Consider the following 72089-nt stretch of genomic DNA (forward strand, 5'->3'; position numbering starts at 1 on the left):
CTCGAAAATGCGAGCTCGCAAATGCGAAAGGGACCTGGTCTGTCTTTGGGTCGCAAATTCGAAGCAGTCATCACAAAAGTGATGTCGCAAATGAGAAAGGGCCATCGCATTTGTGAAGTGGCCTGAATTTCCCCAGTGTCGCAAATGCGATAGTTTTATCGCAAAAGCGACCTCGGAAATGCGAAAGACCCTTCGTAAATGCGTAGCAAACTTCTGGGTTCGCAATTAATTACGATACCTGCAACTTGTAAATTTATAACTTAGACGCATTTCAACCATTTTTCACACTCTTTCAAAACCAAAACACTCTTAGGCGATTTTTCAAAGACAACTTCTCTTCCAAATCGATTGTAAGTCATTTCTAACTAGTTTTCTTCAATCTTTAACATCTTTTCACATGATTTCAACTCAAAATCAATGATTTTCATGGGGAAAATTGGGTGTTTTGGGTAGAACCTAGATTTTTTCAAATTTTGGGGATTCGGACCTCGATTTGCTATCCGATTTCAAAAAAAATTATACATTTGAGTTCGTGGGGGAATGGGTGTCATGACCCCGGTTTGCCCTCCATGAACCATCGTGACGGCACCTAGTCTCTACGACTAGGTAAGCCTAAACTTGCGGAAGATAACCAAAACTTGTTGAAGTAAAACAATTTAAAACAGAAATAAGGCAATAACAGTGTTAAATATGCCGCTCTGCATACACCATATTTATATAGATCTCAAAACCAATATCTAAATCCAAGACCCGGAAACCCACGAATCACAAGCTAAGAAAAGGAAATATTACATAGCTCTAACTCCGGAATTTGTCTAATAGGAACAGAAGGTACATAAGGGCTAAATACAAAAAAAAAGGCAGGAATAGAAAGGGACTCCTTGGTCTGCGGATGCAGCAGATGTACCTCGAAGTCTATAAGTAGTCGCCTCCCTCAAGGATGATAGGCCTGAGTAGAAGTACCTGGATCTGCACATGAAAGCATGCGCAGAAATGGCATGAGTACACCACAGCGGTACTCAGTAAGTGCCAAGCCTAACCTCAGTTGGGTAGTGACGAGGAAGGTCAGGGCCCTACTGAGATTAAATAAATATAAAGATGACAGGATAAGATAAGCAGTACAATTGAAAATCTACAGTAAGAATATACACAAGATAATAAGAGTGCAATAACGGAAACAGAGATGAAGGCAAACCACAAGGAAATACCACTCAAAATAAGGATGATAACAGGGGATCTCTTGGTATCCCGAGTATCTCTTGGTATCCTCAATATATGCTAGGGATCTCTTGGTATCTCGAGGATCTCTTGGTATCCTCAATATAGGCTAGGGATCTCTTGGTATCCCGAGGATCTCTTGGTATCCTCAATTATATGCTAGGGATCTCTTGGTATCTTCAATTATATGCTAGGGATCTCTTGGTATCCTAAGGATCTCTTGGTATCCTCAATATACATGCCAGGAATCTCTTGGTATCCCGCACCTCACTTCAGATCATAAATACGTACAGGGAATCTCCTGGGATGTCGTCCCGTAGTCTCAAAGTAAAAACACATAGTAGCAACACAAGAATACCCAATTAAGCTAAATTCCGTACCAAGTAAACATTTAATTCTAGCCTAACATGCTTCACGTAATGCAATTAAGGAAGTTTAAGCAAATAGACAATTAAATCAACTAAACATGCTTTTCTAAACTAGCAACAGGCTAAATTCGTAAGTAGAATAAAACAAGAAAAAGAACTCAATTGAAATACTTAAAGAAAAACCAGATTTTCAACAATTAGCTCAAGTACGCGCTCATCACCTCACGTACAAGGCATTTCAATTATCAAATATATCATATCCTAAGGGGAAGGTCCCCCATACAAGGTTAGACAAGCCACTTACCTCGAACCGGCTCAAAAATCAACCCGAGACCACGTTCTTGCCACGATCAAATGGCCCGAATTTATTCAATTCAATTTCATAATGTAAATAACACTCAAGCAACTGATTTTACAAAGAAATTCTAAGCTAATACGCGAAATTAGGTAAAATAACCAAAATGCCCCTCGGGCCCATGTCTCGGAACTGGGTGAAATTTACATTTTGATAAACCTCGTACTCTCACGAGTCTATACATAACAAGAACACTAAAATCGGAGTGCAAATGGCCCCTCAAATCCTCATTTAAAGGCCTCTTAAACTCAAGCCCTAATTACTCAATTTTCCCAAATTTCTCACCACTAATTAGGTATTTAATCACAAAAAAATGAGTTATGAAGTCAAAAATATTACCTCCAAGTGATTCCCCTTGAATCCCTCTTCAACCCTCTTCAAAAAGCTTCAAAATCGCCTAACAATGGAGGAAACTAGGCTAAAATTCGCGAAATAACCCTTTTTAAACATTCTACCCAAGTATTTTAATTCTTTCTTCGCGAACGGTCCATGCCTCGCGTTTGCGAAGCACATAAAGTCATTGAACAAAAGTCCTCTTACGTGAACGTGACACTGCTCTCGCGAACGCGATTCTTCCGCTGACCAACCCTTCGCGAACGCGTTACACCTCTCGCGAACGCGAAGAGCAATTCCACCTGAACCTAGCTGACCACTTCCTTCTACGCGAACGTGATACCCTTCCCGCGAACGCGATTCTCAAACATCACCACCCTTCGTGAACGCGAGGGTCCACTCGTGAACGCGAAGGGTAAAATCCCTCTGCAACAGCTGAACAAAAACCTGCAACTTTTTAACAACTTGAAAGGATCCGTTGAGCATCCGAAACACACCCGAGGCCCCCGGGACCTCAACCAAACCTGCCAACCAATCCTAAAACATCATTCAAACTTGTTCCAACCTTCGAAATGTTCAAAACAACATCAAAACACCTATTTTTCATAGGATTCAAGCTTAAAATTCCAAAAACTCTAAAAACACACTTTCGATCAAAAAGTCTACCAAACCTCGTCCGAATGACCTGAAATTTTGCACACACAACACAAATAACATGAAGGAACTACTGCAACTCTTGGAATTCCATTCCAACCCTTGGATCAAAATATCACTATCGAACCGGAAACTTCAAAAATTCAACTTCCGGCATTTCAAGTCTAAATTAGCTACGGACCTCCAAAACACACTCTGAACATGCTCCGAACCCCAAAATCACCCAACGGAGCTAACGGAACCATCGGATTTCCATTCCGAGGCCGTCTTCACACTATTCTGACTATGGTCAACTTTTCAACACCTAAGCTCTCATTTAGGGACTAAGTGTCCCAAAACTCTCCGAAACTTAAAATCGAACATCCCGGCAAATCAAATTAGCATAAATAAACTTGGGGAAAGCGGTTAATAGGGGATCAGAGCATTAATTCTTAAGACGACCGGCCGGGTCGTCACATCCTCCTACACTTAAACATTCATTCGTCCTCGAACAAGCATAGAGACATACCTGAAGTAGTAAAAAGATGAGGGTGACGGTTGTGCATATCCTGCTCAGTCTCCCAGGTCGCATCCTCGACCGGCTGACCCCGCCACTGAACCTTCACGGATGCAATGTTCTTTGACCTCAGTTTTCTAACCTGTCTGTCCAATATTGCCACTGGCTCCTCAACATAGGATAGATCCTTATCCAATTTGACTGAACTGAAATCCAACACATGCGATGGATCACTGTGATACCTCCGGAGCATCGAAACATGGAATACTGGATGAACTCCTGCCAAGCTGGGAGGTAAGGCAGGCTCATAAGCAACTTCCCCAACACGCCTCAATATCTCAAAAGGGCCAATAAACCTCGGACTCAACTTCCCTTTCTTCCCAAATCTCACAACACCCTTCATAGGCGAAACCCGAAGCAGAACCCACTCTCCAACCATATAGGAAACATCACGAACTTTCCGGTCTACGTAACTCTTTTGTCTGGACGGGGCTGTACAGAGTCTATCCTAAATCACCTTAACCTTCTCTAAAGCATCCTGTACCAAGTCTGTGCCCAATAGTCTAACCTCAGCCAGCTCAAACCAATCCACCAGGGATCTATACCGCCTTCCATATAAAGCTTCATACGGTGCCATCTGAATGTTGGATTGACAGTTGTTGTTATAAGCAAACTCCGCCAATGGAAAGAACTGATCCCAAGACCCTCCAAACTCAATCACACACGCACGGAGCATATCCTCAAGAATCTGAATAGTGCGCTCGGACTGTCCGTCCGTCTGAGGGTGAAATGTTGTACTCAACTCCACCTGAGTACCCAACTCATGTTGAATGGCCCTCCAGAACCGTGATGTAAACTGAGTACCCCTATCTGAGATGATGGACACTGGAATACCATGCAAATGAACAATCTCCCGGATATAAATCTCTACCAACCGCTCTGAAGAATAAGTAGTACACACAGGAATGAAATGAGCAGACTTGGTCAGCCGATCCACAATCACCCAAATAGCATCGAACTTTATCAAAGTCCATGGGAGCCCAACTATAAAGTTCATGGTGATCCGCTCCCACTTCCACTCCGGGATGTCTATATGCTGAAGCAACCCACCCAGTCTTTGGTGCTCATACTTCACCTGCTGACAGTTAAGGCACCGAGCTATGAATCCAACTATATCTTTCTTCATTCCCCTCTACCAATAGTGCTATCTCAAATCCTGATACATCTTCGCGGCACCCGGATGAATGGAATATCACGAGCTATGGGCCTCCTCCAAAATCAACTTCCGAAGCCCATCAACATTGGGTACACAAATCCCGACCATGCATCCTCAATACCCCATCATCACCAATAGTCACGTCTCTGGCATCACTGTGCTGAACCTTGCCCTTGAGGACAAGCAAATGAGGATCATCATATTATCGCTCCCTGATACGGTCAAATAAGGAAGACCAAGAAACCATGCAAGCTAGAACCCGATTGGGCTCCGAAAGATCCAATCTCACAAACTGACTGGCTAAGGCCGGAACATCCATCGCCATAGGCCTCTCTGATGCTGGTAGACCAGCCAAACTCCCCAAACTCTCTGCTCGGCGACTCAAAGTATTGGCCACCATATTGGCCTTGCCTGGGTGATACAAAATAGTGATATTATAGTCTTCTAGCAACTCTAACCACCTCCTCTGGCGCAAATTTAGATCCTTTTGCTTGAACAAGTGTTGTAAGCTCTGATGGTCAGTATAAATCTCACAAGGAACACCGTATAAGTAATGGCGCCAAATCTTCAGGGCGTGAACAATGGCAGCTAACTCAAGGTCGTGAATAGTGTAGTTCTTCTCATGTATCTTCAACTATCTGGATGCGTGGGCAATCACCCTACCGTCCTGCATCAACAGCGCTCCGAGGCCAACCCTCGAGGCATTACAATAGACCGTATAAGACCCCAAACCTATAGGCAGTATCAAAATTGGGGTTGTGGCCAAAGTTGTCTTGAGCTTCTAAAAGCTCGCCTCATACTCCTCCGTCCACTGAAACGGAGCACCCTTCTGGGTCAACCTGGTCATAGGGGCTGCAATTGATGAAAACCCCTCCACCAAACGACGTTATTAGCTAGCCAAACCAAGGAAACTGTGGTTCTTGGTAGCTGAGGATGGTCTGGGCCAGCTCTGCATGGCCTCTATCTTCTTCGGATCCACCTGAATATCCTCACTCGATACCACGTGGCCTAACAATGCCACTGAATCCAACCAAAACTCACATTTCGAGAATTTAGCATATAACTTCTTCTCTCTCAAAGTCTGAAGCCCAGTCCTTAGGTGTTGCTCATGATCTTCCCGACTCGGGGAATACACCAGAATATTATCAATAAAGACAATGACGAATGAGTCAAGATACGGCCGGAAAACATTGTGCATCAAATGCATAAAGGCTGTTGGGGCATTGGTTATCCCAAATGACATAACAAGGAACTTGTAATGACCATACCGAGTCCTGAAAGTAGTCTTCGGGATATCTGGCTCCCGATTCTTCAACTGATGGTAACCTGAGCGCAAATCAATCTTAGAAAACACTCGTGCGTCCTGAAGTTGGTCAAACAGATCATCAATACGAGGCAAAGGATAATGGTTCTTAATTGTCACTTCGTTAAACTAGCAATAATCAATACACATACGCATAGAACCATCTTTTTTCTTCACAAACAAGAAAGGAGCACCCCCAAGGTGATAAACTAGGCTGAATAAAACCTTTGTCAAGCAATTCCTGTAACTGATCCTTCAACTCCTTCAACTTAGGAGGAGCCATACGATACGGAGGAATAGAAATGGGCTGAGTGACCGGCAATTGATCAATGCCAAAATCAATATCTCTATCAGGCGGCATGCCTAGAAGATCAGCTGGAAACACATTGGGAAAATCCCATACTACTAGGACTGAATCAACTGAAGGGGTATCAATACTAACATCTCTCACATAAGCTAAATACGCGTCACACCCCTTCTCAACTATACGCTGAGCTTTAAGAAAATAAATAACTCTACTGGAGTGTGATCTAAAGTACCCTCCACTCAACACGCGGTACACCTGGCATAGTTAGTGTTACGGTTTTGGCGTGACAATCAAGAATAGCATAATGGGGCGACAACCAATCCATGCCCAAGATAATGTCAAAATCTACCATGTTGAGCAATAATAATCGGCTTTGGTCTCAAAACCACTAAGAACAACCAAACACGACCGATAAATACGGTCTACGACAAGAGAATCTCCCATAGGAGTAGAAACATAAACAGCGGAACACAAAGAATCCCGAGGTACACCCAAATGCGGAGCAAAATAAGAAGACACATAAGAGTAAGTAGAGCCTGGATCGAATAGAACTGATGCATCTCTGTGGCAAACCAATATAATACCTGTGATGACAGAATCAGAAGCTACAGCCTTGGTATGGGCAGGAAGAGCATAGTATCTGGCCTAGCCTCCCCCTCTAGGGTAACCTCTACCTCCCTAACCTCCACCTCTAGCTGGTTAAGCAGGTGGGGTAGCAACTGGAGCTGTAATCATAGCCTGTGAACTCTGCGGGGCACGTTGTGGCTGAGAAGTTTGTGGAGGTGCACTCCTCCCAAGTCTAGGGCAATCCCTCACCACGAGGCGTGTGTAACCACACTCAAAACAAGCTCTGGAGGATGTGACGATTGTGACTGGCTCAGACCAGGTCTGCTAGACTGACCTCTGAAAGCACCCCGCGCAGGAGGCGCGCTAGAAACCGGAGGTGCATAATAAGGCTCCTAAGGCCTAGGAGGAGCTAGAGCACTACTGGCTGCTGGAAGATCTGAATGAATAGGACGAATCATATAACCCCTACCATGACGACCTGCAGCTGGGGTACGGGTACCAGAATAATGGCCCGACTCTCGAGACCTCTTGGCCTCCCTCTCCTCTCTCTCCCTAGCATGCATACCCTCAATCTTCCTAGCAATGCTCACCATCTGCTAATAAGAAATATCCATCTCCAACTCACGAGCCATGCTAGATCTGATGCTAGGAATAAGGCCCTCAATAAACCATCGAACGCTCTCGCAGACAGTAGAAACCAAGGCTGGTACGTGCCTAGCCAAACTGGTGTAACGGACAGCATACTCTGAAACAGTCATAGAACCCTGGCGCAAATGCTCAAACTCTGTGCGCCATGCGTCCCTGAGGCTCTGAGGGACATACTCGCTCAGGAACAGATCTAAAAACTGAGTCCAAGTCAGTGAAGCAGCCTCATCTGGACTGTCTAACTCATAGGTGCGCCACCACTCATAGGCGGCTCCTCGAAGCTGGAAGGTAGTGAAAGAAACCCCACTCGATCCTGATATACCCATGGTATGGAGAATGCGGTAACACTTATCAAGAAATTCCAGAGCATCCTCCGATGCTAGACTACTAAATACAGGGGGCTTGTACTTCTTGAACCTCTCAAGCCTGAACTGCTCATCCTCGGAAGTCGTTGCCCTGTCCTCGGGCTGAATTGGCACCGTAGGCGGCATAGGAATAATCTCAGGGACCTTCTCAACATGCACTCACTGCTTAGGAGTGCGGGCAGCGGGGGTCGGTGCTCCTCCCCCGGCCTGAGACGTAGTTGCGGCAAGGGGAAGCAACCCTGCCTGAGCCAAGGTGGTGTACATGCTCATGAACTGAGTCAAAGTCTCCTGAAGAGATGGAGTAGTAATAACAGTAGGCGTGTCAGGTGCCTAGACTATGCCTGGATCTGCTGGTGGTACCTTAGCGGCAGCTCGCGCAGGTGCTCTAGCTGCACCACATGCGCGTCCTCGGCCTCTACTCCGGCCTCGGCCTCTAACGGCTGCAGTAGGGGGCGCGGGTGCCTGATCATCTCGAGTAGCACGTGTCCTCGCCATCTGTGAGAGAATAGAAGACAGAAGTTTAGAATTGTGATGTCAAAATATCGCACGTCAAGGAAATCAAATGAAGTGAAAATTTTCCTAACAGTTGCATAGCCTCTTGTAGATAAGTACAGACGTCTCCGTACCGATCAGCGAAACTCTAATAAACTGACTTGTGATCTGTGACTCCTATGAACCTAGAGCTCTGATACCAACTTGTCACGACCCTGGTTCGCCCTCCGTGAACCATAGTGACGGCACCTAGTCTCTACGATTAGGTAAGCCTAAACTTGAAGAAAATAACCAAAACTTGTGGAAGTAAAACAATTTAAAAACATAAATAAGGCAATAACAGTGTTAAATGTGCCGCTCGGCATACACCACATTTATATAGATCTCAAAACCAATATCTAAATCCAAGACCCGGAAACCCATGAATCACAAGCTAAGAAAAGAAAATACTACATAGCTCTAACTCCGGAATTTATCTAATAGGAACAGAAAGTACAGAAAGGCTAAATACAAAAAAGGGAAGGAATAGAAAGGGACTCCTCGGTCTGTGGATGCGGCAGATGTACCTCGAAGTCTCTAAGTAGTCGCCTCCCTCAAGGACAGTAGGCTTGAGTAGAAGTACCTGGATCTGCACATGAAAAACATGCGCAGAAGAGGCATGAGTACACCACAGCAGTACTCAGTAAGTGTCAAGCCTAACCTCAGTTGGGTAGTGACGAGGAAGGTCAGGGCCCTACTGAGATTAAATAAATATAAAGATGACAGGATAAGATAAGCAGTACAATTGAAAATCTACAGTAAGAATATACACAGGATAATAAGAGTGCAATAACGGAAACAGAGATGAAGTCAAACCACAAGGAAATACCACTCAATACAAGGATGATAACCGGAGATTTCTTGGTATCCCGAGGATCTCATGGTATCCTCAATATATGCTAGGGATCTCTTGGTATCCCGAGGATCTCTTGGTATCCTCAATATAGGCTAGGGATCTCTTGGTATCCCGAGGATCTTTTGGTATCCTCAATTATATGCTAGGGATCTCTTGGTATCCCGAGTATCTCTTGGTATCCTCAATTATATGCTAAGGATCTCTTGGTATCCTCAATATACGCACCTCAGTTCAGATCATAAATACGTACAGGGGATCTCCCGGGATACCGTCCCGTAGTCCCAAAGTAAAATACACACAGTAGCAACACAAAAATACCCAATTAATCTAAATTCTGTACCAAGTAAATAGTTAATTCTAGCTTAACATGCTTCACGTAATGCAATTAAGGCAGTTTAAGCAAATAGAAAATTAAGTCAACTAAACATGCTTTTCTAAACTAGCAACAGGCTAAATTCGCAAGTAGAATAAAACAGGAAAAAGAACTCAATTGAAATACTTAAGGAAAATCGGATTTTCAATAATTAGCTCAAGTACGTGCTCCTCACCTCACGTACAAGGCATTTCAAATATCAAATATATCATATCCTAAGGGGAAGGTCCCCCACACAAGGTTAGACAAGCCACTTACTTCGAACCGGCTCAAAAATCAACCCGAAACCACGTTTTTGCCACGAGTACTTGAATCTAAATGGCTTAAATCTATTCAATTCAATTTCATATTGTAAATAACACTTCAAGTAACTGATTCTACAAAGAAATTCTAAGCTAATACGCGAAATTAGGTAAACTAACCAAAACGCCCCTCGGGCCCATGTCTTGGAATCGGGTGAAATTTACATTTTCAGAAACCTCGTACTCTTAGGAGTCTATACATAATAAGAATACTGAAATCGGAGTACAAATGACCCCTTAAATCTTTATTTAAAGACCTCTTAAACTCAAGCCCTAATTACCTATTTTCCCCAAATTTCTCACCACTAATTAGGCATTTAATCACATAAAAACGAGTTATGAAGTCAAAAATGTTACCTCCAAGTGATTCCCCTTGAATCCCTCTTCAACCCTCTTCAAAAAGCTTCAAAATCGCCTAACAATGGAAGAAACTAGGCTAAAATTCGCGAAATAACCCTTTTTAAACATTCTACCCAGGTATTTTAATTCCTTCTTCGCGAACGCGGTCAAGGCCTCGCGTTCACGAAGCACATAAAGTCATTGACCAAAAGTCCTCTTACGCGGACGTGACACTGTTCTCGTGAACGTAATGCTTCCGCTGACCAACCCTTCGCGAATACGTTACACCTCTCGCGAACGCGAAGAGCAATTCCACCTCGAGCCCAGCTGACCACGTCCTTCTACGCGAACGCGATACCCTTCCCGCAAACGCGATGCTCAAACATCACCACCCTTCGTGAACGCGAGGGTCCACTCGCGAACGCGAAGGGTAAAATCTCTCTGCAATAGCTGAACAAAAACCTGCAACTTTTTAACAACTTGAAATGATCCGTTGAGCATCCGAAACACACCTGAGGCCCCCGGGACCTCAACCAAACCTGCCAACCAATCCTAAAACATCATTCAAACTTGTTACAACCTTCAGAACGCTCTAAAAAACATCAAAACACCTATTTTTCATCGGATTTAAGCTTAAAATTCCAAAAACTCTAAAAACACACTTTCGATCAAAAAGTCTACCAAACCTCATCCGAATGACCTGAAATTTTGCACACACATCCCAAATGACATGACGGAACTACTGCAACTCTGGAATTCTACTCCGACCCTCGGATCAAAATCTCACTATCGAACCAGAAACTTCAAAAATTCAACATCCAGCATTTCATGCCTAAATTAGCTACGGACCTCCAAAACACACTCTGAACACGCTCCTAACCCCGAAATCACCCAATGGAGCTAACGGAACCATCGGATTTCCATTACGAGGTCATCTTCACACTATTCCGACTATGTCAACTTTCCAACATTGAGCTCTCATTTAGGGACTAATTGTCCCAAAACTCTCCGAAACTTAAAACCGAACATCCCAGCAAATCAAATTAGCAGAAATAAACTTGGGGAAAGCAGTTAATAGGGGATCGGTGCGTTAATTATTAAGACGACCGGCCGGGTCATCACAATGGGTGATCGGATTTTGGTTCGAACCTCGGGTTTTGACCATGTGGGCCCGGGGGCAATTTTTGACTTTTTGGGGAAAACTTTACAAAACTTATTTTCATGCATTAGAATTGATTCAATTAGCATTTATTGATGTAATTAAGTAACTTATGGTTAGATAGGAGCGAATTGGTGGTGGAACCAAAAGGTAAAGTGATAGTTGAGACTTGAATTATGTTCATGGCATCGAGGTAAATGTTTGGTCTAACCTTAGCTTGAGGGATTAGGAGTTGTGTCCTATTTGCTATGTGTTATTTGTTGAGTACGATGTATAGGCATTGTGACCAGTATCTATACATTGGTGTCAAGCATGCCCGTGAGTCTTAAATTGAAATCGCTGTGTTCTTAATAAGTACTACGAATGCCTAAGTTGTTGATTTCTTTGTGTTGGGCAAGAATTATGATTATCCTCGTGGAAGTTGCTTATGGTTGAGTATTGGTGCTAGATAAGATTTTCTTGTGAAGTTAAATGTTGGAACAAGTTTGGTTATAGCTGACTCCCTTGCCGGGACGTATTTACTTATATTGTCGATTCCCTTGCCTGGATAGTGTTGTTTTCCTTATTGTTCCCTTGTCGGGACTCTTTTATTGTGATTGGTGTTGGATTGTATATTGGGATCGGGTTGCACGCCGCAACAATATTATATTTGGATCGGGTTACACGCCGGAACAGCATTATAATTGGATCGGGTTGCACGTCGCAGCAGTGATAAATGATATGGATCGGGTTGCACGCCGCAACAATATTTTTTATGATTTGGATCGGGTTGCGCGCCGCAACAATAAGTGATAAAAGTGGTTATAGATTGGTTACAGTTTCCTTATTCTTTCTGCCGCAACTTTTAGATTGTTCTTTATGCTTTTTTTCTGAGTTATTATTGGTAAATGATATTCCCCGCAGCATGTCCCCCCCCCTCCTTATTTGTATATTTGTGTTTTATTTCTGTATATGATATAACTGCACAAGTTTATTTGGCAGTCTGGTTCTAGCCTCGTCACTACTTCGCCAGGGTTAGGCCAAACATTTACCAGCATATGGGGTCGGTTGTGCTGATACTACACTATGCACTGTGTGCAGATCCCGGAGCAACAGCATTCGGACCTTAGCTTGTGTGGCTGCCTCAGTCCATTCGGAGATTCCGAGGTAGTCCTGCAGGCGTCTGCAGGCCCTGCCGTCTCCCTCTATCCCTTCATCCTGTTTCATTTACTTATTTCAGAAATAGTGTATTAATTATCTTTCAGATCTTGTTTGTAGTAATTCTAGACTGTCTGTGAAGCGTGACACCAGTTTTGGGTAGATTTTGCTTAAGATGTTGTATTGGATATTTGTTCAAATGTTTTACCGTTTCTTCCGCTTGCTTTAAATTTTCACTGTTTATAATTGTTAATTCACACTTGTTAAAGAATTAAAATGGGAAATAAGTAATTTGTGCAAATGGTCGACTTGCCTAGCTTCCACTAGTAGGCGTCATTATAACTCCCGAGGGTGAAAAATCTGAATCGTGACACTTTTATATCCATTAATTATGCGCAGCTGTGTACGTGTGATTGTTAATTACTATTAAGTAGGCAGCCACTTTTCAAGATATGAGAAAAGAACTATACTTCTATTAGGACTTGTGCATTATAAAATAATGTGCTACATAAGCCAAACTAATAACAATATCCTGATCTTCTGGCCAACACATCAATTGCATGTAATTAATAGGGGTATTATCATTTTTAGTCTGTGCCATAAATTATTTATATTTGATAGTCGAAAAAGTGTATAATTTTTGTTTATAATATACATAATGTATATATATACAAAAAAATATACAAATTTTATATATTTTTTGGTTATTATTTTTACAGCGGTCTATTATTTTTACCGCGACTATGTCATTTTTCCTAATTAATTATATATCAGTTAACTATTCAATCACCGTCCAATTATTATACTCATGAACATCACTAATTTTAGGAATATTCCAAACGATGCATGGAAGACGAAGATACATCAGTTTTACAAATTAAAAGAGTAAATATTAGGGAGAAAAAGAAAAATAGGGTTCCCTAATTATGAATGTATTTTTGAATTCCAGTACTAGATCACAAGGGATATCGATGTGCTTTAGTCTTTGTCTTCCTAATTAATACTCACTTTTGTTTGTTGCTTTTCTGCAATTGAAAAATTGAAGGTCTATGGTAACTCTTTATTAGAATTTATGAATTATTTTAGCACATAACTACTTTGTACTTATCCATTAACTTTAATATTATATTTTCCATATATATAGTTTACATGTTAGTAGTAGCGAACCATTTATTGAAGTACGACGGAGCAAGAGAATATATACTCCTCCCATTTCAACTTAGATGATGTATTTTAATTGGTACAAAATTTAAGAAAAAAAAAACTTTTGAAACATGTGTTGTCTAAAAGCTTGAGGGGCAAAAGCTTAGTGGCGCATGATATTTGTGTGGCTATAAAAGCTTCTCATAAATGGTAAAATAAGTAAAATTTAAAATTTAAAATTAAATTATTTCTAAGTATAAAAATATATCATTTTTGGAATGGACTAATAAGAAAAGCGTATTATTTAAATTGAAATGAAGGAGTAAAAGTTATAAATTAGAGGTAAATTACCCTTACACAAGCTTTCATACAAAAATGTTAATTTGATGTTCTATATAAATAAGTTGATGTAATTTATTATTGTTACCTTATGGAAGAATTTGTTGATAGTGATGGTAAAATTCTTGAAAGAATGAACGATGATAAATCAATCCTTGACTTTTGGAATGTTAGAGTTTTAATTTACAAGGTATTATGCCAATAATGTTGTCACGATCCCAAATCGGATCCTATCGTGATGGCGTCTCTCGTGAAGACAAGGCCAGCCGATACAATTCACAAATTCAGTTTTAACAATTTAATAAGTCAATTTAAGTCATTTACAAGGATAATTCCCCAACAAGTATAGATTTAACAAAATAAAACAAGTGTGAAAATAAATGCAGCCCGACATCGGGGTGTCACAAGTCACGAGCATCTACTAGGGTCTAAATACAACGAAAAAGTCTAAAATGTACTAAATACAATCTCATGAAATCAAGAGGGAGAAAAGCAGTGTTGCGAACGCCGGCAGCTACCTTGCTAAACTCCGATGACTCTGCCTCTGATCAACCCACCCGCTACCGGGTTCAGAAATATCTGAATCTGCACACAAGGTGCAGGGAGTAAAGTGAGTACTCCAACTCAGTGAGTAATAATCATAACTAAAGATTGAGTGATAGGAAATCACGAAAAGTACATTAACATGCTGTATAAAGTAGTTCAAAACCAGTGAGAAAGCAATGAAGCTGTGAAATCTCTTAAAGCACCTAACTCAATTTAAACTCTTTTTAGAGAAATGACTTTTTAACAGTTAAGCAATTGAATGCAAAGCCATTAGAACAGATAAGCACCGAAAATTTGCCCCGCGGGCACAAATACACAACTAAATAGGTAAATGACAGACAAATAAGACATATAAGCACATAAAGGATTGCCCTTCGGGCACAATGTCAACAATACTAGCCCCTCGGGCTATATTTCATATCACAATGGACACCCGTGCTCACTGGGGGTGTGCAGACTCCTGGAGGGGCCCCTTTCTGTCCAAGCGCAATATCAATCCATCTCGTGGCATCATCACTAGGCTCTCGGCTTCATATCAACAAGCCACCTCGTGGCGTACATATCTCAGGCCCTCGGCCTCATGATCATAATCAGTGTATCACCGCTGCGGCGTGCAGCCCGACCCAAAAGTATCCTCACAGCATAGGCCATCGGCCTTACTCAGTCAAAATCACATAAGCCACTCGGGCAACAGTAAAACATGATGCTCCGCCCAAAATATTATTTGAAATATCATTTGATATATTAAAACAGAGTAAACATGGCTGAGTTATGAAAAACAATGCAATACAGCATGACTGAGTTCAAGTATAAAGTCAAGATAGTGAGGAAATATCAATAAAATCCCCTAAGGGTTCAAATAGTTGGCACGAAGCTCAAATATGGCATTCAGCCCAAAACATGATGATATCAAATAGGTTTTCAGTCAAATACGCGATAAAATAATCATTCGGGATGGACTAAGTCACAATCCCCAACAGTGCACGACCCCACGCTCGTCATCTAGCTGTGCGTCACCTCAATATAGCACAACGATGTGCAAATCCGGGGTTTCATACCCTCAGAACATCATTTACAATCATTACTCACCTCGATCTGGTCTAAACTCTAGCCCGCGATGCCTTTGCCCTCACGAATCGACCTCCGGATTCTCCAAATCTAGCCACAATCAATACATAATCATTAAAATATGTTAAGGGAACAAAGCCCACTCGAAAATATCCAATTTACATCAAAAATCTTGAAATTGCTCAAACCCGGCCCCCAGGCTCACATCTCGGAATCCAACAAAATTAACATCAATAGAATCCTCATCCTCCCACGAGTCTATACATATCAAGAATATCAAAATCGGACCTCAAATGGTCGCTCAAATCCCCACTCAAAGGTCTCTTAATCTCACGCCCTAATCCCTCAATTTTCTTCCTTAATTTTCACTAATACTATGATTAAACAATGGAAAAATGATCATAAACATGAGTAATGAAGCTCAGGGAACTTACCCAACCAATTCTCTTCGATTTTCCCTTGAATTCACTGCCCTAGCTCGCTTCCCGTCTTCAAAAAATGGAGAACTTTAGCAAAATTTCGCGAAGGAACATTATATACTTTCTGATCCAGGCATTTTCGCACATGCGGTCCATTTCTCGCTTTTGCGGTATCGCTTCTGCGACTAAAACCACCACATCTGCGGTTTTCATTAAATTGCTAGTTACCGCATCTGCAGTTAAAAACTCGCACCTACACTACCGCAGGTGCGCCCACGCCACCGCTTCTGCGGTTACTGAGGACTTCTACTTGGCCGCATTTGCGGTTGCCTTCCGCTTCTGCGATCATCACACATGCGGTCTCCCAACCGCAGGTGCGGTTATGACAGAACCAAATGCTTCAGCTGCAAAACTTAATTCCAAATCCTTCCGTTACCCATCCGGAATCACCCCGAGGCCCCTAGGACCTCAACCAAAAGCACAAACATATCCCATAACCTTATTCAAACTCATTCCAACCTTCGGAATGCTCAAAACAACATTAATACACCAAAATCACATCAAATTCAAGTCTAGGATTCCAAAATCTTCCGAATTCCGCTTTTGATCAAAAATCCAACCAAACCACGTCCGAATGACCTGAAATTTTGCACACACGTCTCAAATGTCACAACGGAACTACTGCAACTTCCGGAATTCCATTCCGACCCCTATATCAAAATCTTACTTATCAACCAGAAAATGCCAGAAATCTCAATTTTGCCAATTCAAACCTAAACCTTCCACAGACTTCCAAAATGTATTCCGATCACGCTTCTAAGTCCCAAATCTCCTAACGAAGCTAACCAAATCATAAAAATTCCGATCCGAGATCATATACTAACAAGTTAAATCTTGGTCAAACCTTTCAAATTTCAAGCTTCAAACTGAGAACTGTTCTTCCAAATTCATCCTGATTACCCTGAAAACCAAAACCAATGATTTACATAAGTCACAATACATCACACGGGGCAAGTCATGCCCGAGAACTGGCGAGAAAAGTGCAAAAGCTTAAAACGACCGGTGGGTCGTTACAAATGTTATATACAATGTCAAATCTAATGGATTGGAATTAATTATTCTAATTTTTTTATTTCTTTCTAACTAGGAACATCTGGACAATCACTATTTCTCATTAGTGTGCTAATCAATCCAACAATTCAATAGCATAAGATCTCCAAAATTGGTAATGTATATTTTACCCCGCATAAAGTAAAATTTTACATATTCGATATATTTCCCAGTCTCTCGGACTGCTCAAGTAAGTGAATGACTCCGTATGAGGACCTCATTCTCTTTTGCCTACTTTTCATTCACACGTTTCTCAAAGATGAGGAGGATAGGCGGGTAGTAGGTACCACAAGCCCTCTGTCGCGCACATATATCCAAAAGTAAGTGTATAGTAATAATACTATTTGCAGTAAAATTTATGGCTCGCGTATTTTATCAAGACGTATTAGGTGAAATACATTGTATCTAATTACATTGTGATTGTTCATGTTCTTAGGTTTAAATGATATCCAATTGTCTTGACATTAACAAATAATTAATTCATTATATAGTGATCCTCATTGATCACGATTCATAAAAACTTGTACTTTATTCTTTACTCAAAATTTTATTTAAATAATATTAATAGTATATTAATAGAACTAGAAACTAGTTTAAAAAAAAGAGGGAAGTCTATTTTGAAAAAAAAATCGTTTGTTCATGCCCTCGAAAAATAAGCATTGGGGTAATTTATTTTTAAAAAATGTTTTTGCTTAAAAAAAATCAAAAAATCAGTTGCATGTTAGCATAGGATATATCTTTCCCTAGCTGCATTTTTCAACATAAGGTCTCCACTCCTTAGTCGATTTTACTTTAGACATAGGGTCTCTACTCCCTAGTTTCATTTTCCATCATAGGGTCTCCACTCCCTAGTTGATTTTATTTTAGACATAGGGTCTCCACCCCCTAGTTTCCTTTTACAAAATAGGGTCTCCACTCCCTAGTTGATTTTATCTTAAATATAGGGTCTTCACTCCCTAATCCCTTTTCCAGCATAGGGTATACCACTTCCTAGTTGAGTTGATCTTAAATGCAGGATACACCACTCCCTGATATCATTGTTAATATAGGGTACACCATTCCCTCATCGTATTTTCCTAACATAAGGTACACCAATCCTTAGTTGAGACATCTTTTGGACAATAAAGGAACATTATCCAAAAAAACACAAAAAAAATATTATGATCTTTTCAGGGTACACCATTACCCGACCATTTCAGTTGCACAAAGTAAATTTGGCTAGCACACTCAGTTGTTACTGTCAAAATACCGTGAGGATTCATGCAAAGGCTCCCCCAAAATACTCTTATCAACCTACTTGGCGCAAGCAAAGATAACTTGTGATTCTCTCTGACAGATAAATTGCTCCAAAAGCAAAAGTCATTCAAGATCTCAAAAAGGGTTATCTAAGAAAAGAAATCTCTTTTTGAGATAAGACTGATTGATCCACGAAACACCAATGGCGTTGGGAGCTAAACAATCAGGGTTGATACAGAAAGTAAAGGTCCCTTGAAAGCAACAACAGAGTCTTCAAGCAGTGCAACCAACTACCAATACAGTCGGTCTTCCAAAGGCTGGATGATCACAAAGCCAAGCTATCCAAGACTCAAGGCCACAACCGACCACCACTTTCAAAACTGATAAAGTTTTCTTTGTTTGAAAAAGGAACAAAGCAGTGCAAGGAAAGTGGTTCAAAAAAAAAGAAAAAGAGAAAAGAGAAAAAGAAGAGAAGAGATGAACTAGAAAAGAGAAGTTTCTCAAATCTTTGTCTTTATTTGTCTTGCTAATGTGCATAAAATCTTGTCATTGCTCCTCACATTTTCCTCCCAGGGTAATACATCCTAGTTTGATAGATTTTCTTCCCAATAAAAATCTTAGTCTGATGAATCTTTCTCCTAAGATAAGAAAACATAGTCTGATGAATATTTCTCCTAGGATAAACGTCTTAGTCTGATGAATCTTTCTCCTAAGATAACAAAGATAACAAAAAAAAACTATCTGATGAATTTTTATCCTTGGATAAAAAATTTAGTCTGATGAATCTTTCTCCTAAGATAAATAACTCGGTCTGATGAACTTTCTCCTAGGATAGAAATCTTAGTTTGATGAATTTTTCTCCTAAGATAAGAAAACCTAGTCTGTGAATATTTATCCTAGGATAAACATCTTAATCTGATGAATCTTTCTCCTAAGATAAGAAAACCTAGTATGATAAATTTTCTCCTAGGGTAGAAATCTTAGTCTGATGAATTTTTCTCCTAAGATAATAAATTAGAAAATCTAGTTTGATGAATCTTTCTCCTAGGATAAACGACTTAGTCCGATGAATCTTTCTCCTAAGATAAGAAAACCTAGTCTGATGAATCTTCTCCTAGGATAAACAATCTTAGTCTGATGAATCTCTCTCCTAAGATAATAATTAACAAAAGAAAAAAGAAAAAAAACTAGTTTGATGAATCTTTCTCCTAGGATAAACGTCTTAGTCTGATGAATCTTTCTCCTAAGATAAGAAAACCTAGTCTGATGAATTTTCTCCTAGGATAAACGTCTTAGTCTGATGAATCTTTCTCCTAAGATGATAAAAGAAAAAAGAAAAAAAACCCAGTCTGATGAATCTTTCTCTTAGGATAAACGTCTTAATCTGATGAATCTTTCTCCTAAGATAAGAAAACCTAATCTGATGAATTTTCTCCTAGGATAAACGTCTTAGTCTGATGAATCTTTCTCCTAATATGACAAAAAAAAATATAGTCTGATGAATCTTTCTCCTAGGATAAACGTCTTAGTCTGATAAATCTTTCTCCCAAGATAAGAAAACCTAGTCTGATGAACTTTCTCCTAGGATAATTTTTTAAAAAAAGGGAAGTCTGTTTTGTAAAAAAATCGTTTGTTCATGCCCTCAAAAAATAAGCGTTGGGGTAATTTATTTAAAGAAAATGTTTTTGCTTAAAAAAATAAAAAAAAAATTAGTCGCATGTTAGCATAAGATACATCTTTCCCTAGCTGCATTTTTCAACATAGGGTCTCCACTCCCTAGTCGATTTTACTTTAGACATAGGGTCTCTACTCCCTAGTCTCATTATCCATCATAGGGTCTCCACTCCCTAGTTAATTTTATCTTAGAGATAGGGTCTCTACTCCCTAGTCTCTTTTCTAATATAGGGTACACCACTTCCTAGTTGAGTTGATCTTAAATGCAGGGTACATCACTTCCTGATATCATTATTAATAAAGGGTACACCATTCCCTCACCGTATTTTTCCAACATAATGTACATCAATCCTTAGTTGAGATATCTTTTTGACAATAAAGAAACACCATCCAAAAAAAACACAAAAAAAAAAGCATCATGATCTTTTCAGGGTACACCATTCCCAACCTTTATTTCTTTTAATAAAGACGTAGTTTAGAATTTTGTTACAATAACTCACGAATTTTTTCTAGTGAAAAATGGGGTAGAAAAATTTCGTTCGTTTATTTGTTTTGGTGTCTAAGCAGGTTTCACCTCGAGGCACAGGGTTCGAGATGATCAAAAGAAGAAGTATCAATCCAAAACAAAAAAAGGAAAAAGAAAAAAGAAAAAAAAAGAGAAGTGAATCCAAAATGCAGAAACAGATAAAAAGATATGAACTGCTCAAGACATGACTGAAATCACGAGCTTTGCGTGTCCCATTTTGATCAAAAGAATCCATAGAAGTGCAACGGTTGCGTGTCCCACTTAAACCCTAGTTGCTTGGTCTAATTTGCCTACCCATTTGGTCTCGAGAGAGTCAATTGGGCAAAGCCACTTTCTCTATCGAGAGGTGTGAGAGTGGGTAAAATTGTGCAACGGTTATAGCATAAACCCCAATTATGTCAATCGAACCTTAGTAACATCTACCCGTCAATTAGCCACCTAGGTAGTGTCACGACCCTAGTGCCATTCTTCCCATTAGATACAACTTAGCAATATTCTTGTAGCATAACTTAGTGTTAATCAATAGTTTTATAAAAATAGTTATAATTCGAAAATCCAAAAATGTTTGAAGTGACATTAGGAGTACAAACACATCTTTAGGCTAGAAAGACAATCCAACTCCACTACTAGCTCCCTGAGAAAATCGATCCCGACCTTCATATCGGGTAAAAGCTATTGTGACCCGCTCTTCCTACCTTAGTGTAGCGTTGAGTTGGCAGTGATCAGGCCCCCGGGACCTCAACCAAAAGCACAAACATAACCCAATACCTTATTCAAACTTGCTCCAATAATCAAAATACCTCAAACAACATCAAATCTACCAAATCACATCGGATTCAAGCCTAAGTTTCAAAAATCTTCCGAAATACGCTTTCGATAAAAAATCCAACTAAACCACGTCCGAATGACCTAAAATTTTACACACACATCCCAAATGACACGACGAAGCTACTGCAACTCTCAGAATTCTATTCCGACCCCTATATAAAAATCTCACCTAACAACCGGAAATCGCCAAAATATCAACTTCACCAATTCAAGCCTAATTCTACTCCGAACCTCCAAAACCCATTCCGATCACGCTCATAAGTCACAAATCTCCTCCCGAAGCTAACCGAACCATCGGAACTCACATTTGAGCCCTCTAACACATAAGTCAACATGCGGTTGACTTTTCTAACTTAAGCCTTCTTAAAAGAGACCAAGTGTCTCAAACTTCACCAAACTCATTCCGGACTCAATCTGAAACCACAAAAACACGAATAACAAAGCATAAAGAAGCTAAAATGGGGGAAACAGAGCGGTAAATCATGAGACGACCGGTCGGGTCGTCACATTTTCTAATTACCAGACCAAACCAATTGTATCGGATTATTAAACTAAAGACCAAACCAAACTAATAAAAGTCGGATTTTTCAGTCTCGGGTTTTCTCGGGTTTTTCGATTTTTCCGGATTTTTTTCTTCATAAAGTCTTCATAGCACAAAACATAGAAGTTGTGCTCAAAATATTTCTTTAATCCTAGTAAGACAAAACTATATAAGCTATTGTTCAATAAAATAACATAAATATAAGATGAGTTATGACATTGTACTAAAATATTAAACAATAAAGATAATAAAATCGCATAAAATAAATATTATTAATACGACATAATGAAAATAAACATAATTTAAAATTACTAATAAGTTATTAAAATAAGTATGACTAATAAGTACTATTATTTATATGACTAAACATTAAACAAAAATAAGTTATGCATTTTATCTAAATCATGAATAAGCTAAAAAAGATATCCAATACTATTTTCATTTGTAGTACAATTGATTTGATTGTCTTTTATTAGTATTAGTATTGATTTGATTTTGGTTTAGGATTTATTTGAGTTACTAACATTTATGGACTATAAAACTTATTGGAGCAACCAAAAATTATTAGTCAAACTTGATATAATACGTTAAAAGATAAAACTTTGAAAAAATTTAAGAAATATTTATAAACTACACTACCGTAAATATTTTTATGTATTAAATATATTTAAAACTTTTATAAATATAATGTCGGGTTGGTTTGGTTTCGATTTAGCTTATTTTAGTTAAAACCAAACCAAACCAAATATGATCGGATTTTTTTTCCAATACCAAACCAAATCATAGCCGAATTTTTTTCTCAGTTTGACTCGGATTATCGGATTGATACGGTTTATTGGGTTTATTTGTACACCCCTAATCAAAAGTATCACAATATCACATATTTTAGATATGCTTGGACCTTTGATATTCTGTACATAGTATGGCTGCCACCAATTTTATAGATAATGGAGCAGGGATTTATTTACAAGTAATTTTATTTGACAGCGTATTGTGATTTCCAACAACACTTCAGCCTTTTGTTCAAAGAAGAAGCATATAGTCTAGTTTTCTAAAATCTTATGGCCAATCAAAGTGGAAGAAACGTGACTTTTTCATCCCTATATCTGGATATGGTTCAAGAGACTGGTACTCAGCACCTCACCAAACACAATAGGAAGACAAATATATACAAATTTATATAGTGAAAGTGCATTTTTTAGTTTCGCTTAAAATTCAGTTCTAATAAAAGTTCGATGTAAACAGAGTATACAGTTCCTTAGCCATATTAGACCTTTAAGTTGGTATCTGATATTGGTGAAGAGCTAATATCTTGTGCAATTGCAACCTTAAAATCTTCAAGCGTCCAGGTGGATGTCAGTCATATTTGAAAGCAGAGACATCTCAGCAAAAATATTAGGTTCTGGCCAAAGCATTGCAATGGTTAAATATAAAAAGTAATGCTTACATCAGCCATCCTAACTGCATCTCTAATGCGTGACCTGTCATCAAGATACTGCAGCAAGATAACCAAAATAGGATATTATATGAAGCCTTGTCCATGCATTTGAGTTGCCATTAAGTCCCAAAATTACAAGCAGGGTGATGTCATGAAATTTTTGCCATGATACATCATTTCTCTATTTGTTCAAAGTAGGACATCTAAAATATCACAAGGCAGTTGACTTGATCAATGTGACTTGATCGCATTAATCAGGTTGAATTTGAAGGCAAGATGAAGCACTACAATTAGGATAAAATCAAAAAATATTGGACGGTATCTCTGTGAACAAGAATCAATTCTGACGTTAATAGTAATATAAACTTTAAGTATAGAAGTCAGCATCTTTATCTCAGAAGAAAAAAAGGATGTCAACATCTGACTATATTTCGAAAGTGCATCTAAGAAAATATGACCAAATCCAATCATTGAAGAAGAGTGGGAATATGATCATTACTATACTGAGGATACCGACATGTACCTCTTTCATCAAGCAAAAAGGTAAATACTGATAACATTGATCATTATATTGAATTCTTTTAGGAAGAGGCAGAAAATAAAAGAAAATATCTTTTAGTTAGTAAAAGTGTTTAGCCAAAGACCAAAAGAGGCTTGAGTTTAGGAACTTGGTTTCAAGTAAAATTTCTGTAGTGGGAAGTAGTTATTAGTTTCCTCCAAATCCCAAGGAAATATGGCCTCCATACAAATGAGTGAATGCAAAGTAAAAGCAATAACCATGAGAGATAATAAATTCATCTAGTAGGTTCACCTTTTTCCCCCGTCTTATTGCGTCATATAGAGTAGGAAATGAAATATCTAATCATTCATCAGGTACATTAGAAAATCTAGAACCGAAGGCTATTTCCTGTAAGGTAGCTGTTGACTATTTAAGTATTCCTAAAATTTAGCTAATAAAGGATTTCCAACTCAAGTTCACAACAATCATTCGTAGAATTTAAGAGCACTAACATATTCATAAAGGCATAACTGAGTAACAGTCCTAAAATACAAATTGTTAAGAAACAGTAGGTGGTCCTACTGCTTTAGCCTGTAAAAACTAAATTAAGCAACAATAGACCACAATTAATGAAACATAAACGAATTAAGTAAGAATACGTGAGCTTCACATATTAACTGGTTCAGCTTCCCACGGTATATGAGTTAGGTGTTATAACTTACAAACATGTCGTGTATCATTGTAATTTGAGCTTAAGAAAATAGTGAACTTGTATTATCCTCTATTCTTAGGGTGATGTTTTTACTAAACAAAGTAAAAAATGCAATACTTCTAAAAGTAGCACATTAGGATATTTTTCCTTGTCATGCAGGATTTTTGCTTCGTCCAGTCAAAGAAGAAGAGTTACACTAAGGTTACCATTGAAATAATAATGGTACATCTTCCATCACCAAAAGTATCATAAGGTGACATGTTTCAGGCATGCTTGGCCTTTTAATAGTCTGTACATAGTATGACTATTACCAATTTTATAGATAATGGAGCAGGGATTGATTTACAAGCAATTTTATTTGGTAATGTATTGTGAATTTCAACATGTACAACACTTCAACTTTTTATTCTATGAAAAAGCATATAGTCTAGCTTTCTAAAATCTTATGGAAGAGAAAAGTGGATGAAGCATGATCTTTTCATCCCTATATCCAGATACAATTCAAGAAATTAAATTTTGTTCTCCTTTACATAGAGAGTTGTTTCTATTCTTAAATGTATTATGAGTTATTAAAAGTCAAGGATATGATTATTATCCCTTTTTTTTCTTAAAAGGTAGGGTGGGAAGATGATTAAAGGAGGCAACTTAGACTGCAGGTGTAGATTGAGTAGAAGGAAGTTTTAACTTTCAACACAACTCCCCGCACAATATGAAGGTTTATTTCCTGCATTCAATTTTTCACATGCTCAATTGAACGAAAGAAAATCCTCATCAAAATGTTGCAAAAACTCTCTAAAATAAATTCATTGAATACCATATTATATTAAGTTCCTGGAACACTTTATCTCATGAATATCCGTTCTTCTTCATTCCCTTCAAACTGAACCCTTGGTATTTAAAATAATACATCTTTGATGGATATTAAGATTCAATATCAGGCTAGTCTGAACAAAAAACCTAATACCTATGCAGAACAGGTAATTTAATAATTGTTTTCAACATTTACTTACAATGTGACTAAAAGGCAGTATCATTATAAGCATGAGTATGATCCCAAATTACTTGACATGCAGGGAAAAAAGGCTCTTATTTAGTGTCACATTAGATGAAAAAATAATGTCAAGAACCATACTAACAGAGTGTCGCTCAAGAAAACAAAAACTATTGAAGTCTAACTTAGGTACAGAAATATCCATCAGATAGAAATAGTAGTAGTTTATCTACATTGTTTTCTTACAACATCGTAGGGAGCATATGAATTATGACTTCAATGTATATCAGACAACATTGACGTGGTGATTCTAGAATAAAAAGAAGTAAACTCATAACATGAATCAGACTATCCTATCGATATATGGTCATAGGATTCTTGACCGGAAAAATCAACTTAAACATTTTATTAGAAATTATTACCTTGATGAGTTGCTTATATCATGCTTCTAACATCATATGGCAATAGTTGCACCTGCACTCAATGGAAAAGATACTGGAGTGAGTTGTTGATGTTCAATTGCATTCGCTCGCTATTGAACAAGCATGTAGCATAATGAAAAGATTAAACACATTCAGAAGCTACTTACTTGTTCTATCGCCAACTTGAATGACAAAGTATATCCTACCATCTAACAAGGCATCTGAAGATAATGCGTGAAACAGGGCGAATGAATGATGGATCCCTTATGCGAATATAAAAATCGACTAATAAAAAGTAACTATAATATTTATATAGTGTAGTAGTTGGGTTGTTGATAGTTTTTTTCTTTTGATCTCAGGTTCTTCTCTGGGTAGCTACTAGACAGTAAGTTGAAAGGTAACAAAAATACTTAACAAAACATAAGTGCATTACCGATGTCTTGAAATTTTGGTCGCAGAGCCTTTCTCAATTCTCATTGTGTTCGACTGCTAAGGAATTGAATAATGTAGTCAATAAATATATGCATGTGTGAAATTTGTCTACAATAACTTTCAGTAAATTTATTTTTTTAACCGTAAGGATCAACTAAGATGGAGGACAAAGGAGAAGAGGGCAAAATCCCCAAAGAACACCCTAGTGCAACCCTCTCAAATCTCCAAAAAGTTACGACCTGTCAGAGATTGTACTGTGAGGCAATTTGGACAGACGAAAAAATTTGACACCAAATATTAAAAAGACAACATGCGTTTTAGAATTAAGTTAAGAAATGAACCGAAGGCATAAATAATTCTACAACAGCAGAAATTTCTGTACCTTCTAGAGTCTGATGTCGCGGCAAATATCGTATTATCAACGGTCATCTTCTCTAGTCTTGCTTTGAAACCATTAAAATGGAAGTATAGCAGAAGGAATATGAAGTCTAGATGAAGGAGCTCCATTCCATCAAAGAACTTTCGAATACAAAAAAAAAAGGAGAACCCAGGAAAAAATTCAATAGCCCACAATATGTCATTTCAATTTCAAACCTAAAGGGAGAAAACAAAGGGGAACAAAGATCCCTAAGCCAGGGTGAATCTAAAAGAGAGACAGAGAGAAGACATAGATGAGTAGACTGAAGAACGCAGCCGACACACACGTGTTGATCAAAAGGGATGTACACCCACAATACTCAGATGCAAATTACCAAAAATAACCCTAAAGCAGGATGATAAATTTCGAAAATAACCTCGAAGCAGGACGACGAAGAGCCCCAACTCCTGCTTCTAAATAGTAGGAATATATCATTTATATTAATTGAAAAATCTATTTATATATAATAGGAGAGGCAAAGAAATGTTATGATGACAAATAGCATAACAAAAAATTGACACATGTAATTATTTTGGACAATTCTCCAACTTTGTTGGAGTTTCAAATTTATTTAAAAAATGTAAAGGACTCCTTTTTTCATAATTCAAAATTTCAGAATTTTTTAAATTTAAAAAAAAACTGATTTTACATGGCACATCATAAGAAACCAACTTCTCCTGTAAATCGTTTAATATTCTCCCGCTCTTGCTAATCGGTTCAGTTTCATCCTTGGCAAACCAACTTCTCATTTACCATCTTCCAAATTTAATTCGTATGAGAGCAACAGATATGATGTGATATGCAAAATAATGATAGGTAGAGAAGTTCTTTCTGTATAGTTTAACTATTATCAATTACTATATAACTATATATATTCTATGTTCTATCTTAGTTTGATCGTCCGTACACAATTCGAACCCAAAAGTGGGCTATAAATTTCTTCATGACTACGCCATTCCATAATCAGAGGCAGAAATGAAAAAATGGAATCCTAATACAGCACCCACTACTACTTGGTTTAATGTGTGAAGGTGTTGTGAAACCCGTAACCATGACTGTAAAATGTAAATTAAGCAACAAAACTTGTGTTTTTTTCTGACCAATCTTAGATTGAATAGTCATATACAGAAAAATCACTAAGGTGCAATTCGATTCACACTTACAAAGTAGGAGCCCATTGCAAAGATAAGGGCACTAATGACTGCAGTGGAAACAACTCTTATATTTCTGGGGTTTCGTCTACTTCTGACAGTAATTATATATAAATAGATCATTGTTGACTATAGAAGAGCTTTGCATGTCAGGTACTTTTTATTTTATTTTTATGTTGTATAATATTAGTCTGCGATAAGTTTATATGAGTAACATGATTAGTGAAGATTTATATAGCGTAATCCAAATTATTTGGGACCAGGGCTTAGTTATTGTTGTTGTTATTGGAGTATATAAGCATTCGGTTGAGCAGTTTTTGTTTGTTGGATTAATTTGATATGCTTCACATGAATATTGGTCTAATGAAGTTAATGGCAAATATGTTGCAGCCACACACTGTAAATTTAAAGTTAAAGTCAGTAGATTTTTATTATCTTATCATATGTTCCTTAATTAATTATATATGCTATGTATATGAAGGTAACATCTATCTATCTGCAAGTGTGGTGTCATGAAATGGAGAGAGTGAGTTTGTTGCAGGGACGAAAGCTTCCATTATGGTTCTTCCTAAAGATGCATTTGGGAATAATATCTCTTCAGCAAGCTAAGTGAAGGACTGAACTCTTACAATTTTACATTGTCTGTATCAACTTTCAATGGTTCCAATGCAACTATGCTCAATTTCACCAATAACGAATGTGATATAAATGGTTATCTCGAAATAAAGTTTGTTGTAGCTACAGTTGGAAGTTTTTACTTCACGTATGAGGAGAAAGACATGTAGTAGTTTACTATAAACTTATTTAGGTTGGTTAATAATTAGTTACTCTTTTTTAAATTGAATTTAAAATAATTAAATATCTATATATTTTTAAGAAATTTTTTATAAAAAATGAGAAATATTTTATTAAATAACTTCAATATAGAGATATATAAAAGGATAAGAATAATTTATTTTTGAGATGAGAAAGTTTTTTAATAATAATTTATATGGCCATGCTATATAGATAGTTCACGTAACTAAAAATATTATAATAGATAAAAATAAAGACAAAACATAAATAACAATTTTATGAGATTGGTATTCTGTCAAATTATTTGGGCATCGGGGTCTAACACACTAGAATAGAACAATAGCCACTTGGCACCGACCATATAAATTAGCAAGATATTTCTGTAGGGAGTGAAGGGTCCCCATACATACAGAACACAGCAAAAGGGCTTATTCAATTCAATCTATTGCTTTTCTTAAAATGTTGAGTGCGTTGTGCCAGTAAAGTAGTAGTGTTACTGGCGGTGGCGTCGTACAGAAGCTGGCCCCAATTCCTCCTCTAGCCTGCGCTTTCTTCGTTGCCCGGCACTACGGCCCGTTCCGAAATCCGACACCTCACTCAACAATTCTCAGTCTCTGATTTCGGATAAAGCCATGTCTAAAGCTCGAGTATACACCGATATCAATGTGCTTCGCCCTAGGGAATATTGGGATTACGAATCCCTTACTGTTCAATGGGGGTAAAATTTTTCCTTACCTAACCCTAATTGCCTCTGATTTTGTTCCTTTTTTTATTTGGGTTTGTGTACTTATTGATACTATAAGCTGTTTGCTAATTTTTAGATTGTGAAGTTTCGTAATAACATCCACTTCCAGCATCCAAGATTTTTTTTTTTTTTTGTCTGTTTGAGAAGTGGGCAAAAATTTAACAAAATAACATAGATACTGAACACCTAATTCTCTTTCAGATTAGACATACTGAACACCTAATTGTCTGTTTGAGAAGTGGGCAAAAATATAATATATATATATAATATTCCCCTCGAGGCATACCCGAATCTCATTTTTTCAGTTATGTCTAATCTGAAAGGGAATTAGGTGTTCAGTATCTATGTTATTTTGTTAAATTTTTGCTATCTCGAACAGAAAAACCTATTGAAAGCTTTTCATGTTGCACATTAGAAAATATCAACTGGGTTAATGCAAAATTTCTGCCGAGACTTGTTGAGCTGAGATAAATGCTCTATCTTATATGCCTTGTTGCACTTCGAGTCTTTCTATGTAATTTTTACTTCTTTATTAGCTTTCACATGAAACAATTGAAGGAAAAATTTAAATACAGAATTACCAATTTGCTGAGATTAAAGATTAGTCGTGTGATTAGGTATGTTTGTGTAAGTCTAGGAACAAGAGTGAGACTTAGAAATCTGAAGTTGTGTTAAAAGATAATTATTGAGTATTGGAATGGAAGGCCTCAATTGGAGCGCTTAACTATAACAATTTCATTTAGCTGACCTCAATTAGTTTGTTTTTGTTGTTACTGTATGTTCTGCTACATTTGTAATCTGAGAGCATTTTGTTTGATGAGAAATGGCTATGACCTTGTCTTGCTTAAGTGAGAGCATATAAATTTTTAATTTTGGCTCTAGACTGCCTGGGCCCTTGGGTCAATGATTGATCATCTTTCACGAGATTTGGTTTCACATTTGATTACTCAACTTTAATGCACCAGCTAGATTGTATTATCCTCATCAGCGTCTGTCATATTTATTGTTCCAGCGATCAGGATGACTATGAGGTTGTTCGGAAAGTTGGGAGAGGAAAATACAGTGAAGTTTTTGAAGGTATAAATGTTAACAGCAATGAGAAGTGCATAATCAAGATCCTGAAACCTGTTAAGAAGAAAAAGGTATGGCATTTATTTTTGAACTTAGGTAACACGTACTGCATGGACGTGGTGGCCACACATTTTTTTTTTTGGTTTAATATTTTTTTTCGTTTTCTGCTTCAAAAGGAAAAAAAAATTAGAGTTTTGCTAGAAGAGCTCTTATATACTGCAATACTTGTTTTTGCCTGACTTAATCTATAGAGAATCATCAACATTGACAGCCTTAACAGAAAAATCTGTATTCGACTCATCAAAATGTTTACACTCAATTATTCTTATATAAAAAAGGTCTACTCTCAATTATTTGCTCATCTGTGGATGGGTGTCTACAGAGAAATAAGTCACGTCTCTTTTCTGAAACTCTGGAAGAAATGGTCCGTTCTGTTCATACAAATAGAGAATGTCTAAATTGGTTACTTCCTGACATATATAGTGTGTGGAAAAGTTAGCCCGTGTCAACAATATTTACTGCATCAAATAGGTTATCTCTTGATTGTGTTTCTCTGTCAGTCTGGTAGTACTATATATCCTCTGTTCATATATATTTTTTGACTCCTCTCCTTTCTCTTAAATTTTCAATTAGTAGTTTAGTCTGGAATTGCTTGCTTGGAGAAAAACAAAAATGAATGTGCATGCTTTTAAATTGACATTAGTGGTGTTTGTGTATAGATCAAAAGAGAAATAAAGATATTGCAAAACCTCTGTGGTGGACCAAACATTGTCAAACTCCTTGATATTGTCAGAGATCAGCATTCAAAAACTCCAAGCTTGATTTTTGAGTACGTGAACAGCACTGATTTCAAAGTTTTGTACCCAACGCTAACGGATTATGACATACGGTACTACATATATGAGCTTCTCAAGGTAAGAGATAAATCCAGTGGATGGCAGTCACAGTGACTTTACAAGTACATATGCTCTGAGTTGTCTTGTCTTTCTTTTCTATACTTTCTTCTCTCAGAACTTAAAATAGAGTTGTATGTATGTCTTAACTTTTTATACGTCCAAAAGTTCATCTGCCCCAATACTTCCCTACTGCAGCTTCTTTTTCAATGTTTTTACGAGTATGAGGATTTTGGGAGTCCCCCAATTTTCTTATGCACACTCCTTCTGAATTCGGAAGCACTTTCCAGATATTGAGTGGGTGCATCCTCATATACTTTCGATCAAATCTGAGTTCAAATTCAATTCATAACTCCTAAATCTTAGGCTTATCTCAAGTGAAAATTTTGGAATCCAAAGTGTTGGTGCCATTAAAGTGCACTAATTTGGATTCAACCGACACCTATATATTCAGATAATTGGAAGTCTGTCGAAAGAGTCTCATAATCTTGGGTTAGTGGAAATGACTAAGATTGAAAACTTGTTTTAGTACACCTTATCCTGCATGCTAGTGTAGACGAATTTCAAATACAGCTTATTAATTGACTGTTTGGGACCTATTCTTTATGTACATTGCTAGACATACTTACCAATTATGGAGGTGGTGGGGAACTAAACTTCTTATCAACCTGCAGGCACTAGATTATTGTCATTCACAGGGAATAATGCATAGAGATGTCAAGCCCCATAATGTTATGATAGACCATGAACTGCGGAAGCTTCGCTTGATAGATTGGGGTCTTGCTGAATTTTACCATCCAGGGAAAGAATATAATGTCCGTGTTGCTTCAAGGTAAGAGATCTGCTGACAGTATGGGTGGACCTGGTATAGTTGCTTTGCCAGCAACACTTTACTATATATAGCTTCGCTATTTGCAGATCCATTATGTACTTTCAAATTGTTCTCTGGACAAGCCATGAGTTTTTAGTCAGAAAGCAAGTGATTTTACCATATCCCTTTTTAAGTTAGAAGGAATGGTATTTCAGGTCCACACTGTGTCAAAGTGTTGTATACCTAACTTTTACTTTTGGACTTGATATTATTTTCTAGTTCCTTGTCAAAAACTATGTGAAGACTCTTTTAAAGGAATCTCAGTCACTTAGTGTCACGACCCTAAAACCGACCCGGTCGTGATGGCGCCTATCGTGAAACTAGGCCAACCGACACAACTCCCAAATTAACCATTTAATCAATATAAATCATTTTTTTAAACCTTGAATTAGTCAGATATCCCATAATGTAAGACCAATGAACAGTGCAGAATAAATATACAAGCCCGACATCGGAGTGTCACAAGTCACGAGCATCTACTAAGGTCTGAATACAACGAAGAGTCTAAAAATGTACTAAATACAATCTAAGGAAGACAAGAGGGGGAAAAGCAGTGTTGCGAACGTCGGACAACTACCTTGCTAACTCCGGTGACTCTGCCACTGAGCAATCAACACCCGCTACCGGGTTCAGAAATACCTAAATCTGCACACAAGGTGCAGGGAGTAATGTGAGTACGCCAACTCAGTAAGTAATAAAAGTAAATGAACGCTGAGCAGTAAGAAAACACGTAAACCAAGTCATAACACTACAACAAATGTAGGTTATTTCCAAAGCAGTACACAAATCATTTACTTCGTAAATCAAGCTCAGTTTCAGTAAAAACCTTTTAAAACAACTTTCAATAATTTCAAACGAGTGATAAAGCAGTGAGTGTAATTGATAGAAAACATAAACAACCCCTCGGGCAAAACATGTATCATAAATCGCCCCTCGGGCATAATATCAACAGGACCAGCCCCTCGGGCTACCTCACAATCACTCGTAATCAGCCCCTCGGGCATAACATGAATCAAGAACCGCCCCTCGGGCAATAATATGAATCAACAACAGCCCCTCGGGCTACATCACATCACTCACACTGGGTACCCGCGCTCATTGGGGGTGTACAGACTCCGGGAGGGGCCCCTTATGGCCCAAGCGCAATAACAAGCCATCTCGTGGCATAATCAATATATAACTCACTCAGGGTACTCGCGCTCACTGGGGGTGTACAGACTCCGGGAGGGGCCTCTTACGGCCCAAGCACAATATCAAGCCATCTCGTGGCATAATCAAACAGGCTCTCGACCTCATATCAAGCCACCTTGTGGCGTAACAAATCCGGCCCTCGGCCTCATAATCATAAATCAGTACCACACTGCTCCGGCGCAGAGCCCGATCCCATAATATCCTCACAACACAGGCCTTCGGTCTCACTCAGTTAGAAACCTTTCAAGCCACTCGAGCTAACAGTAAAACATGGGCGTTCACCCGAAATATAATTTATAGTATCAAAATTGAGTAAGGCTGAGTTATGAAATCAGTAAAACACAGCATGACTGAGTACAAATATTAAGTCAAAGCAGTAAGGAATAGCAGTAAAAAGCCCCTAAGGGTCCAAACAGTTGGCACGAGGCCCAAATATGACATTCAACCCAAAACATAGTAATACTTTCCAAAACACAATAGTATCAAATAGTTTTCAATCAAATACGCGACTTAATAGTCGTACGGGATGGACCAAGTCATAATCCCCAACGGTGCACGACCCCACGCTCGTCATCTAGCGTGTGCGTCACCTCAAAGTAGCACAACGATGTGAAGTCTGGGGTTTCATATCTTCAGGACAGACATTTACAATCATTACTTACCTCAATCCGGTCCAGACTCTAGCCCCACGATGCCTTTGCCTCTCGACTCGGCCTCCGAATGCTCCAAATCTAGCTAAAATCAGATTCATATCATCAAAATATGCTAAGGGAACAAAGCCCACTCGAAAATATCTAATTTACATAAAAAATCCCGAAATTGCTCAAATCCGGCTCCCGGGCCCATGTCTCGGAATCCGATAAAAATCACATCAGTAGAATCCTCATCCTATCGCGAGTCTATCCATATTTAATTCATTAAAATCCGATCTCTATCGCCCATTCAAATCCCCAAAAGAATTCTCAAACCTTTCTTCCATTTCCCCCCAATTCCTACTCTAATTTCTCAAATTAAATAATGAAATTCAAGACTAAATCATGGAATTACACCAAATATGAGTGAAGAATACTTACCCCAATAGCTCCACTGAAAATCTCCTTAAAGTTCACCTTCTCCCGAGCTCTCTAATGAAATTTCAAAATTATGGACCGAACCCTCGATTTTAAAAATATGAACTGACTGCCCAGGTATTCTTCATCGTGAACACGACATCACCCTCGCGTTCGCGAAGCTCAAAGCTTCATTGACCAAATTCGCTCCTTCGCAAACGCGAGGGCCCACACGCGAACGCGATGACCACACGGCTCGACCCTACGCGAACGCGGAACACCAATCGCGAACGCGTTGCCTTAAACTCATACACCTTCGCGAACGAGGGACCTACATCGCGAACACGAAGAACAACTTGACTGCCCCTCTCATTAACCCTTCGCGAACGCGAAGAAGGATTTCTCTACAACAAAATACCAGAAAATCTGCCAAGTCCAAAGTCCAAAAATTGATCCGTTAACCACCCGAAACACATCCGAGGCCCTCGGGACATCAACCAAATATGCCAACATGTCCCATAACATCACTCAAACTTGCTCCAACCTTCGGAATGCTCAAAACAACATTAAAACACAAAATTTGCATCGGATTTAAGCCTAAGAATTCCAAAAACTTCCAAATTCCGCTTTCGATCAAAAAGTCTATCAAACCTCGTCTGAATGACTTGAAATTTTGCACACACGTCACAAATGACACAACGGACCTATTCCAACTTTCGGAATTCCATTCCGACCCCTATATCAAAATCTCACTTATCAACCGGAAAACGCCAAAATTCCAATTTTGCCAATTCAAGTCTAATCTTCCACGGACCTCCAAAATACATTTCGATCATGCTGCTAAGTTTCAAATCACCTAACAGAGCTAACCAAATCATAAAAATTCAAATCTGAGATCATATACTAATAAGTCAAAAACTTGGTCAAACCTTTCAAATTTTAAGCTTCAAACTGAGAATTGTTCTTCCAAATATATTCTGATTACCTTGAAAATCAAAACCGACGATTTGCATATGTCATAATACATCACACGGGGCTAGCCATGCCCGAGAACTGGCGAACGAAGTGCAAAAGCTCAAAACGACCGGTCGGGTCGTTACGTCCTCCCCCACTTAAACATACGCTCGTCCTCGAACGTGCCCGGAACAACAAAATCATCAAATCGCTGTGAAACTTTACCATGCACATACCCGGGGTGATCCCACGTCACCCTATCTCATATAGGTCCGATAACGCAAGGCAACTGAAATTTCACAATCCAACCTAGCCCATAAACCTTAGAACCACATTTCCACTTCTGAAACCATCTACAAGATTAGGATCTCACATCCATACTCTGGATAAGCCCGAACCAGCTATAATAACCCATACCTGCGACCCCAGGTGCAATTACATGACATACTACATAACTCAAACACTTGTAGCGATAACTTCTAATCACAACAGTTGCTCAAAACATCCGAATTTCGATAATAAGCCTTTTATCAAATAAAGCCTCATTCCAACACTTCTGTATACTGCAACTGATGAATGAAACACGTAGAAAGTCATAGCCATTCCTAAGATCAACCATTCATGAAGCCATTTCTCCTTTGGCAAGGACCATAGCAAATTTCTGAGCCGAACCTCGATATTAACCTTCCAACATGCTGAAATCAAATCCGTTTGTATTCATTATAGATCCCAACGATCTCATCTAATCCAACACAACTACTCTAGTGACATGACACATCAATACAAACTAAACCCACAACTCGTGCAATCCGCGCACCAATAAGCGACAATCCGAACATACTCAAATCATGAAAATGACTCAAATGAAAGAGCTGTACCGCAGGCTCACCAGTACCACCGCAACAAAATGCTGGGAACCGGTCACACATCGTAGAAACAGAGCACACGAATCCAATCCGAATGGTCATACCTCCACATAACTTCGCTGCAATGCGCGACCCTATCCAAACACTTGTCCACATGAAACACCTCAAGTCACTATGCTCAAAATCGACAACCACGAGCAATTCACTATCTAGAACCAAAGCAAATCATCATAGCCACTGCGAAGCAATTGACATAACATTACACAACCCTGAAAGGACACAACCGATACGCCATCCACCAAGCAATACTCAATACTCCTCCCGCTCGAATTCCTCTGAGAGACCCCAATAAAACCGCACCACAAGTGCCTCTAACCAACAAATCCCAACGCCTCGCTACACGGAAAGGTAACTCATAGATCTCCCCAGATCACTAATAAGCTCAATAACAATTGAATCAACACATCCCTCAACAATGCAACACAGAGTCAACCAAGCCGACTCGATGTAGAACACACATCCATATTGGCTTGCCAATGAACCCCTTATCAAGGAGTTCCTGAAGCTGCTCCTTCAATTCCTTTAACTCCGCCGGTGCCATACGATACGGTGCCCGACACCAAACTAATACCAAAATCAACAACCCTGCCCGGTGACATGCCGGCAGCAGGACACATTCGGAAAATCCCTCATCACAGGAACTAAAACAATGGTAGGAGTCTCTGCACTAACATCCATCACGAAGGCCAAATAAGAAAACAACCCTTCCCAGCCATCCCTTGGGTCTTCGAAAATGAAACCTCCTTATTGAAAGCATAATCCGTCAAACCTCGCCACTCAATCCGTGGCATCCTGGGCATAGCCAACGCCGCCGTCTTAGCGTAACAGTCCAGAATAGCACAACACGGAAAACAACCGGTCCATACCCAATACCACACCAAAATCTAGCATACTAAGCAACAAGGATCCACTCGGGTCTCCAAACCCCCAATAGTTACCACGCAAGATCGATATACGCGGTCCACAACCACGACCTAACCTGTTCATGAGAACTCCCAGTCTCCAAATCCATACAGCACGCGAATCACCATATCCGATCTCAACTCCACCGTCCGAATATACGACACCTCTAATACCCAATCATCCCACGAGAGGTACTCCTATAATTCTTCTGTGCCACCAAGCAAACTCGAATATTAGCAGTCGATCCAACGAGAGAGTGCTGCAATACTAATGAAGTATCATCAACTTAATCGCAATGCCCTTTTCTGAAACGTATACCCCCATCAAGCCACACCAATTAGTAATATCATTTCCCTAATTATCTGAAGCTGCCCGAGCCGCCTAAGAATTTGTGACCTTCCTTTCAAATTTGAGCCGTGACCTTACACATGCAAATTTCACTCCTACACAACATACCGCATATACCATACCATCCTACGGTAAACATGAGAACTTCATATCCATTCCGAGCCACAAGCAACTATATACTGAACTAGCCAAGAACTTTCCATTGATCCTATCTAGAAGAAAAATCACTACACATCCCATGCTCCTCACGCTCGTAGAAAATACGCATTTCTAACCGTGGTAGAAACCATCAAGAACTCTCTTAATTCCATTTGCACCAAACTAAACTGTCAGGATTGAATCCTTCTAACTCAGCCAAGTTACGCAGGCCACTAAAACCCAAGAGCATTGCCGCGAAACACCTGTAGAAACTCATTACCTCGTAAACATCCAAAGGATTAATCATATCCTTAACATGCTGATCCGGCCTACTATCAAGCTATCCCATCTATCCAAATTCCTTCTAATTTACCTTCAACTTGATACTTCTTTTTTGCTATAACACCACAATTCCTCAACCTAGACTCACCACACGAGACCCAAGCATAAAACCACACCGTCTAAGGCTCATAAGCCGCTGAATACTCTCTTAAATATTTCCAAAAGTACCATATGCAAAATACCTACCCTGAAGGGACTTTCTGCGAATCCAAAGTTGTTACCTTTACCTTCCTGATACTGATATATAGAATCCCATAATTGGAATAGAAATGCCACAAGTCTTGACACCTTCCAATGCAAACCTCAGTTTCTAGCCAACATACAACCTGAAAATCTCCAATTATTACATGTAAAATCTTGAACCCACTAGAACCATTCTCGAGAGTCATCCTTTCTACTCAAACCGCAATTAGACCGATCAGATGGACCAGATGACCCGTGCTCCATTAGCACTCCGACACCGCAGAACGTAATCTCACCTTAATACAACAAGCAACTTCCTGTTTTATGCACTGTACACCCTTTACTCATAACAACTCAAGTCATTCTGTGATTCTTATATACCCATAAAGCATAACATAACCTTTATTGAAATTTCCTTTACTCGAGCCATCCTCGGTCTCAACCTCCGTAAGCCATAACTGATTCACCAGTACGCCTCAAACTGGAACCAACATAGCACATAACCGTGCAATCAACTAATCAATAGCAGACTCCCCCACTTGGCTCAAAGCCATAGATCAAAACACACAATAACCCATAATGCATATACTCTATTACTGCCATAATACCATAGTGAATTAAACTCAATCCTTCATAAGCTCGTGAAACACAGACCATCTAGTACTTCAAATCCTCTGCAAATCTCGCGTTCACCCTCGTAACAGTCAAGCCCACTCTCTTAAGTGACCCAAATTTAAATTGCAACACATATATTTTACTGGTAAAGGAGATCTTCCAACAACAACATAAAGGACCACACAACTTCAGAACACTCCGTAGGAGGTAACCCACCTACTTCGCCTCAAACTAACATCTCTTTATACCCTTCCACCGTCATAAACATTACGCAGTCACTTAATCTTCCTGAGTCTGAACTCATCTCACAACGTGAAATCTATTTCACTTCCCAACTAGGCAACATGAAAAGATCCTTCAACACGCCCACAACTCGGGCCATACGTCAACTCACGATGGAAATCAAGCACCGAATAGTTCTTACTACCCCAAGCAGACCCTTCTCATCCCATTCAAATCATATGAACCCATCTCGCAGTCACATCATACTCATCACATAGCAATCCAGTCATCACTCCCAATCGGGACACTATCAGACATACCAATCCAAAAGCACGTGCTCACACAATCAATACCTCAGTGCTCAAGCTATAGGCAAAACCCGGCCTCAAGTCCTCCAGACTGGCCCAACATCAACACACAGAGATCACGTCTCGCCCTTCGATCAGGGAATCACAAGCCATCGATACATATCTGATACTGAGCGCTCATGCGCACATACGAACGCGTGGAAGAAATTCAAAGAGTTACATTTCAAGCTAAATCAAGGACGCACGATAAGAATTCAAAAATGTGGAGTTTTTCCTAAAGGTTCCGCAACCTCTCGAGGATAAGTACAGACGTCTCCGCACCGATCTGTGAGACTCTACTAAACCTGCTCATGACTCGTGAGACCTATGTAACCTAGGCTCTGATACCAACTTGTCACGACCCTAAAACAACCCGGTCGTGATGGCGCCTATCGTGAAACTAGGCCCGCCGACATAACTCCCAAATTAACCATTTAATCAATATAAATCATTTTTTTTAAACTTTGAATTAGTCAGATATCTCATAATGTAAGACCAATGAACAGTGCGGAATAAATATACAAGCCCGACATCGGGGTGTCACAAGTCACGAGCATCTACTAAGGTCTGAATACAACGAAGAGTTTAAAAATGTACTAAATACAGTCTAAGGAAGACAAGAGGGGGTAAACCAGTGCTGCGAACGTCGGGCAAACTACCTTGCTAACTCCGGTGACTCTACCATTGAGCAATCAACACCCGCTACCGAGTTCAGAAACACCTAAATCTGCACACAAGGCGCAGGAAGTAATGTGAGTACGCCAACTCAGTAAGTAATAAAAGTAAATGAAAGTTGAGCAGTAAGAAAACACGTAAACCACGTCCGAAGCAGTACACAAATCATTTACTTCGTAAATCAAGCTCAGTTTCAGTAAAAACCTTTTAAAACAACTTTCAATAATTTCAAACGAGTGATAAAGCAGTGAGTGTAATTGATAGAAAACATAAACAGCCCCTCGGGCATAATATCAACAGGACCAGCCCCTCGGGTTACCTCACAATCACTCGTAATCAGCCCCTCGGGCATAACATGAATTAAGAACCGCCCCTCGGGCAACAATATGAATCAACAACAGCCCTTCGGGCTACATCACATCACTCACACTGGGTATCTGCGCTCATTGGGAGTGTACAGACTCCGGGAGGGGCCCCTTACGGCCCAAGCGCAATAACAAACCATCTCGTGGCATAATCAATATATCACTCACTCAGGGTACCCGCGCTCACGGGGGGTGTAAAGACTCCGGGAGGGGCCTCTTACGGCCCAAACACAATATCAAGCCATCTCGTGGCATAATCAAACAGGCTCTCGACCTCATATCAAGCCACCTCGTGGCGTAACAAATCCGGCCCTCGGCCTCATAATCATAAATCAGTACCACACTGCTCCGGCGCACAGCCCGATCCCATAATATCCTCACAATACAGGCCTTCGGTCTCACTTAGTTAGAAACCTCTTAAGCCAATCGAGCTAACAGTAAAATAGAGCGTTCACCCGAAATATAATTTATAGTATCAAAATTGAGTAAGGCTGAGTTATGAAATCAGTAAAACACAGCATGACTGAGTACAAATATTAAGTCAAAGCAGTAAGGAATAGCAGTAAAAAGCCCCTAAGGGTCCAAACAGTTGGCACGAGGCCCAAATATGACATTCAACCCAAAACATAGTAATACTTTCCAAAACACAATAGTATCAAATAGTTTTCAATCAAATACGCGACTTAATAGTCGTACGGGATGGACCAAGTCATAATCCCCAACGGTGCACGACCCCACGCTCGTCATCTAGCGTGTGCGTCACCTCAAAGTAGCACAACGATGTGAAGTCTGGGGTTTCATATCTTCAGGACAGACATTTACAATCATTACTTACCTCAATCCGGTCCAGACTCTAGCCCCACGATGCCTTTGCCTCTCGACTCGGCCTCCGAATGCTCCAAATCTAGCTAAAATCAGATTCATATCATCAAAATATGCTAAGGGAACAAAGCCCACTCGAAAATATCTAATTTACATAAAAAATCCCGAAATTGCTCAAATCCGGCTCCCGGGCCCATGTCTCGGAATCCGATAAAAATCACATCAGTAGAATCCTCATCCTATCGCGAGTCTATCCATATTTAATTCATTAAAATCCGATCTCTATCGCCCATTCAAATCCCCAAAAGAATTCTCAAACCTTTCTTCCATTTCCCCCCAATTCCTACTCTAATTTCTCAAATTAAATAATGAAATTCAAGACTAAATCATGGAATTACACCAAATATGAGTGAAGAATACTTACCCCAATAGCTCCACTGAAAATCTCCTTAAAGTTCACCTTCTCCCGAGCTCTCTAATGAAATTTCAAAATTATGGACCGAACCCTCGATTTTAAAAATATAAACCGACTACCCAGGTATTCTTCATCGCGAACACGGCATCACCCTCGCATTCGCGAAGCTCAAAACTTCACTGACCAAATCACTCCTTCGCGAACGTGGGACCTACATCGCGAACGCGAAGAACAACTTGACTGCCCCTTTCAGTAACCCTTCGCGAACGCGAGAACCTCTCGCGAACGCGAAGAAGGATTTCTCTGCAACAAAATACTAGAAAATCTTCCAAGTCTAAAGTCCAAAAATTGATCCGTTAACTACCCGAAACACACCCGAGGCCCTCGGGACCTCAACCAAACATGCACATATCCCATAACATCATTCAAACTTGCTCCAACCTTCGGATTGCTCAAAACAACATTAAATCACCAAATTTGCATTGGATTCAAGCCTAAGAATTCCAAAACTTCCAAATTCTGCTTTCGATTAAAAAGTCTATCAAACCTTGTTCGAATGACCTGAAATTTTGCACACACGTCACAAATGACACAACGGACGTACTCCAACTTCCAGAATTCCATTCCGACCCCTATATCAAAATCTCACTTATCAACCGGAAAACGCCAAAATTTCAATTTCGCCAATTCAAGTCTAAACCTTCCACGGACCTCCAAAATAGATTCCGATCACGCTCCTAAGTTCCAAATCACCTAACGGAGCTAACCAAATCATAAAAATTCAAATCCGAGATCATATACTAACAAGTCAAAACTTGGTCAAACCTTTCAAATTTTAAGCTTCAAACTGTTCTTCCAAATTCATTCTGATTACCCTGAAAATCAAAACCGACGATTTGCATAAGTCATAATACATCACACGGGGCTAGCCATTTCCGAGAACTGGCGAACGAAATGCAAAAGCTCGAAACGACCGGTCGGGTTGTTATACTTAGGTTATACTAGCAGAATTAGGCTGCATCCGTTTTTGTTGAGGCAAGAAGTAACTTTTGTACTGTACCCATTTTGGCCAGTCTCTATCAGCCTTTACAAAGGAACAAAAGCTGCTCCTGCACCATACACAATAAAATAATACGAAAATAATGAAGGGGGTGGTAGGAGAATGTTAGGAATCGTTTCAGGTCACACTAACTCAGCATCTATGGCAAATTGGTTTCATACTGTAAGTCGAGTATTTGCACTTGAAGTCTCTTGACTCTGGTTCGTAAACTTGCATGGAAGTTGGAAAAGTTGGATTTCTGGTTGCTGGTGTGCCTGTGTCCTTGTTTGGTCTATGATTTCAAGGCTATTGCAACAAGTCTGAAGTCTTCTTTTCTTGTGTTTCAGATACTTCAAGGGCCCTGAACTTCTAGTTGACTTGCAAGACTATGACTATTCTTTGGACATGTGGAGCCTTGGCTGCATGTTTGCAGGAATGGTGAGAGATTTTATGATTCATAATATAAGCCATCAGTTGGTTTATAATTTTAGGCTACCAGTTGTGGGGCCTGGGAAGCTGTAAACATCTGAAAGGAGTTGTTAGAAGATTGTATTTGCTTGTTTGAATCATTTTTCTTTTTCCTCCTTTTTCTTTCGTGGCTAACGTATGCCTATTATTCTCTTTTTTGCAGATCTTTCGCAAGGAACCTTTCTTTTATGGTCATGATAATCAGGATCAGCTCGTCAAAATTGCAAAGGTAATGCCTAGTAACTGACCAATGAGTTTATATGCCTTGATTTTGTTCTTTGAATGAGGGGAGGTTGATCAAGTGGAAAAAACCAATACAATAGTTACTTGTAACTAAACAAAAATGTTATATAAAACTATAAAATTAATTTTAGCTGCTTGACATGGGGTTGGTGGATTATTATTGTTATAGGTACTTGGGACAGATGAGTTGAATGCATATTTGCACAAGTATCGATTAGAGCTTGATCCTCAGCTAGAGGCTATGGTTGGGAGGTATGCTTCTTGCTTTCCTTCACCTGTTGTTAGCACTTTTATCAATGAAATAAAACTAGGCTAAAGTAATTACTAAACAACTAAGAGCTGTGACAACATAGGGTTGCTAAGTTCATCTCAATAGCTTGCTTTATCAGAATTGTGACCCCTCTGATTTATAGTCAAAATTCTTAGCTATTGAAGATGAATACAATCCTCTTTTTCCCGTGCAGACACAGTAGGAAGCCATGGTCCAAATTTATTAATGCAGACAATCAGCATCTAGTGTCACCAGAGGTATTGCTCTCTCTCTCTCTCTCTATAGATACACACACACACAGAGAGAATCCGTCCCAATTTTATGACACTCTATCCAAACATTGTCACCTTTCTATATTTCGTAATAATTTAACTTTAAACTTCCTATTTTATCATTAATGAAATGGTTTATAGCCACACAGTTCTCTATGGCTTGTTTTAGACCATAAGTTTCAAAAGTCTTTCGTTTTTCTTTAACTATCTGTCCAGTTAAACTATATATATAGCTATGGTAAGTTTGTCTAATAAGATGAAACCAACGACAGGGATGACAGCTACGCCTAAGCAGCTATATGAGTCTTCACTATCCATTTGACGAATGATTTTGATCTTTAATTGCAGGCTATAGATTTTCTTGACAAGCTTCTTCGTTATGATCATCAGTCTAGACTTACTGCAAAAGAAGCAATGGTAATCCTTTTTAATCACTCTTTTGGAGTTTTAAATTCTGGGTTTCATCTTTATTTTTCCTCGGTTCTGTCTTCTATAGCCTTTTCCAGTACAAGACCCCAATTATAACTTCTTATTTTCCAATTATAACTTATTAAAGAAATGCTTCTGGGAACAATATCTTAAACCTATAAAAGGAACAATTTTCAGGACATTTCAAAACATATGTTACTGATACCAAAGTGTAAGGAGTAAAATGAGATCCAAGAAACAGATTAGTGAGGGTAGCAAGGTGATGATTATGAAGTGCATGTCACTCTTTCTTTCTGTTCTTGGCTACATTTTTTCCTTTTTTGTGATAGGGCATCTGTATTTTTGCTTGAATCAATCTTCTCTCTCCCCTCCCGCGGTTTTTTAACAATGAACATTATATATGTATTTGTTTGCTTTGGTCCGGGGAGATCGACGAGGATGTCACACACCGTATAGGGGTGGGGTGGATGAAATGGAGGTTAGCGTCGGGAGTCCTGTGTGACAAGAAAGTGCCACTGTTACTGAAAGGTAAATTTTATAGGGCAGTGGTTAGGCCTGCTATGTTGTATGGGACCGAGTGTTGGCCGGTGAAGATCTCACACATCCAGAGGATGAAAGTTGCAGAGATGAGGATGTTGAGGTGGATGTGCGGGCATACAAGGAAGGATAAGATTAGAAATGAAGATATTCGAGAGAAGGTGGGTGTGGCCCCCATGGAGGACAAGATGCGGGAAGCAAGACTCAGATGGTTCGGGCACATTCAGAGGAGGAACACTGATGCACCAGTGAGAAGGTGTGAACGACTGACGGTGGTGGGTACGAAGAGAGGTAGAGGGAGACCTAAGAAGTATTGGGGAGAGGTGATTAGGCAGGATATGACGCGACTTAGGGTTACTGAGGACATGGCCCTAAACAGGGAATTGTGGAGATCGAGCATTAAGGTTGTAGGTTAGGGAAATTGTGATGTCTTTTTTTACAGCGTACTAGAGTGAGACTAGCCAGTTAGGAGTTAGTCTTAAGATGCTATTGATCAACTACTGATGATGGGCTTTATCTGCTGTGTATTAATACCTTACATCTTTCTCGTATTTCCTATATCTCTTATATTGCTGTTACTTTGTTTTTATGGTATTTATGTTATGTTATGGATTTAATGGTATTTTATGTTGTTTTATTATGAGTCTATTGATAGTACTAATATAGTGTCTCTTGTTGCCTCTTTGAGCCGAGGGTTTCCTGGAAACAGCTTCTCTGCCCATCGGGTAGAAGTAAGGTCTGCGTACATATTACTCTCCCCATACCCCACTTGTGGGATTACACTGGGTTGTTGTTGTTGTTGCACAACTAGAGCATTGTACCCATGTATCTGTGTGTGCAAGTTCTTTAATATTCAACTTTCCATTAGCATCAGGTTGCGTAACCTACTAACTTTTTTCTATGCGCTTTTTTAGGCCCATACATATTTCTTGCAAGTGAGGGCTGCAGAAACTAGCAGGATGAGGACACAGTAGCTTTCTTGTCTTGCTTGCTGTCAATGGGAAGAAAGAAAACTATGGCGTGATGTACCATTTGTATCCTTGTTAAGTTAACATTTGTGGAAACTCGTAGTTGAACTTGAGTATCAACATCTACCGAATTTGGGGAAATACAGAATTTTGTAGTCAGAATTTCCCTTTCCGCGTAGGAATGTTCATTGGTTGGTTTAATACATTCGGTTTTAAGATGTTACACCAATACTGTATTGCGTTTTTTTAACTTGGTTTCGTTTTATGCGATTTGGTGACTTTGGTTCTGTATTATATCAAAATTAGACACAATTACCAAATTTGAAACAAATATGTTTGCAGTCTTGCAACAAATTAAATTTTGGTAACAAATTCACCTATCATGTTTAATATTTAGGAAGTCGCGCAATAACCATTAGCCATCTTTGAGCAGGAGGACCAACAAATACCCATTACTAACAGATACCATGAATTAAATTAAAACAAATCAGCGTCGAAGTTTGGTATATTTAATTAGCTTTGAAGTTTGCTCGTTTAACCAAATCTAATGCCAATAGAGAATTAGTTTTTCACCGAGAGGAAATCTTTTGTACTTCTACCTATACTCTGAAAGTACAATTAATATTCAAAATTAATTGATGTTCTAAAGTATACTACATTACACTCCGGCTCTCCTTAGAAATCATCAGTAATCAAACATTAAAAGGTTTCACCATGAATTATCCTCCATATAATATTAATTAATTGAAGAATTAAGGGAGTAGAGTGCGACAGCTCAAAAATTGCCCATGAGTTGTTTACGTGCGGGTTATAGTCAATTATTTCCCTGCTACTAATACCTAGCATAAGAAACCATCTTAGTCAGCTATATCCCAATTATTTACACAAATCAGAATTAAAACCATCCACTAACACAACTTGCCAGTCTCACAAACAAGTTCACAGATACACACAATTCACATCTTGCTTGGGTCGACACTTTTGCGACTAGTGACAGGAGATAATACCAACATTTTCTATAAGAACGTTTGACGTCCAAGGTTATTTTTTGAGATGAGGGAAACAGGTATATAGGTCAGATTTTGGATGTTTGGCCTCGGCATGTTCCTTGCACTTCACCTCTGACGTTGTGCACATAAATGTCTGCATACATACCTTGCACTGCCATCAATCATAACAGCATAGACAAGTTAGTCAAGGATCAAAGGAATTATTAAACAACAGCAATCAAACCAAATCCAAATACACTAAAGAATTTTTCAGAGGCTGAAAAGAACAACCACATATAGTGAACAAGGTGAGTCTATAAATTGTATGAATCATTCCAGACACTGATGAGCATAGACTCTGAAGGATTGTAGTTACAACTCAACCGGAAAACTCTACCTAAGCTATCTCATGTTGAAGGAATCATAATGATATTACAACACCAAATCCTCCTAAGAACATTTTCTGGCAAAAATGTAGAAATGCCAATGTTATGGAACATAGCCTTAAAGATGGAAAAAGAAAAGGGAAAGACAAAAGACACCCAAATAAGACATCAAAAGGTGGGAAGCCACTATCACTTCATGAGCAAATAAAATAGAAGCAAATTCTCTAATTGCGTCCTCGAATTTTTAGTACAACACAGGAGCGCGAACCACGTAGCAAGTATCTATGTAAAAACTGTGAACTAAACAGTACACATGCTCAATGAGCCAACTTTCAACATTTAACGGAGATTACACAGTTTAACACATTGTTGAGTGTTATCGTTGTTGGATTGTCAATAAGATGTTTATGAAATGAGAAATACTTTTAACACATACAACGGGAATTTGAGTTCAAAACCATGACACTACTAACCCAAACAAATAATGAAAGAAAACAAAGAATTATAGGTGGCATCCAAGTGCTGATTTGGTTCTTGCCTTCATCATTCTATCCTTTTAATGGCCTACGTGATGGAGATAATCTCAATATCAAAGGATCCGTGCTTTCTATTTTTCATCTACTTTTTACCTAGAAAGACAGGGCTTAGAATGTTGGTCATTAAGTGAAAAGGCATTACCTACCAATTTTATCACCGAATTGAAGGAATAGGCCCATTTGACGTAAGCAACATAGACCAGCGTTTCAAATTATCCTTTATCATGTCTAGTCAAGAATTAACTATGCGTCAATCCAAATTAGTTGGTGCGCGTCATATGAAAAATCCTACCTGTCCTGCTCTATTAAGGTCTATTCATTGTGGTTAGACTATTATTTCCCTGATTTTCATCCTACCATAATCCTCCTTTATTTGAGCTTGAGACCATTTATGATTATCACATAGGTGGAATTTACGAAAATTGTGGAAAGTAAAAGGTCTTACCTGGATATTCATGGCCTGCTTGTTCTTTTCAAGTTGGCTTCCTGCGTAGATCCAACGATTTAGAGAGTTAATAATAAATGCCAAAGCTTGAAGATTTAACGCAAAATCACAGCTGAGCATACAGAAAAACAATAAGGGCATTCTCAGCTACATTGAATAACAACAACGGGATCGAATCGGATAAAGCCAAGGCTAATATCGGGCTAACTGACAGACGGATCAGATGATTCAAGAATAACAGGATGTGAATGAAAGATAAAACTATGAAATTGGTGTCAGAAACAAAAGGATAGAAAGAAAGAATACCTTTTTGGGCTTTCATCTTCTCGAGGTTCCGCTCGCGAGCCATCTTGGCTTTCTGACCGTTGCCTCCACCCATGGTTGCTGGAAACGGACGTGAATTGGACGGACTCCTAAACTAAGGCTCTTATTTTTCAGGCGATAAACAGTGGCGGGGAAAAGGCAGCTCCAACCTCCAGCTGATACAAAGGGTCCAATATATAGTATCACGACTCACGAGGACAGGTTTGAGCTTCTGGAAGTTTCCTCCGGATCTCTTGCAACCCACCAATATTCAATGAACTTTAATTATTTTTCAGTTAATTAACCTTTTAAATAGAAATACAGTAACAGTTACTATTATTGTCGTAGTATGGTGTAATTTCTGAATACTTAAACATCAAATTAATCTATCCCTTGCTAAAAACTTATATGTACTTAATTACTAAAATATTTATTACTTCCTCGGTCCAAGTTTGTTTCTTCACTTTTACTGGTTCATTTTGAAAAATCAATAAATAATTTTTATTTTATACATATTTTACCTTTATTATTTTCAAACATTTATAATAGTAATAATTATGGATGATATAGTAAAATTACTATATTAAGTACTTATTTTATATGTGATGGGTAATTCTCGAATCCCACCTATATGAGCTTGTGAAGCATAAAGTGTGTGAAAGCACGGTAGACCTCAATAGAGCAGGAAAGGTTGGATTTTTCCTATAGCCCACGCCAACAAACTTGGGACTAAGGCAAGAAAATTTCCTCTCGCCTCTCACTAAACAAGACAAGTCTACTACACTTGCTATAATCTACTACTTTAGCTATGAAAAATCCAAGCCAATTATACCAAATTCCACCCAAGCCATCAGATATAATTCCAAAATCCATTAACATATATCCTTGTAAATCTACTCCAAGTTTCAAAGACAAATTAATAGCGGGCAAGCATGGCACACTAATTAATGTACACACTCCTTCATTTGGTAGCTTTCCAATACTATCACAAGAATCAAGCCCCCTATCCTTAAATACAAGTTCTATTGAAGGTCACCAAATCCATCTCTCATTGGAAGAACAAGTGCACATCTATCAACCGTGGAAATTTTCCATCATTATCAAACTTCATGGTAAAAGAATCCAACACCATCTCCTTAAAAGGAAAATACAAGAAATTTGAAAAATCCCATAGAACTTCCCTTTAATTGATCTAGGGGCGGACTATTATATAACTAAATTCAATTGTGAGGAACTTATGTTTAAAGTACTACATTATGGTCTATGGTTTATATTTGGTCACTTCCTATCAGTTCGGCAGTGGAAACCAAACTTTCTAGCAACGGAAGCTGATAATTCACTAACATCTATTTGGGTTCGTCTACCACAATTGCTAACCGAGTTCTATAATGATATCATACTAGAGAAAATTGGTAATACCATTGGCAGACTATTAAAAGTCGATACTTGTACATCTTCTATCCTAAGAGGTCGTTATGCAAAACTATGTAGAGAATTGCCATTAGAGGAGCACATTATCCCTTTTATCCATATTGGAAGTCACAAGCAACACATTCAATATGAAGACGAGAATTTCTTATGCAAAAATTGTGGAAGGCTAGGTCATGTGGCTGCAAAGTGCGAAATTAAAAAGACTATGCGGACTGTGCCAACCACATTACCAAGCAACACAACTCCCCAACCAAATGAATGCAGCAATGCCCGGAAAATTAATGGAGAAGTGTGACAGACAGTTAATTTTACCAAGAAGAAGATAGACAATGGGAAAGGGAACGAGATAAATCAAAAGCCAGGTATAATCACCAAACTTCCATATGGAATACCGGGTAAGTTTTCTGATCCAGTAATCAAAACAAGATCAAAGTAAAGATCATCCCTACTGATAACGATCTTTCTACACCAGACTACGTTATCAAAGGAAATAAATTTGTTGCCTTGGAGAATCTGCCCATGGAACTAGATGAAAAAGAAAATCCTAATTCAAATATGTTTTTGGACTTAAAAGATTCTGACGTGGCTTCTAATAATGTTTTAAAAGACAACGTGTCCCTCAGGAAGGAGACTAGCTTATCTAACATGCAATTGCCTAAGCATCCTACTAACCATAATAACAAAACTAATTTCATTTATAATGCTCACAAACAGAGTATTAAAGACCCACAAATCACTAGAATTAACCCCTCTAATATCACCAATGATAACAATATTAGTTGCATGGATGAAGATGGTTCCCCACAACACATGTCCCACAAGAACCTCTTGGTTGCACAATTGGCCAATAAAGACCAACACGTGCCTTTCCCTATTGCTACACCAAATCCATTTAAAATCTCATCGTCCACAAGCAACCAAAGAATTCAAATAGATCCAATCATTACAAATCTAGCTAATTCTACTACTCAAAACCCTTCCACCAACTTATCCCCTATAGAAAATATAAACCAGCACTCCGGCAATAACTATACCAAGAAGACCAATATTCCAAAGGAGAAGGTTTCACCATTATTTAAATTCTAAGACACCAAAGAGCACACACAATGGCTAATCCACTACCAAACTTGAACACTCAGACAGGAAACCAAACGATCTTCTTCATTCAACCTCCCATACCTCAAGATCACCAACAACTATCTTGGGTAGAGCAAGCTTTAATGGGCCATGCAATATCGTTCAACATGATTCTGGATGGTCAGGTGACAGTAATCATTCTTCAAAACTCATACTTCTTATCCCAACTAGTATCCGAGGGGATGCACATGGCCATGAACAACTATCTCAACCATGTATGGATGAACAACATTCTCCACCCACTAGCTCTTACAATGAGTGCAAACCAAGCCCAGGTAACGAGGAACCAGTGGAACTTGCCTCCACACTTCAACCCTATACAGCCTTAGAACATGACAGTGGATCTCCCTTTCTTCCCACCAAGGGAGATCTTGAACCTAAAACCGATCTTCATGCCATAGGCAGTAGTTCAGAACCATGCACAAAACCAAGCCTATGCGACACCACTAACAAATCATGCACTACCTCAAGCACCCTATCCCAATGTACCAAAACCAGAAAATCATCAAGTGGGGAATGCAGAAGAGATGAATTTGCTAGGATCAGAGGAAATAATAGAATTTTCAAGTCTAAACGAAGTAAAGGTGTATCTCTTCAGGGAAATGCAAGAGAAGAGGTATATTCTCAACTGCCCCTGGCTCTATACAAATGCTCGATGGACATCAGGCCACCACATGATCCAACTGTGGGGAACCATGCTATGATACTAGTCCCCTCAATAAGGAGGAACCCAATACTCCATGCAAGAATGAAGAATGTCTCAACCAACTAATATCAATATCTGGAACATACGGGGAGGTAACAATGACAACTTTCGTGTTAATTTTAGGGAAATGGTTGATACTCATAAACCATGCATGGTAACACTATTGGAAACACGTATGGAAAATCGTGTCTCTCTCTTAAATGACATTGCATTTTCGGAGATGATTGAGGTCCCATATGAGGGACAAGCTGGTGGTATGGTCATCTTATGAGATTCTAGTATTGTAAAAGTTCACAACCTTGTTAGGAGGAACCAAGAAATCCACGCCACTGTTGAGGTACTCCCTACTCAAATTACTTGCCTATTTTCATCTGTCTATGCTAGTACTAAAATAGAAAAAGACATGAGTTATGGAAAAATATTGAAAATATTTATAGTAACTACATGGGTCCTTGGTTATTAAGGGGGTGATTTTGATGATACATTTAGTGTAAATGACAAATTTGGGGGAAACCCCATCAACTGTAGGCATAGTAACTCCTTATTGAATAGTATTAACAATTGTAATGTAATGACACGGACAGTCATTTTAAGAATTAACACTCCGATCCTCTATTAACTACTTTTTCCGTATTTATTTTTGCTATTTTGATTTGTCGGGATGATTTGTTTTGAGTTTCGGAGTGTTTTGGGATACTTAGTCCCTAAAAGAGAGTTTAAGCTTTAAAATTTGGATTGTAGTCGGAGCAGTGTGAAGACAACCTCAGAATAGAATTCCGTCGATTTTGTTAGCTCCGTTGGGTGATTTCAGACTTAGAAACGTGTTCGGATTGTGTTTTGGAGGTCTATAAAGTTGAATTTTTGAAGTTTCCGGTTCGATAGTGAGATTTTGATATCGGGGTCAGAATGGAATTCCGGAAGTTGGAATAGCTCCGTAGTGTTGAATGTTATGTGCTTGCAAAATTTCAGGTTATTCGGACGAGGTTTGATAGACTTTTTGATCGAAAGCGGAATTTGAGAGTTTTTGGAGTTCTTAGGCTTGAATCCGATGTTAATTTGGTGTTTTGATGTTGTTTTGAGCATTACGAAGCTTGGAACAAGTTTGAATGATGATTTAGGATTGGTCGGCATATTTGGTTGAGGTCCCGGGGGGCTTTGGGTATGTTTCGAATGCTCAACGAGTCATTTTTGAACTTAGAGAATTGTAGAAAATGCAGCAGGTCTCCAGTTCTGGTTTCCTTCTTCGCGTTCGCGAGTGGGGTCTCGCGTTCGCGAAGAGGAGCTGGGGTTGGTGGAAGCTTAATGCTTCATGTTCGCGATGATGGTCCCGCGATCGCAAAGCTGTGAGGTCGTATGCCTACGCGTTCGCGAAGAGGGTCCTGCATTCGCGTATGAGGGAGAAAGTTGCTATCGCATTCGCGACAGGATCATCACGTTCGCGATGAAGGAATTCTGGGCCAAGCGAAGTTGTGCTTCGCGAACGCGATGGTTCTTACGCGTTCGCGAAGAAGGATTTACCTGGGTAGATTATAAAATTTTAAAATCGAGAGTTTAGCCATTTTTATCAAAACTAGAGTTTGGGAGCTCGGATTTGAGCGAGATTTTGAGGGATTTTCAGAGATATCAATTGGGTAATGATTCGTAACTCCTTTTTGCTTATAACCCATTAATCTAAATGTGAATTCATCATCTAATTTCAGATTTGGGGTGAGAAATTGGGGAAAATTTTGGAAAAGTTCTTAGGCCTAATTTTCGAGTTTTGATTGGGAATTTGACATCAGATCTGGATAATTTTGGTATGGTTAGACTCGTGAGTGAATGGGAGTTCATAATTCGTAACTTTTACCCGATTTCGAGACATGGGCTCGGGGGGGGGGGGTGGGCAATTTTCTTAATTTCGTGTGTTAGCTTTGAATTAATTAGTGGAATTAGTTACTTGAAGTTATATTTACATTATACAATTGATTTGAATAGATTTGGGCCATTTGGAGTCGAGTACTCATGGCAAGAGCGTGGTTTTGGGTTGATTTTTGAGCCGGTTCGAGGTAAGTGGCTTGTCTAACCTTGTGTGGGGGAACTCCCCTTAAGATTTGGTGTTGTCAATATGAAATGCCTTGTGCGTGAGTTGACGAGCGCATACATGTGCTAATTGTTGAAAATTCTATTTTCATTAAGTAACTATAACTGTGTTTTTCTTCCTTGTTGTACATTACCTGCAATTTAAACCTACTGTTAGATTAGAGAAGCATGTTTAAGTGACTTAATTGCTTTATTTGAATTCTGTGCAGCATGCTAGGTTAGAAATACCTGTTTTACCTTGGTAGGAAATTGGATTGAACTGAATATTCTTCGTGTTGCTGCTGTGTGTTTACTTTGGGACTACGGGACGGTATCCCGGAAGATCCCCCTGTTTGTTTACTTTGGGACTACGGATCGGTATTTCGGTAGATCCCCCTACACATTTATATTTGGGACTACGGGACAACACCCGGTAGATCCCCTGTACTGGATATTTACTTTGGGATTACAGATTGGTATTCTGGGAATTTCCCCTACATTTTTATGATTCGGACTACGGGACGGTATCCCAGGAGATCTTCTGGACATTTACCTTTGGGACTACGGGACGGTATCCCGGGAGATCCCCTGTTGCTATTTTTGTGTACTAAGTTAGATTCCTTCTGTGTTTTTAATTGATATAGACTGTTAGCACTTAAATTATATTGTCATATTCTATACTGTTTACCTTGTTTATTTCATCTATAATCAGTAGGGCCCTAACTTTCCTCGTCACTACCCAACCAAGGTTAGGCTTGGCACTTACTGAGTACCGCTGTGGTGTACTCATGGCCCTTCTGCGCATATTTTTCATTTGCAGATCCAGGTTCTTCGGCTCAGCCCTACCATCCTTGAAGCGAGGCGATCCTTCAGAGACTTTGAGGTATATCTGCCGCGTCCGCAGACCGAGGAATCCCTCTCCATTCTCTCTTGTAGTTACAACCCTTTTGTATTTACTTTGTTTTATACATTCTGGAGTTAGAGCACTATGTAGTATCTTTAGCTTGTGATTTCATGAGATTCTAGGTTTTGGGAAGTTGTTCCGTTTTTTGAGATCTTGTATTAGTATATGCCGAGCGGCATCTTAAACGCTTCTATATATATATTTATCTTCAGTTTTTATTAGTTTTTCCGCATTTGTTTCTTTTTCCACAATTGTTAGGCTTACTTTGTGTCACGACCCCAGTTCGCCATCCATGAACCATTGTGATGGCACCTAGTCTCTACTACTAGGTAAGCCTAACAATGCGGAAAATAGATAAAATTTGCGTGAAGAAATAATTAAAAATCGAAATAGTGAAATAAAACCGTGTTTAAAAGTGCCACTCGGCATACACAATATCGACTCTAAAAAACTGACAACATTTCCCAAAACTCGGAATCTCATGATCACAAGCCTTTAGAAGTCTACAACCATCTAACTCCAGAATATCTAACAAAGACACAAAATACAGAAGGGCTAATACAAAAGGGAGAGTAGAAAGGGACTCTTTGGTCTGCGGACGCGGCAGATATACCTCGGAGTCTCTATGAACGCCTCGTCTCAAGCGTGATAAGTCTGAGTGGAGGTACCTGGATCTGCACATGAAAAACATGCACAGAAAAAGCATGAGTACACCACAGCTGTACTCAGTAAGTGCCAAGCCTAACCTCGGTCGGGTAGTGACGAGGAAGGTCAGGGCCCTATTAAGATTAACTGAAATATAAGATGCGACAGTATAAGATAAAACAGTACAGTTGAAAGATAACAATAAGAATCAATACAGGATAACTACAATTAAAACTGAGGCAAAAACAATCACCAGGAATACCACTCTTCACAAAGATAATAACCGGGGATCTCTCAGTATCCCGAGGATCTCTTAGTACCCTCAATATATATCAGGGATCTCTTGGTATCCCGAGGATCTCTTGGTATCCTCAATATATGCTAGGGATCTCTTGGTATCCCGAGGATCTCTTGTATCCTCATTATACGTGCTGGGGATCTCTCGGTATCCCGCACCTCAGCTCAAATCATAAAAATACGTACATGGGATCTCCCGGGATGCCGTCCCGTAGTCCCAAAGTAAAACACACAGCAATAACACAAGGAATACTCAATTAAACTCAATTTCGTACCAAAGTAAAGCAGGTGATTCTAACCTAACATGCTTCACATAATACAATTACAACATTTTAAACAATAAAGCAATTAAGTAAATTAAACATGCTTTTTCTAAGCTAACAACAGACTTAAATTTCAAGTAGAGTAAGCAGGAAAGGAAACCACAATTAAAGCTACTTAAGTGAAAACGTGATTTTCAACAATTAGCACAAGTACACACTCATCACCTCACGTACAAGGCATTTCAATTACCACAATACCAAATCCTAAGGGGATGTCCCCCACACAAGGTTAGGCAAGCCACTTACCTCGAACCGGCTCAAAGTCAACTAGAAACCACGTTCTTGCCACGAGTACTCGACTCTAAATGACCCAAATCTATTCAATTCAATTGCATAATGTATTTAACACTTCAAGTAACTGATTCTACAAAGAAATTCTAAGCTAATACTCGAAATTAGCCCACATCTTGAAATCGGGTAAAATTTATATTTTCAGAATCCTCATACTCTCACGAGTTCATGCATACCAAAATTATCTAAATCCAAGGTCAAATTCCCAATAAAAATTCGAATTCTAGGTCTAAGAACTTTCTTCCAACTTTTCCCCAATTTTCATCTCCAATCCAAAATTAAATGATAAAACCAACAATAGATTAGTGGAATACAACTAGAAAGGGATAAGGAATTGTTACCCAATGATCTTCTCTTCAAAAACCCCCACAGAATCGCCCTACTCCGAGCTCCAATTCGATTTTTCCAAGTTTTGAACTAAACCCTCGAAATTTCATATTTCTGCCCAGCGATTACCGCATCTGCGGTCAAGGGAGCGCACCTGTGGTCCCGCACCTGCAGAGGAAGGCATCACAGGTGCGAAAATCACCTAACGGGCTGGGTCCGCTTCTACGGTCGCTTGGCCGCATCTGCGGCACCGCATTTGCGAAAACCCAGCCGCACCTGCGGGCCTGGAGCTTTGGCCCAAACTCGCTTCTGCGGCCACCTAGCGGCTTTTGCGGCGCCGCACCTACAGTCGCACACACACAGGTGCAGTTTTGACAGGTTCAGCAAATTCAAATTCTTCCTAAGTCCAATTCAATTTCCGTTAAGCACCCGAAACTCATCCGAGGCCCTCGGGTCCTCAACCCAACATGTCAACCAATCCTAAAACATCATTCAAACTTGTTCCAACCTTCGGAACGCTCAAAACAACATCAAAACACCAATTTAGCATCAGATTGAAGCATAAGAACTTCAAAAACTCTCAAAATACGCTTTCGATCAAAAAGCCTATCAAACCTCGTCTGAATGACCTGAAATTTTGCACACACGTCACATTCAACCCTACGGAGCTATTCCAACTTCCGGAATTTCATTTCGACCCTCGGATCAAAATCTCACTATCGAACCGGAAACTTCAAAAATTCGACTTTCGACATTTCAAGTCTAAATTAGCTACGAACCTCCAAAACACAATCTGAACATGCTCCTAAACCCCAAATCATCCAACGGAGCTAATGGAACCATCGAAATTCCATTCCGAAGCTATCTTTATACTGTTCCGACTACGGTTAAATTTTTGAAATTTAAGCTCTCATTTAGGGACTAAGTGTCCCAAAACTCTCCGAAACTCCAAATAATTCCTCTCGGCAACTCACAATAGAAGAAACAAACACGGGGAAAGCAATTATTATAGGATCAAGGAGTTAATTCTTAAGGCGATCGGCCGGGTCGTCACATCCTCCTACACTTAAACATTCGTTCATCCTCAAATGAGCATAGACACATACCTGAAGTAGTGAAAAGATGAGGGTAACGGCTGCGCATATCCTGCTCGGTCTCCCAGGCCGCCTCCTCGACCGGCTGACCCCGCCACTGAACTTTCACTGATGCAATGTTCTTTGACCTCAGCTTTCTAACCTACCTGTCCAATATTGCCATGGCTCCTCAACATAGGATAGATCCTTGTCCAACTAGACTGAACTGAAATCCAACACGTACATCGAATCACCGTGATACCTCCAGTGTATCAAAACATGAAATACCGGATGAACTCCTGCCAAGCTGGGAGGTAGGGCAAGCTCATAAGCAACCTCACCAACACGCTTCAATACCTCAAAAGGGCCAATAAACCTAAGACTCAGCTTCCCTTTCTTCCCAAATCTCATAACGCCCTTCATAGGTGAAACCCGAAGTAGAACCCGCTTTCCAACCATATAGAAAACATCACGAACCTTCCGATCCACGTAACTCTTCTGTCTGGACTGGGCTGTATGGAGTCTATCCTGAATCACCCTAACCTTCTCCAAAGCATCCTGAACCAAGTCTGTGCCCAATAATCTGGCCTCACCCGACTCAAACCAACCTATAGGGGATCGACACTGCCTACCATATAAAGCCTCATACGGTGCCATCTGAATGCTGGACTGATAGTTGTTGTTGTAGGCAAACTCCGCCAATGGCAAGAACTGATCCCAAGACCCTCCAAACTCAATCACACACGCATGGAGCATATCCTCAAGAATCTGAATGGTGCGCTCGGACTGTCCGTTCTTTTGAGGGTGAAATGCTGTACTCAACTCTACCCGAGTACCCAACTCATGCTATACGATCCTCCAGAACCGTGATGTGAACTGAGTACCTCTATCTGAAATGATGGAAACTGGAATACCATGCAGACGAACAATCTCCCAGATATAAATCTCCGCTAGACGCTCCGAAGAATAGGTAATACACACAGGAATGAAGTGCGCAGACTTGATCAGCCGATCCACAATCACCCAAACGGCATCGAACTTCCTCAAAGTCCATGGTGATTCGCTCCCACTTTCACTCCGGAATATCTATCTGCTGAAGCAACCCACCCAGCCTCTGGTGCTCATACTTCACCTGCTGACAATTGAGGCACCGAGCTAAAAACCCAACTATATCCTTCTTCATCCGCCTCCACCAATAGTGCTGTCTCAAACTCTGATACATCTTCGCGGTACCCGGATGAATGGAATACTGCGAGCTCTGGGCCTCCTCTAGAATCAACTCCCGAAACCCATCAACATTGGGCACACAAATCCGATACTGCATCCTCAATACCCCGTCATCACCAATGGTCACATCTCTGGCATTACCATGCTGAACCTTGTCCTTGAGGACAAGAAAATAAGGGTCATCATACTGATGCTCCCTGATACGATCAAGTAAGGAAGACCGAGAAACCACGCAAGCTAGAACCCGACTCGACTCCGAAAGATCCAATCTCAAAAACTAGCTGGCTAAGGCCTGAACATCCATCGCCATAGGTCTTTCCGATACTGGTAAATATGCCAAACTCTCTAAACTCTCTGCCCGACGACTCAAGGCATCGGCCACCATATTGTCCGTGCCCGGGTGATACAAAATAGTGATATCATAGTCCTTCAGCAACTCTAACCATCTCTTCTGACACAAATTTAGATCCTTTTGCTTGAACAGGTACTTCAAGCTCCGATGATCAGTATAAATCTCACAAGGAACCCCATACAAATAATGACGCCAGATCTTTAGGGTGTGAACAATGGCAACTAACTCAAGGTCGTGGACAGGATAATTCTTATCATGAACCTTCAACTATCTGGACGCGTAGGCAATCACTCTACCGTCCTGCATCAAAATCGCTCCAAGGCCAATCCTCGAGGCATCACAATAGACAGCGTAAGACCCCAAACCTATAGGCAATATCAAAATTGGGGTTGTAGTCAAAGCTGTCTTGAGCTTCTGGAATCTCGCCTCACACTCTTCCGTCCACTGGAACGGAGTACCCTTCTGGGTCAGCCTGGTCATAGGGGCTGCAATCGATGAAAATCCCTCCACAAAACGACAGTAGTAACCCGCCAAGCCAAGAAAACTGCGGATCTCTGTAGCTGAGGATGGTATGGGCCAACTCTGCACTGCCTCTACTTTCTTTAGACCCACCTGAATACCCTCACTCGATACCACATGGCCTAAGAATGCCACGAAATCCAACCAAAACTCGCATTTTGAGAACTTAGCATATAAGTTCTTTTCCCTCAGAGTCTGGAGCACAGTCCTCAGGTGCTGCTCGTGATCTTCCCAACTCTGAGAATACACTAGAATATCATCAATAAAAATAATGACAAATGAGTTAAGATATGGTCGGAATATACTGTGTATCAAATGCATGAAGGCTGCTGGGGCATTGGTCAGCCCAAATGACATAACACGGAACTCGTAATGACCATACCGAGTCTTGAAAGCAGTCTTCGGGATATTTGGCTCCCGAATCTTCAACTGATGGTACCCTGAACGCAAGTCAATCTTAGAAAACACTCGTGCACCCTGTAGCTGGTCAAACAAATCATCAATACGAGGAAAAGGATAACGGTTCTTCACTGTAACTTTGTTCAACTGGCGATAATCAATGCACATACGCATAGAAACATCATTCTTCTTCACAAACAAGACAAGAGCACCCTAAGATGATACACTGGGCCGAATAAAACCCTTATCAAGCAATTCTTGTAACTGACCCTTCAACTCCTTCAACTTAGGAGGAGCCATACGAGACGCAGGAATAGAAATGGGCTGAGTGCCCGACAACAGATCATTGCCGAAATCAATATCTCTATCAGGCGGCATGTCCAAAAGATCAGCTGGAAACACATCGGGAAAATCTCGTACTACTGGGACTGAATCAACTGAAGAGGTATCAATACTGACATCTCTCACATAAGCTAGATACGCGTCACACCCCTTCTCAACCATTCGTTGAGCCTTAAGGAAAGAAATAACTATACTAGGAGTGTGATCTAAAGTACACCTCTACTCAACATGCAGTACACCTGTCATAGCCAGCATCACGGTTTTGACGTGATAATTAAGAATAGAATAATGGGGTGACAACCAGTCTATGCCTAAGATAATATCAAAATCTACCATGCTGAGCAACAATAAATCGACTTTGGTCTCAAAACCACTCAGAGCAACCAAACACGATCGATAAATGCAGTCCACAATAAAAGAATCTCTCACAAGAGTAGAAACATAAACGAGGGAACTCAAAGAATCCCGAGGTACACCCAAATATGGAGCAAAATAAGAAGACACATAAGAGTAAGTAGAGCCTAGATCGAATAGAACCGATGTATCTCTATAACAAACCAGTATAATACCTGTGATGACAGAATCAGAGGCAACAACCTCGATATGGGCAAGAAAGGCATAGTATCGGGCCTAGCCTCCCCCTCTAGGGTGACCTCTACCTCCCCGACCTCTACCTCTAGCTGGCTGAGCAGGTGGGGTAGAAACTGGAGCTGTAACCATAGCCTGAGAACTCTGTGGGGCACGTTGTGGCTGAGAAGTCTGTGAAGGCGCACTCCTCCCAAGTCTAGGGCAATCCCTCACCACATGGAGTGTGTCACCACACTCAAAACAAGCTTTGGAAGGATGTGGAGGATGTGACTGGATCGGGCTAGGCCTGCCAGACTGACCTCTGAAAGCACCCCTCGCAGGAGGCGCACTAGATACTAGAGGTGCATAGTAAGGCTCCTAGGGCCTAGGAGGAGCTGAAACACCACTGGCTGTTGGAAGAGCTGAATGAACGGGGCGACTCATATAACCCCTACCATAATGACCTGCTGCTGGGGCATGGGCACCAAAATAATGGCCCGACTCTCGAGACCTCTTGGCCTCCCTCTCCTCTCTCTCCCTAGCATGCATACCCTCAATCCTCCTAGCAATGCTCACCACCTGCTGATAAGAAATATCCATCTCCAACTCAAGAGCCATGCTAGACCTGATGATAGGAATAAGCCCCTCAATAAACTGGTGAACCCTCTCGCGAACAGTAGAAACCAAGGCTAGGGCATGTCTAGCCAAACTAGTGTAATGGACAACATACTCCGAGACAGTCATAGCACCCTGGCACAAATGCTCAAACTCTGCACGCCATGCGTCCCTGAGGCTCTAAGGAACAAACTCTCTCAGGAACATATCTGAAAACTGAGTCCAAGTCAGTGAAGTTGCCTCGTCCAGATTGTCTAACTCATAGGTGCGCCACCACTCATAGGCAGCTCCTCGAAGCTGGAAGGCAGTGAAAGAAACCCCACTCGATTCTGATATACCCATAGTACGGAGGATACAGTGACACTCCTCCAGAAATCCCAAGGCATCATCAAAGGCTAACCCACTGAATACAGGAGGATCATACTTCTTGAACCTCTCAAGTCTCCGTTGCTCATCCTCTGAAGCCGCTGCCCTATCCTTGGGCTGACCTGGGGCTACAGGTTGTACAGGAATACTCTCAGGGACCTGCTGTAGACATGTGATTTTTGACCCTCCCCAAGATTTTATATATTTTAGCGTGTAAATATTTAGTTTAGGCCTAGTATAGTTATTTCAACTAATTTTGACTCTATTTGCTTTATTTTATCACAAAAAAAAATAAAAATTACAAAAAATATTCTCTTATTTAGCTAGTTAATATTTTTAGCTAGTTACTTTTAATTTGTCTACTAAATTCAAAAATACAAAAATAATTCTAGGAAGTATCTTAATTTTATAATAATTTTTCTATTTTTTATCTTTTAGTACGATATTTTGAAAATACAAAAAATAGTTTTATTCTAATGGTCAGTCTTATTTTAACAGTTATTTTATTTAAGTAGGACTAATTAATAAATGAGGTCGTATTTTAATCTCGTTCGCGAGGAAAGAATAAAAATTAGGCTCGAGCAACCCATTTTTAGGCCTAATTTTGGACCTAGCCCATAATTACTAACCCATAATTCCTAGGCCCATACCCCTAACCTAATTCCTACATCTATATAGTAATACCCTAGACCTACAAGACCGGGAGGGACATATACACTCTACAAAAAAATAATATAAAATTGAATCAGCCGTTTTCATCAGCCATAGCCCCCCCAGCCTTGGCTTTCTTCCTCTTCGACAGATTTCTCCACAAAAGCCTCAGCTGTAATAATCCAAAGGAAGAAAATCCAATTCCCAAAAGAGAAAAGGACAAAACCACTTAATCCTCAAGCTAGAGCTGTCCCTATTTTTATACCTTCTTTTTATTCTCAAAAAATCAAAGAAAAGTAGACATACACACACAAAAAAAGAGCCGCTTCCACACCTTAAAATCAAGCGAACTCTTTCTTCACAGCAAAAACCAGCCATCGCTCCACCGAAACAACCACAAAAATTCAAATTTTTGATTCGCCTTTTTCGAGCTGTTGTCCGAGGGTTGAGTTCGAGTGATCTAGTGGTTCGATTTGCGATTTCGGCAGAAGTTTGCGGTTCTTGTTGTTTTGGTGCTGTCTTTTAAAATTTTGCCCATCCGGACAGAGTTTAAGGTCCATTTCTACTTTTAATTTTAATTTTGTACATGGTGTGATGCTCAATGTTGTTAAGCTTACATTACTAGTGAACTATTTATATGTTTATGGGTTGATTTGTTCTTGGCTTGAAAAATTACCGTGATGCTATACTGATTTGGTCTAATTTGAGTTTTAAGTAGTAATTGCTTTATTCTACTACTGTAATCAACCTCCGAACAAAAATTCAGGTGCGGATGCAAGTGCCATTAATAGACGACGAAGAACTATAGTATGACTTGTTATGAATTTGGGACGCTTGCTTTTGCATGAGAGAGTCCTGGAAGCTTCTCTATATATCTTTGGCTGTACAGTTTTACTTAGACTTGAATTTATGTTGCCGTATAATTTTACATTATAAATTAGCCATCTGAACCAAAATAGACTTAGGCATTCATTGCATGTAAATACTGTAAGAAGATTGGTTTGGTATCTTTACTCGAATTGGTTATAGCTGAACATGATTTTGTCATAGTATAGAAATTGGGTTGCTATTCATCCACTGAACTACGTCAAATTAGATAAAAGGGGTTCGGGTGTGCATTTTATGTGACCTAACTCCAATTCTCAATAGCGTTAGATAAAATGTGTCGTGGACCGCGGGTGCATTTAAAGTTAAAATTGAACCGTAGGCTAAAAAACATGTATTAAAATCAGATAATAGGCCAAATATAATAGTTGAGCGACCGTGCTAGAACCACGGAACTCGGGAATGCCTAACACCTTCTCCCGGGTTAACAGAATTCCTTACCCGAATTTTTGTGTTCGCGGACTATAATACAGAGTTAATCTTTTCCTCGATTCGGAATTTGAATCGGTGACTTGGGACACCATAAATTATTCCAAGTGGCGACTCTGAATTTTAGATAAAATAATCCCGTTTCGATTGTCACTTAAATTGGAAAAAACTCACGTATACTCCCCTCCGAGGGTGTAGGTAAATAGGAGGTGTGACACCTGCTCAGCATGCACTCGCTGCTTAGGAGTGCGAGCGGCGGGAGTTTGTGCTCCTTCCCCGGCCTGAGATGTAGCTGCAACAAGGGGAATCAACCCTGCCTGAGCCAAAGTAGTGTACATGCTCATGAACTGTGCTAGAGTTTCCTGAAGTGCTGGAGTAGTAGTAGCAGTAGGCGTATCAAGTGCTTGGACTCCGACTGGAACTGCTGGTGGTACCTCGGTGGCAGCTCGCGCAGGTGCTCGCGCAGGTATTTTGGTTGTACCACGTGTGCGTCCTCGGCCTCTACCCTGGCCTCTGACGGCTGCAATAGGGGGCGCGAGTGCCTGATCATCTCAGGTGGCGCGTGTCCTCACCATCTATGAGAGAATAGAAGACAGAAGTTTAGAATTGCGATGTCAAAATCTCGCATGACAAGGAAATCAAATGAAGTGAAATTTTCCTAACAGTTACATAGCCTCTCGTAGATAAGTACAGACGTCTCCGTACCGATCAACGAAACTCTAATAAACTGGCTTGTGATTCATGACTCCTATGAACTTAGAGCTCTGATACCAACTTGTCACGATCCCGGTTTACCCTCCGTGAACCATCGTGATGACACCTACTCTCTACGACTAGGTAAGCCTAGCAATGCAGAAAATAGACAAAATTTGCGGAAGAAATAATTAAAAATCGAAATAGTGAAATAAAATCGTGTTTAAAAGTGCCACTCGGCATACACAATATCAACTCTCGAAAATTGACAACATTTCCCAAAACCCAGAATCTCATGATCACAAGCCTTTGGAAGTCTACAACCATCTAACTCCAGAATATCTAAGAAAGACACAAAGTACAGAAGGGCTAATACAAAAGAGAGAGTAGAAAGGGACTCTTCGGTCTGCGGATGCGGCATATATACCTTGGAGTCTCTACAAACGCCTCGTCTTAAGCGTGATAAGTCTGAGTGGAGGTACCTGGATCTGCACGTGAAAAACATGCACAGAAAAGGCATGAGTACACCACAACGGTACTCAGTACGTGCCAAGCCTAACCTCGGTCGGATAGTGAGAGGAAGGTCAGGGCCCTACTGAGATTAAATGAAATATAAAATGCGGCAGTATAAGATAAAGCAGTATAGTGGAAAGATAACAATAAGAATTAATACAGGATAATAAAGATAACTACAACTGAAACAGAGGCAAAAACAATCACCAGGAATACCACTCTTCACAAAGATAATAACCGGGGATCTCTCAGTATCCCGAGGATCTCTTAGTACCCTCAATATATACCAGAGATCTCTTGGTATCCTCATTATACATGCTGGGGATCTCTCGGTATCCCGCACCTCAGCTCAAATCATAAAAATACGTACAGGGAATCTCCCGGATGCCGTCCCATAGTCCCAAAGTAAAACACACAACAATAACATAAGGAATACTCAATTAAACTCAATTTCGTACCAAAGTAAAATAGGTAATTCTAACCTAACATGCTTCACATAATACAATTACGGAAGTTTAAACAATAAAGCAATTAAGTAAATTAAACATGCTTTTTCTAAGCTAACAGCAGACTTAAATTTCAAGTAGAGTAAGCAGGAAATGAAACCACAATTAAAGCTACTTAAATGAAAATAGGATTTTCAACAATTAACACAAGTATGCACTGTCACCTCACGTACAAGGCATTTCAATTACCACAATACCAAATCCTAAGGGGAATGTCCCCCACACAAGGTTAAGTAAGCCACTTACCTCGAACCGGCTCAAAGTCAACCAGAAATCACGTTCTTGCCACGAGTACTCGACTTCAAATAGCCCAAATCTATATTATTTAATTGCATTATGTCAATAACACTTCAAGTAACTGATTCTACAAAGAAATTCTAAGCTAATACGCAAAATTAGGTAAAATGACCAAAATGCCCCTCGAGCCCACGTCTCGGAATAGGGTAAAATTTATATTTTCAGAATCCTCATACTCATACTCTCACGAGTTCATGCATGCCAAAATTATCCAAATCCAAGGTCAAATTCCCAATCAAAATTCGAATTCTAGGTCTAAGAACTTTCTTCCAATTTTTCCCCAATTTTCATCTCCAATCCGAAATTAAATGATAAAACCAACAATAGATTAGTGGAACACAACTAGAAAGGGATAAGGAATTGTTACCCAATAATCTTCTCTTAAAAAACCCCCACATAATCACCCTACTCCGAGCTCTAATTCGATTTTTCCAAGTTTTGAACTAAACCCTCAAAATTTCATATTTCTGCCCAGCGATTACCGTATATGCGGTCAAGGGAGCGCACTTGCGGTCCCGCACCTGTGGGAGAAATGCAGGTGCAAAAATCACTTAACGGGCTGGGTCCGCTTCTGCGGTCGCTTGGCCGCATCTGCGACACCGCATTTGCGAAAACCCAGCGACACATGCGGTCCTAGAGCTTTGGCCCAAACTCGCTTCTACGGCGCCGCACTTGCGGTCCCACACACGCAAGTGCGGTTATGACATGTTAAGCAAATTCAAATTCTTCCTAAGTTCAATTCAATTTCCGTTAAGCCCCCAAAACTCATCCGAGGCTCCCCGAGACCTCAACCCAACATCCCAACCAATCATAAAGCATCATTCAAACTTGTTTCAACCTTCGGAACGCTTAAAACAACATCAAAACACCAATTTAGCATCGGATTCAAGCCTAAGAACTTAAAAAACTCTCAAAATACACTTTCGATCAAAAAGCCTATCAAACCTCGTCCGAATGACCTGAAATTTTGCACACACGTCACATTCAACCTTATGGAGCTACTCCAACTTCCGGAATTCCATTCTGACCCTCGGATCAAAATCCCACCATCGAACCGGAAACTTCAAAAATTCGACTTTCGGCATTTCAAGCCTAAATTAGCTACGGACCTCCAAAACACAATTCGAACACGCTCCTAAACCTGAAATCATCCAACGGAGGTAACGGGCCATCGGAATTCCATTCTGAGGCCGTCTTCACACTGTTCTGACTACGGTCAAATATTTGAAACTTAAGCTCTCATTTAGGGACTAAGTATCCCAAAATGCTCTGAAACGCCAAATAATTCCTCCCGACAACTCACAATAGCAAAAACAAACATAGGGAAAGTAGTTATTAGGGGATCGGGGCATTAATTCTTAAGACGACCGACCGGGTCATCACACTTAGTCGTAGAGACTAGGTGTCATCACAATAGTTCACGGAGGGTGAACTTGGGTCGTGACATGTAACCTTTTAGATTTAGGATATAAGGGATGCAAATATACCTGGTCTAATCATAGAAAAAAAATCGAGGGGCTTAATTATGGAAAGACTTGATATAATTTTTGTTAATAACGATTGGTTGTCTTTATTTCCAATGGCAGTAGTTATCCACCTCCCTAAGATTCATTCTGACCATAATCCCTTATTAATCGAACTCACCCCGAGAAATGTGAATTACAGTGGTAAACATTTAGATTAGAGACTATATGGTGTAGGTACCCTGACTTCATCAACATTGTTGGACTGGCAACGACCTGATTAGTGCTCATAAATCCTTTAAAGAAGTAGTTATCAAGTGGAAAATTGAAACTTTTGAAGATATCTTCAAAAAGAAAAATAGGCTATTAGCTCGTTTAAATGGAATGCAATCTTCTCCATCATACCAAAAGAGTTTATTTTTAAAAGACTTAGAATCTCAATTACAACTTGAGTATAATAATATTCTTAAAATGGAGCAAGCTTTTTGAAAACTACTGTAGACATGTGATTTTTGACCCTCCCTGAGATTTCACCCATTTTAGCGTAAAATATTTAGTTTAGGCCTAATATCAATATTTCAATTAGTTTTGACTCTTTTACTTTATTTTATCAAAAAATAAAAATTACAAAAATATTTCTTCTTTATAGTCGCTGTTAGTTTATATACCTTTCATAAAACTAAAAAATACAAAAAAATAGTACCTTATTTTTATTTTAATATGATATTGAAAATACCAAAAAAGGGGCTTGTTTTAACAATTAGTCTTATCTTAATAGTTATTTTACTTAAGTAGGATTAATCAATAAATGAGGTAGTAGTTTGGTCTTGTTCACGGAGAAAAAATAAAATTTGGGCTCAAACAACCCATTTTTAAGCTTAATTTTCGAACCTAGCCCATAATTCTCAAGCCCATAATTTTTAGGCTCATACCCTTAACCTAAAAAACCCTAAAAAACAAACTAGACCTAGCTAAGACCGAACGATCCCAAAAAAAAAACAACAACAAAAAAACGGCAGCCATCAACTTTTAATTTCCTAATTCCTACACCCCTAGATCAGTGGTTCCTCCCATTGAATCTCTCGATCTCACTCTTGCTAAAAAGAAGAACGGACAAGAGAAATAGGGGCTGAGCTTTCGGATTCTGATACTAGCCATGAATTCGAAGACCACCTGAGGACTTCGATTGCCTCCAGTTCCAGGAAATCCATGGTAGAAATGCTCTAAGGGATTAGTAGAGTGTGAAGAATAATGAGTTCGAATCCAGATAGATTACAAATTGGCCATGAAAAATTGCTTTTTTAATCCCTTTCATTTTGTTATCCTGAAAAACTGTGGTAGTGATATATGTACACGTAGGCCATTCCTTCTTCAGCTTGAAAAACACACTATAGGAGTGGTGACAATGATTCTCGTGAACATGGAGAGTTTTGTCACCTCCATGATAAACGATTCTACGATTCCTCCGATATTCGCTGTGAAATTTTGGTCCGAGGTTTCGGTTTTTAATTTCGGTGTTTCGGTTCAAGGATTGTTGCTTTGTTTTGCCCGATTGATTTGCAATTTTCAGCTTTGTTCATCAATAAAAGGTCCATTTCTGAATTTTCATTCTCATTTCATTGTGTTATGATAGATTGGTGCGTGTGTTGGTTGATTTGTGATTTTACGTTTTTTGAGTAGTATGCCTTAGTTTTCATTTAAATTGTTTTAATTAGTTTTATTTCGATTGGGATGTATGTAGTCTTGTTTCTTGAATAAATGCTTTTAATCGGGTAGATGGAAAATTGTAGTTTTTTCTTTCTTGGCAAGGGATAACAATGGGCCATAAGGTGGGTTTTGGACCATAAGGAACCTGGCCAAGTAATAGATCATGTTAGCTAGCTTATTTGCCCTCCAATAATATCTTGTTCATAAATTTGGCCTTACAACAATCTCGAACTTAGAAAATGACTTTTGAACATCGTAGCTTTCTTTAGGCGCGACTAATAATGAATCATCGTAGCAACGGGTACGATTCCCGTGACGTAGTTGCAATATATAATTTTCAAATCCGGGTGTACATTTCATGTGACCCGACTTCAATTTCCAATAATGTTAAATAAAATTAAATATGTCATAAACTGTGGGTGCATTTCATGTAGCGCGGTTTACGATGTGTCTTTAAAAACAAACCAGTATATGGTGATCAGGAATTTTCCTAAAAAAACATTAAAAGCGGTTAGAAAGTTAAAAAATGCATGTAGGTTTAAAATGTGTAATTAATTAGATAATTAGGCCAATATTAATAGTTGAGCGACCGTGCTAATACCACGAAACCCGGAAATGCCTAACACCTTCTTCCGAGTTAATAGAATTCCTTACCCCGATTTTTGTGTTCGCAGACCATAAATAAGAGTCAACTTCCTTGATTTGGGATTTTAAACCGGTGACTTAGGACACCAATAGACTATCCCAAGTGGAGACTCTGATTGTAATATAAATAATCCTGTTTCGATTGTCACTTAAATTAGAAAAAACTCCCTTACACCCTCTCGGGGGTAGGAAAAAGGAGGTGTCGCTCTGGCAACTCTGTTGGGGACAAGAACCCAGAATCTCTGGTTTAGGGTTCAAGAATTCGATCTTAGAATAATTGTTATATTTAGATTTTATTTATTGTCTGATTTTTGTTACATGTTTGGGCCTAATGTGCTAAATGACGCTTTTTACCGCTTTGATATTATTTGAACTGTATATAAACTGCTGTGAAACCCCTGTCTTCTAATCTTCTGGGAAGTGCACACTAGCGTGACTTCTTTTCTGTTAGTGTCATATCCCAATTTAGAATGAGGTTCGGACAAGTTACAAAGCCGGATGATCTTTTGGTTACCGGTACGCTGCCCTCCCCTCGATTCGAGTTGTCCGCTCGGGTAAGCCAGGTCTAGAACAATACACCCAGGTTTTAAACTTATAATAACATAGCCTCATGCCGGATCCCTAGTAGGAATGCTTGATTGCATCATGTGCATTTGACTTTGGGGACTCAACACAGGGGTTGGGTCCGTCTAGGACAGGTGTACCCCAAAAAATAAAAGACCATCCTGATGCATCCGATGTGCTACATGTTGCAATTTTCAAGGGTAAAAGCGTCATTTGGCGGACCAATGAGGTTTGAGGATAAATGAAAAAAAAGGGTGAAGTGTAATAAAGCAAGTGAGGCCTAGTTATGTTTTTCTTTCATATTTTTGTTTTTTAAAAAAAAAAGAGAAAAAACAACAGGAAAAATCCAAAAAGATTTTGCACTTTCCAATCATTTAAAAAAAAATCAAAAAAAGAGGGAAAAGAAAATACAAATAGAGTTTACATGTTTCATCATTTTTCAAAACAAAAGACAAAAAATTATATTTTTCTCTAAATTAGTTGTTTTTTTAATTCTCGCCTGTATCCAATCTGTCCGAACTACATATACCTGATTCTCGTCTTTTAGGGCGTGATATGTAGGCAACCCACATAGGGTCCGGTCTTCCTAGTGAATCTTAGGTTCTTGGCTTTGCGTGGTCTTAGCCAAAATTATGCACTTCTAGCCACCTTTTGGCCACATAAGCCATTTTGCAAAAATAGCCTCAATCATGTCTTGCATGTGTCCAGTAGGGAGTGTTATTGTCTCACATAACATTCTAGGTCTTTAACTTTATTTTGTCTTAATTTTTCTCATACAGGTGTGGATTTACTTACCGGAGTTTGAGCATGACAGACGCCCCAGGACCATCTAGTCAGGATCGCTCATTCAGGAGTGGCTTAAGGAGATTTTTTATTTTTATATGTTGGGAGTCTGTTTTTTTATGTCGTGTTTTACCATCTAAATTTGTACGGTAATGTCGAGCCTTTTAGGTGATGTTAGAGTCTGTCATAGTCTAGTTATGTTTGTCGAGTTTTTTGTTATTGTACTTCTATTTTGTATTTGAAAAATATATTATAAATCAAAAATCCGAAAAAAGACGTTTTGCGTTTTTATATTTCAGTTAGAAGTTTTCTTTAGAATATCAATTCTAGAAATAAAAAAAAAATTCACTTGAGGTGGTTTTCCTTTAGGAAATTAATATTTAGAAGTCAAAATAAAAAAAATTACTTTTATATTTTCTTTAGTATATTAACACTAAAAATTCAAAAAAAAGGAAAATTTTCTTTTAGTACCTCTTTAAAAGTTTTCTTTAAAATATTAATTCCATAAATCCAAAAAGATTTTCTTTTGATGTTGTGAAATTAATGAAAAATGAATAGAAAAAAAAATTCTTTTTGTTTTTACTAGAATTTTAGGACATTG

General features: G+C 39.4%; 2 protein-coding genes and 1 long non-coding RNA gene across 4 annotated transcripts; 1 reads left to right on the plus strand and 2 right to left on the minus strand.

Annotated features, from left to right (window-relative positions):
• Positions 1 to 23113: 23113 nt before the first annotated feature.
• LOC107789152 (uncharacterized) lies at positions 23114 to 27232 on the minus strand. Of its 2 annotated transcripts, XR_001648796.2 has the most exons (5): positions 26831 to 27232; positions 26450 to 26687; positions 26184 to 26237; positions 26017 to 26068; positions 23114 to 23449 (listed from the first exon to the last, which is right to left on the minus strand). It is a non-coding gene; the product is annotated as an uncharacterized LOC107789152 (long non-coding RNA). The 2 variants fall into 2 exon arrangements; XR_001648793.2 differs by having other exon boundaries at positions 23114 to 26068; positions 26831 to 27228.
• A 1996-nt stretch (positions 27233 to 29228) lies between these two features.
• LOC107789145 (casein kinase II subunit alpha-1) lies at positions 29229 to 46343 on the plus strand. The gene is given in 10 exon segments (NM_001325464.1): positions 29229 to 29530; positions 30570 to 30699; positions 31348 to 31542; positions 32196 to 32353; positions 43274 to 43364; positions 43558 to 43623; positions 43807 to 43889; positions 44102 to 44165; positions 44529 to 44597; positions 46061 to 46343. Coding segments are annotated over 10 exon segments (1002 nt in total). The 5' UTR covers positions 29229 to 29444; the 3' UTR covers positions 46121 to 46343.
• Positions 46344 to 47006: 663 nt separating this feature from the next.
• On the minus strand, positions 47007 to 48956 carry LOC107789135 (uncharacterized protein At2g23090-like). Its single transcript, XM_016610915.2, has 3 exons — positions 48777 to 48956; positions 48471 to 48511; positions 47007 to 47275 (listed from the first exon to the last, which is right to left on the minus strand). The coding sequence occupies exons 1-3, from the start codon at positions 48847 to 48849 to the stop codon at positions 47156 to 47158; spliced, it is 234 nt and encodes a 77-aa protein (XP_016466401.1). The 5' UTR covers positions 48850 to 48956; the 3' UTR covers positions 47007 to 47155.
• Between the last annotated feature and the right edge of the window lie 23133 nt (positions 48957 to 72089).

Source organism: Nicotiana tabacum, chromosome 3 (assembly GCF_000715075.1).
Source record: "Nicotiana tabacum cultivar K326 chromosome 3, ASM71507v2, whole genome shotgun sequence".
NCBI lineage: Eukaryota > Viridiplantae > Streptophyta > Magnoliopsida > Solanales > Solanaceae > Nicotiana > Nicotiana tabacum.

What these genes read in the sequence shown, in the direction of transcription:
- LOC107789135 (XM_016610915.2), bottom strand. Translation starts at nt 48,849, where the DNA reads ATGGGTGGAGGCAACGGTCAGAAAGCCAAGATGGCTCGCGAGCGGAAC. An exon ending in GAAGATGAAAGCCCAAAAAG is followed by an intron (nt 48,512 to 48,776) that starts GTATTCTTTCTT and finishes GGATCTACGCAG; the next exon opens with GAAGCCAACTTGAAAAGAAC. An exon ending in AGCAGGCCATGAATATCCAG is followed by an intron (nt 47,276 to 48,470) that starts GTAAGACCTTTT and finishes GATTGATGGCAG; the next exon opens with TGCAAGGTATGTATGCAGAC.